We start from the raw sequence: 72,089 nt of genomic DNA, 5'->3' as shown, positions 1-72,089 counted from the left end.
GAAAGAACACTGCTGGAGGAATATCAATACCAAATTTCAAACTCTACTATAAAGCCATAGTAATCAAAACAGCTTGGTATTGGCATAAGAACAGACCTCAGGACCAATGGAATAGAATTGAAAACCCAGAAATGAACCTACAGACCTATAGCCATCTAATCTTCGATAAGGGAGCTAAAACAACACAATGGAAGAAAGACAGCCTCTTCAGTAAATGGTGCTGGCAAAACTGGTTAACTACATGTAGAAAACTAAAGCTAGATCCTTATGTATCACCCTGCACCAGAATCAACTCCAAATGGGTCAAAGACCTTGAACTCAAAGCAGACACTCTGAAAACATTACAGGATGGAATAGGAGAAACCCTAGGTCTCCTTGGCTCAGGCCGAAATTTTCTGAATAGATACCCGGAAACACAACAAATCAAAGAAAGGTTGGACAAATGGGATTGCATAAGGTTGCAGAGCTTCTGCAGGGCAAAGGACATAGCTAGCAAGATCAATAGAAAGCCCACGGATTGGGAAAAGATCTTTACTAGCCATACAACGGACAAGGGTCTCATATCTAAAATATACTTGGAACTCAAAAAATTAAACCACTCAACAACAAATCCTCAAAGAAACAACTGCCCAATAAGTAAGTGGGCGAAAGACTTAAAGAGAAGCTTCTCTGAAGAAGAAAGAAGGATGGCCAATAGACACATGAAGAAATGTTCAACATCCCTAGCCATAAAAGTAATGCAAATCAAAACAACATTGAGATATCACCTCACTCCAGTTAGAACAGCAAAAATCAAGAACTCTAACAACAACAGATGCTGGAGGGGATGTGGACAGAAAGGAACCTTACTTCATTGTTGGTCGGAATGCAAACTTTTTCAACCACTTTGGAAAGCAGTATGGAGGTTCCTCAAAAGACTTCACATAGAACTCCCCTATGACCCAGCAATCCCACTTTGGGGCATTTACCCTAATGTTTACAAAAAAGACCACACTAAAGCTACCAGCACAACTATGTTTATTGCAGCATTATTTACCATAGTTAAGATATGGAGCCAACCCAGATGCCCCTCAGTAGATGAATGGATCAAGAAAATGTGGTATATATACACAATGGAATTCTATGCCTCCATCAGAAAGAATGACATTTCCCCATTTGTTAAGAAATGGAAACTCTTGGAAAAAATTATATTAAGTGAAGTAAGCCAGGCCCAAAGAAACATAGGTCCCATGGTTTCCCTTATTTGCAATATCTAGTATAGGTATGAGTCAAGCGCAAAAAGTCAGAGAATGTGATGTTAGGAAAACGAACCCTCAAATATTTATTTTAATGTTTTTGTTTCTTTCATGCATGTGTTTCTAACGCATTTATATGATTATTTCTTTGTTGCTTTGTATGTCCCTCCCCCACACTGTAACTCCAGCTTTCACTATATTTGATGTCAATATAACATGTGGAGGAGACGGGGACAAACAAGTCGTTTAAGGATTCAGGTGGACCTGTTGCAACAATGAGAAGTACACAATGTTATGTCAAAACCAGCTTTACAATGTCGGTGTGGGGGGGGTAGGGGGGGTGTGATTGGGTTGAGGGGAGGGGGGAGGCTGGGAAGGGAGGTGAAGGGTAAACAAAGGAGGAGGCTGCAATGCTTGGTAAGAAATGTATGCATTATCCTGCCCATGTAATTGTAACCCCTCTGTACAGTATGTTCTCAAATAAAATAAAATAAAATTTAAAAAAAAAAAAAAGAAAGAAAACGAACAGGTGGGCATGAAAACAATGGCTCTTTGATAAAAGTAAATAATTTCTGTAGCTGAAAAAAAAAAGAAAAAAAAAAAAGAGTCTCACGGTCTCTCCTGCCCGGGCTGGCTTTGAACCGCGATCCTCAGATCTCAGCCTCCTGAGTAGCTAAGATTACAGGCGTGAGCCACCAGCGCCCGGCTATTTTACTGATTCTTAACAAAAGATGCCTTGTGAGATTCAAATTATTTAATCGATGATGGATTTAAAAATGAGCTGAAGGATTTGGCTCACAGAGTAGAGTGCTTGCCAAGAAGTACAAGGCTCTGAACTCAGACTTTGGTGTCTACAAAAAAAAGATATATCTTAGTATTTTAAATCAATAAAAGCTAATCAGCTACATTTTCTCAAAATATGTAATTCTACATATCTCACTAATCTTCATGGTAAAGCTATTGCAAATTTTAGCACACACTAAAAATTTTAGGTTCTATTTTTTTCCTTGGTAATCATTCAAGCTAGCTAAATTAAAAAAAAATACTATTATGGCCAGTTGTCAGTGGCTCACGTCTGTAATCCTTGCTATTCAGGAAGCTGAGATCTGAGGATTGCAGTTCAAAGCTAGCCTGGGCAAGAAACTCCGTGAGACTTATCTCCAAGTGACCACCAGAGAACCAGAAGTAGTGCTGTGGCTCAAATAGTAGAGTGCTGTCCTTTAGCTGAATAGCTGAGGGACTACCCCCAGGCCAAAAGTTCAAACCCAAATACCGACAAAAGAAAAGAAAAAGAAAAAAAAACTTTGTATAAAGAGGAAGAATTTCCAAGTTTTTATCCAAGGTTTTTAATGCTTGTGGCAACTGTTTTCATTGGGTAGAAAGTGGACAACTTATATCTGTCATTGTGATAAACTTGCTACTATGTGGTTGCTTTTCTCCCATTTATAGTTTCATTCTTCTAACATTGTTGAAGACAAAAAATCCATCAAGGACAAGACATATTATTTGGCAAAACTGGTCAGTCAAAATGACTATTACTTTCTGGTACTTTGGAAAAGAACCTGTGATTTTCCTTCCCTCCCCAGGATTTGAACAATGAAAATAAATTGTCTTGATTTTTCCAAAAAGTGAGGAAGACAGCTCATAAATTAGAAGATAATGCAAAGAAAGTTTAGTACGCATAATGTGTTTAATTCTGAACCTTCCTCACAAGGGACTTCTAAGAAACTTAGCACACATTGGTTATAGATACTTATATCAAAGAGCCCACTGCAGGTGCCTCACACCTATAGTTTGCAACTCAGGAGGATGCGATCTGGGATTGAGATTGGAGCCAGCCTGGGAAAGCAATAATTGCATGGACAATGCCCCCTGCTCTTAGATCATGTTTTTTCCCCTGATCCTCCAATGTGAAGCTGTCTCCCCACATCACCATCCTTCTGATTTATTGACATTATTATTGTGATTTCTGGTTTTCTCCTTCAATATGAAATGTGCATGGAGGCAGGCCATTTGCAGTTGTATTCACATCTGTTTCTCCAGTTGCTTACAACAGTGCCTGGTCCTTAGTGCATAGGATCCTTGTGTGGAGAGGAGCCTGCTCTGCTCATGAAATCTCAGAGTTCAATCAAGCTGTGGTCTTGTGGTCAATAGTCATTTCTTCTAATTATTTTTTTTTATCTCTGTGTAGCTAAGTCCACCTAAGCATTAGATCAGTGCCTGACACCCATCGATTGTGATGGCAAAAGTGGCTGTGACATCATAGAAGTTTATTGTAAAGCTGCAGGTAGACCCGACAACTGGAGCACCCAAATTGGTAGGATCCTGCATCCTGGAATACATTCCACAGCTCTGCAATCAAACCATCATTCACCCTCTGCTGGGCTCAGACTCAGCATATGTTTCCCTTTCCTATTTCAAACAAAAAAAAAATTAAAGACATGCCTTTTTGGATATGTTTATTGAATTATTGAAATGTCCCTCCAACCAAAATATAAGAATGCCATTAGTAGAATGTAAATATAAGGCATGGAAAAATAATCATATAGGCTCCTAGGGAAAAGATCAAAAGTGGCAGTTGCTACAAAATTTGGTTCTTAAACCCAGGACTGGCGTCTCACACCAGTAATCCTAGTATAATATAATCTAATGAAATTTTTCTTTTTGTGCCAGTCCAGGGGCTTGATTGAACTCATGGTCTGGGCTCTGAGTTCTTTTGCTCAAGGCTAGCACTTTACTACTTGAGTCATAGCAACACTTCTAGTATATTGTGTAGTGTAGTGGAGATAAGAAACTCACAGACTTGGGGCTGGGAAGATGGCTCAGTGGTAGAGCGCTTGCCTTGCATGCTTGAGGTCCTGGGTTCGATTCCTTAGCACCACATAAGCAAGAAGAAAAAAGCTGGAAGTGGCGCTGTGGCTCAAGTGGTAGAGCACTAGCCTTGAGCTGAAGAGCTGAGGGACAATGCTCAGGCCCAGAGTTCAAGCCCCACTACCGGACTCCCCCCAAAAAATTCACAGACTTTTCTGACTATGCTGGCTTCAAACTGTGATCCTCTATGTCAGCCTCTTGAGTAGAATTACAGACATGAGCCACCAGTACCCAGCTAAAAGTTACTTTTGTAAGATATAAAAATTTACTCATATAAGATAGAAAAAGCAACACAAACAAATGAAACATTGGAACAACAAAATTGAAACAAGTTATATAAAAGACTAAAAAGAGAAACTCTGAAGCCCCAAGTTCATGTCTCAGATACAGCAGAAAAGAAATAAAGACATGTAGAAGAAGAGAAGGAATAGCCAGTGACAGAGTTTTAAATTATTCAATCACTGGTGGTTTACACATGTTTTATTAGCTACATAGGAAGCTGAAGTCAGAAAATACCATTTAAAGGCAAGCCCAAGCAAGAAAGTCCATAGGGCATTTTCCCTGTGTGTGCCAGTCATAGGGGTTGAATTTGTTCTACTTTACTCAAGGCTGGAGTTCTATTGCTCTCTGCTTATTGGTGGGATCACTACCAGCTAATTGGAGATAAAGAGTATCATGGAATTTCCTGTGCAGCCTAGCTTCAAACTGTGATCCTCAGATTTCAGCTTCCTGAGTCATTCTGTGCTTTGCATGAAACTCTTATCTCCAATGAACCACCAAAAAGAAGAAAAAAAAACAGCTGGATGTTAAGCTGTGTCTCCAATGGCAGAAATGAGACAATGATTTCTGGGAGAGTACCCACACCTTGAGATCAAGCTCCAGGACCAGCATGCCCAACAAGAATAAAATAAATAAATAAAAGAAAGGTGGAGGAAGAAAAGAAAGAGCCAATTTCAAAGGTTAAAATGAGTGAAACTGAGGTAGCTCGAACCTGTTATTGTAGTTACTCAGTAGTCTCACATCTGAGATCAGTGTTCAAGGCCAGCCCAGGCAGGAGAGTCCATGGACTCATCTCTAATTAGCCAATGTACTGGGACAATACCTAGGATCAGATGTATAACCCCAAGCCTAGCATACATATGGAAATAAAAATATAAATTAAAAGATGTATAGAAAATCCAATTAAATTTTCAAAATGAGCCATGAGTTTTTGGTTCATGTGTGTCATCATACATACTAAGAGACGAATTCTGAGGGTTATGGTGTCTCATCATCAAATCACCAGCAAAACAAACAAACAAGAAAATAGAAGTGAAGCTGCAACTGGAGTTGTAAATCACCAACCTTGAGTAAGAAACCTATGAAACAGTGCCCTGGCTCAGAGGTCCAGCCTCAGGATTACAAAAAATGGTAATAAGAGAGAATCTGGGGCTGGTGACTCATGACTGTAATTCTAGAACCTCAGGAGGCAGAAATATGGGGATCTAGTGTAAAGGCCCACCCTTAGCAGGAAAGTCCAGAAGATAGTTGTTTGTGGACCATCCTGGAGCTAGAACAGTACTACTACAGTACTACTCCCAGATTTTTGGAAATTAATTGGAGGTAAGGATCTTAGACTTTACAGCTCACACTGGCTTTGAACCATAATGGTCAGATTTCAGCCTCCTGAATAGGCCTTGCACGAGTTCTAGCTCCAGGACCAGCACACACAGAAAGAATGAAATAAATAAATGTAAAGAAGAGTAAAAGAAGAAAGAACTAATAACCAAAGCTTCAATGAGCCAATCAGTCAATCATTGGTGGATCATAACTGTAATTCTAGTTACTCAGGAGACTAAAATCTGAGGATAGTATTTAAAGGCCAAACAAAGTAGGAAAGTCCATAAAACTTGTGTGTGTGTGTGTGTGTGTGTGTGTGTGTGTGTCTGTCTGTCTGTCTGTCTGTATGTATGTATGTATGTATGTATATGAGTCCTGTTGCTTGAATTTGTACTGTTTTGCTCAAGGCTCTACTAATCTCAGCATTTTAGTGGTTATAATTGGAGATATCATGGACTTTCCTGCCCAGTCTGGTACAAACTTTGATCCTCATATTTCAGCCTCATGAATCTGGCCTGGCTCTACATGATACTCAGTTCTAGTTAACCACCAAAATGGTAGGAAAACCCTGGAATTGAGCTGTGGTTCAACTGGCAGAACTGGGAAAAAAATTTCTGGGACAGCACCCAGGCCCGGAGTTCAAGCTGCAGGACAAAAACAGAAGAAATAAAAGAAAAGGAGGATAGAAGTATAAAAGGAAGAGTCAGTGACAGAGGTTGAAATGAATCAAACATTGATTGCTCACACATGTTATACAAGGTACTCAGGAGGACGAAAGCTAAGGATCACAGTTCATGACCAGCCTAGGCAAGAGAGTCCATGAGACTCATATGTCTTATTTGCTACCAAAAATAAGCTACAAGCTATACTTTGGCTCATGTGGTTGATTGTTAATTTTAAACAGAAAGCTTGGGACAGCACCTAGGTCCTAAGTTGAAGTCCTAGACACACATTTGAAAAAAAAACAACAAAGCACAAACTAAAAATGATGGGAAAAGAGGAAACAAAAGTTTCAAAATGAATCATGGGTTTTGGTTCATGTGTGTTTTCCTAGCTATTCAAGGTTCAAAGCTAGACTGTGCAGGAAAGTACATAAAAAATCTTATCCCCCTGCCAGGCCCAAAGAAACATAGGTCCCATGGTTTCCCTTATTTGCAATATCTAGTATATGTATGAGTCAAGCAGAAAAGGTCAGATAATGTGATGTCAGGAAAATGAACCCTTAGATATGTATTTTAATGTTTTTTTCTTTCATGCATGTGTTTCTAACGCATTTATAAGATTATCTCTTTGTTGCTTTGTATGTCCCTCCCCCACAGTATAACCCCTGCTTCCACTATATTTGATGCCAGTATAACTTGTGGAGGAGATGGGGAAAAACCAGTTGTTTAAGGATACAGGTGGACCTGTTGCAACAATGAGAAGTACAAGTTGTCATGTCCAAAACGAGCTTTACAACGTCGGTGTGGGGGGGAGGGGGGGAAGGGGGGGAAGGAGAAGGATTGGGATTGGGGGGGAGGGGGGAGGCTGGGAAGGGATGTGAAGGGTAAACCAAAGGAGGAGGCTGCAATGCTTGGTAAGAAATGTACGCATTATCCTGCCCATGTAATTGTAACCCCTCTGTACAGTATGTTCACAAATAAAATTAAATAAAATTAAAAAAAAATCTTATCCCCAACTACCCAGTCAAAAGCTGGAAGTGTAAATTTGATTGTAGTTGTAAAGCAATGTATTTGGTGAAAAAGGTAAATTAAAAAAAAAACCTGTTTGCTGACCCAGAGATCAGTTCCTAGTGCTATAAAAAACTGTAGGAGAAGAGAAGAAAGGAGAATTGTAAATTTTTGTTTGTTTGTTTGTTTTGTCAGTTGTGGGGCTTGAACTCTGGGTTTGGGCGCTGTCCCTCAGCTCTTCAGCTCTACTGCTTGAACCACAGCCCACTTCCATAAATTGTAAATTTAAACATAAGCCAGGTGCTTGTTGATCATTCCTGTATTCCTATTCAGGAGGCAGAAATCTGAGGATCAAGTTTCAAGCCCAACATAACAAGCAAAGTCCAGGAGAGTTTTTGTGTAAGTGTATGTGTGTATGTTTGTGTGAGTGTGTTTGCATGTGTGATGTGTGTGTTTGTATACCATCCTTTGCCTAGTGCCCTAGCATTCCCAGATTTGGGTGGTGAATTTGAGATAAGAGTGTCATGGATTTTCCTACCCAGGCTGGCTTTTAAACATGGTCCTCAGATTTCAGCCACCTGATTCAGGTGGAAGTTGAACTATGACTTAAGTGGCAGAACTGGGCAAGTATTTTCTAAGACTGCACCCAGACCCTGAGTTCAAGCCCCAGGACATACACAGAAGAAATAGAGTATATGTAACCAAGGAAGCATGAGTGACAGAGGCTTAAATGAATCAAGCACTGGGGCTCATTCATGTTCTACTAGCTATTCAAGATGCTGAAATCTGAGGATGATGGTTCATGGCCAGCCCAGGCAGGGGAGTCCATGAAACTCTTGTCTGTAATTAATCAACCCCCCCAAAAAGGCCAAAAAGTTATGGTGTGTTTCATGTAATAGAGGATGGCCTTGAATAAAAACTTCTGGGGCAGAATATGAGCCCCAATTTGTAGACCCAGGAACAGCACACACAGGCAAAAAATAAAAAGTAAACAAAAGAAGGTAGTGGCAAGCACATATTAAATTTTTTAAATGACCCAAAGGTTGTTGGTCATGTGCATAATCCTAACTACACAAGAATCTGACATCTGAGGATTGTGGTATCAAGTCAGCCTGGGTAGGAATGTGCTTGAGACTCTTATTCCAGCCACCTAGCACAAAGCCTTGAGCTGTGGCTGAGATGGTAAACCTTCATCCTGTAATTAAAAAGCTGAGAAAAAGTCCCCAGAGCCAGAGGTCAAGCTGCAGGAGTACTAAAAATTGCAAATAAAAAAATAAATGCAAAGGAGAGTGGAAGAAGAGAGACAAAAATCTGAGAATCACAGTTCAAAGCTAACACAAGTAAGAAAATCCATGAGACTTTCACTCTGTATGTGTGTGTGTGTGTGTGCATCTGTATGCCATGCTGCAGCTTGTGTGTGCCATCCTTGAACTTGTGCTTGTTTGTTCAAAGATAGAGCTCTACCACTCTCAACTTTTCAGTAGTTAATTGGAGGTCATATTGTCATGGACTTTCGTGCCCAGGCTGCCTTGATTCATGCTAAGCTTTGCCTCAGACTTTTATCTCCAATTAATTGTCAAAAAGAAACGAAAAGCTGGGAATTGAGTTGTAGCTCAAGTGGCAGCACTGGGCAATCAATTTCCGGGACAGCAACCAGGCCCTAAGTTCAAGCCCCAGGACAATCACAGAAGAATTAAAGAAAAGGAGGGTAGAAGTACAGAAGGAAGAGCCAAGACAGAGGTTTAAATAAATGAAACATTGGTAGCTCACTGATGTTCTGTCAGCTACTTAGGAGGATGAAATCTGAGGATCACAGTTGAAGACCAGCCCAGGTAGGAGAACCCACGAGACTCTTATGTCTCATTTGTCACCAAAAATATGCTACTAGCTGTGCTCTGGCACATGTGGTAGTGCGCTAATCTTAGACAGCTCTAGGACAGCACACAGTCCCTGGTGCTGAGGCTTCAGCACAGACACACAAAAAAAGAAAAACAGCATAAATTGTAAGAGATGGGAGAAAGAGAAAATTATAGTTCAAAATGAGCCATGGATTGTTGGTTTATGTGTGTATTCCTAGCTACTCAGGAAGTTGAAATATGAGGATCACAACTCAAAGCCAGCCTGGGAAGGAAAGTGATTGAAATTTTTATCTCCAACTACCCAGCAAAAGCTGTAAATGAAGGTGTAATAGTACTTGTGAAGTACTGAAATTTAGTGAAAAAACTGGGAAAAAGTTCCCTGGTCCATAATTCAGCCCAAAGTCGACCAAAAACAAAACTGAAAGAAGAGAAGAAATGACCATTTGAGACTTAAAAATAAGCCTGGGGCTGGTGGTTCATGCTTATAATTTTAGCTATTCAGGAGGCTGAAGTCTGAAGATACCATTTAAAGGCCAGCCCAAACAGGAAATTCCATAGGACTTTTTGCTGTGCGTGCCAACCTGGGGCTTGAATTTGTGTAGGAGCTCTATCGCTCCCAGCTTCTTGGTAGTTAGTTGACAAAAAGGGTCTCATAGACATTTCTGCCCAGGCTGGCTTCAAACGGCGATCCTTAGATTTCAGCCTCCTGAGTCTTGCTTCGCTTTACATGAGACTCTTCTCTCCAATTAACCACCAAAAAGAAGTAAAATAAAACCTGGTGGTTGAGCTGTGGCTCCAATGGAAGAAATGAGAAAATAATTTCTGGGACAGCACCCAGACCTTGATATTAACTTCAGCACCAACACGCACACACAGAATAAAATAAATAAATGTAGAGAAGGGTGGGAGAGAAGAAAGAGCCAATTTCAGAGTTTAAAATGAGCCAAGCATAAGTGCACATACCTGTCAAGGTAGCTACTCAGGAGGCTCAAATCTGAGGATCACAGTTCAAAGCTAGCCCATGTAGGAGAATTCATGGACTCAAGTTTAGTTAGCTACTTAAAACAAAACAAAACAAAACAAAAAATAGCCACAAGTTGTTCTGTGGCTCATGTCTTAGTATGCTAGCCTTGAATAAAAACCTCTGGGACAGCACCTGGGCTTTGTAGACCCAGAACCAGCATACACAAGGAAATAAAAATACAAATATAAAGGTGTACAAATGGCTGGGAATGTGTCTTAGTGATAGAGTGCTTGCCTAGCATGTTTGAATCCCTGGGTTTGTTTCCTTAGTACCTCATAAATAGAAAAGGATGGAAGTGGTACTCTGGCTCAAGTAAGTGGTAGAGTTCTTGCCTTGAGTAAAAGCAGTTCAGGGACATTGCCCAAGTCCTGTGTTCAAGCCCCAGGACTCAGAAAAAGAAGAAAAAAAGGTATGAAAAATCCAATTAAAGTTTCAAAATGATCCATGAGTTTTTGGTTGATGTGTGCAATCCTAGTGACTCAGAAGGCTGAAATCTGAAGGCTGTTGTTCATAGCCAGCTTGGACAGGGAAGTGCGTAAGTCTCCAACTAACCAGCAAAAACGCCACAAATGAAGCTGTGGTTGTAGTTCTAAAGCACCAGCCTTGAGGGAAAAACCTATAAAACAGTGAGCTGGCTCAGAGATCCAGCCTCAGGATCACTATAAGAAAATTAAAGGGTTGGAAGAAGAGAACCTGGGATGTTGGTTCATGTCTGTAATTCTAGAAATGCAGGAGGCTGAAATATAAGATCCAGTGTAAGGCAAACCCAATCAAGAAACTCTAGATGGTTTTGTGTGTGATGGCCACACAGGGGATAGGTTTTTGTTGATTGATTGGAGATAAGAGTTTCATGGAGAAGATGGTGGAGAAGCTGGAGGCTAAACAAGCTCTTGCATAGAAAGCAGTTTTAGTGTTCTAGTGAACAGTCATAGGCTAGAGAATCACACCAAGTGCGTTGTTGGTGGGAGTGTAAACTTGTTCAACCACTTTGGAAAGCAGTATGGAGGTTCCTCGAAAGACTCCACATAGAGCTCCCCTATGACCCAGCAATCCCACTTTTGGGATTTATATGATTGATCACAAACAAGACCATACTAAAGCTGCCAGCACAACTATGTTTATTGCAGCATTATTTACCATAGCTGAGATATGGAACCAACCCAGATGCCCGTCAGTAGATTAATGGATCAAGAAAATGGGGTATATATACACAATAGAATTCTATGCCTCCATCAGAAAAAAATGGCATTGCCTATTTGTTAGGAAATGGAAAGACTTGGAAAAAAATTATATTAAGTGAAGTAAGCCAGGCCCAAAGAAACATAGGTCCCATGGTTTCCCTTATTTGCAATAACTAGTATATGTCTGACACAAGCAGAAACGGTCAGATAAGTTGATGTTAGGCGAAATGAGCACCAAGATCAGGACTCTAATGGTTTTTCTTTCTTGCTGTTGTTTCTAACATACTTATAAGATGATTTCTTTGTTGCTTTGTATGTCCCTCACCCACTATATAACTCCTGTTTTCACTGTATTTGATGTTGGTATAATTTGGTGAGGGAAGGGAAAACACAAATTGTTTAAATATCGATAAAGGTGGACCCATTGCAACAATGAGATGTACAGGACCGTATTTCGAAAAATGAACTTTACAACTTTGGCGCTGGGGGGTGGGGGGTGGGGTGACTGGGCGGGAGCGATATGGGTAGGGATGGTAAGGGGAAACAAAGGAGGAGGCAACAATGCTTGATAAGAAATGTACTCATTACCTTGCCCATGTAATTTTAACCCCTCTGTACGGTATTTTCACAATTAAAAAAAAAGGTACAAAACAAATTAATCATGATAGTTGAATAGAAAGTTGAACCTTAATTCAATTCCCATTTAAAAATATTTTTAATCTGGAGGTTTGGAGAATAAAATTCAAATAATAAAGCATTATGAACCTTTTTAAATTAGAATTTGTGTAATTTAAACCAAAACTACTTTGCTTTTTGTCAGCCATTGGGCAGTTGTGGCTTAAAAACATCAGGAGTATATTACCCATACTCTAGAAGCTTGAACATTGATTATAAAAATGGTTATTCAAAGCAATTCCTTGTCTTATGGGGGTCCACTTTCTGATTCATTATAATCCATTTGCTGGATATTGACATGGCATAGTAATTATATTGGGCTTCTTTTATCAGGATTAATATTGCAGAATCATCTCTGAAAGGTTGATTCTAATGTCACCAGACAGGGGAATAGAATTTCAACATGTGTATCTGGAAGGCGTTATATCGTCCAATACACTTTGCAGCTTTTGCTTTAACTCAGTCTAGTGTATCATTTGGATATTATTTCACAGAAGAAAACGTAAGGACAAGCTTATATCATGTGAATTATGTGAATGATTCTTCTTACAATGGGAATAATTATAGTGATGGCAAAGTGAAGTATGATTGTTTAGTGGCTCTTGAATCACGTCATAGTTAACCATGTAAATGTGCTACAGCGTTTCTAAGGCCCTTCTGATGTATGTGAACAATCTTTGATGAGTTAATTGCTTTCAGAAATATTCGTTTGAGCCAACAAATACAGATCTTCTTTGATTTTAATTGCGGTCTGCTATTAGGACTCCCACAGACAACAAAATCAGAGGATGCTAATTTCTCTGATAAAATACATAATAAAAGTGTTATAATTAATATAACATGAAGACTATAATATTAATAGCACTATAAATACTAGTATTCACATTATATCATTTATTGATATACTATGCTTATATCAATTTTTAGAATATTTATAACTAAATATAAATTGTTTGCAAATAGTTATTTGATGGTGTACAGAAAATGAGAAAAAGATTTGCATACATATTTACTACAGATGCAAACAGTTACACCTGTTTATTTCTGATCCTTCATTTGTTGGTTTTATTCATGCATGGAGAACATGCAGAGAAGTGAGAATTGCAAAGTTGCATTTACTACAGGGTTGATTACATGAAGTTTATGTTTGGCTAAATCGCAGATTTTATAAATTAAATTGTTTTTGTCCCTTCCTTCCTCCCTCTGTTCCTCCATTCCTTCGTTCCTTTCTTCCTTCCTTTTTTCCTTCCTTTCTTCTTTCCTTCCTCCCTCCTTCGCTCCATCCCTACCTCTCCCTCTCCTTCCTTTCTTTGGTTCTTTTTTTTTTTTGGGGGGTCTGTCGTGGGGCTTGAACTTTGGGCTTAGGTGCTGTCCCTCAGCTCTTCAGCTCAAGGCAAGGGCTCTAACACTTGAGCTACAGCGCCACTTCCCCTTCTTTAGTTCTTTCTTTCCTTTCTTTCATTCATTCTTTCTATCTGTTCTTTCCTTTCTTTCTTCCCTTTCTTTCTTCCCTTTCTTTCTTCCCTTTCTTTCTTTCTTTCTTTTTTTTCTTTCTTTCTTTCTTCCTTTTTTAATTTATTTTATTTGTGAACATACTGTACAGAGGGGTTACAATTACATGGGCAGGATAATGCATACATTTCTTACCAAGCATTGCAGCCTCCTAATTTGTTTACCCTTCACATCACTTCCCAGCCTCCCCCCCCCAACCCAATCCTCCCCCCCCACCGACATTGTAAAGCTCGTTTTGGACATGGCAACTTGTACTTCTCATTGTTGCAACAGGTCCACCTGTATCCTTAAACAACTGGTTTTTCCCCATCTCCTCCACAAGTTATACTGGCATCAAATATAGTGGAAGCAGGGGTTATACTGTGGGGGAGGGACATACAAAGCAACAAAGCAATAATCTTATAACTGCGTTAGAAAAACATGCATGAAAGAAAAAAAACATTAAAATACATATCTAAGGGTTCATTTTCCTAACATCACATTATCTGACATTTTCCGCTTGACTCATACATATACTAGATATTGCAAATAAGGGAAACCATGGGACCTATGTTTCTTTGGGCTTGGCTTACTTCACATAATATAATTTTTTCCAAGTTGTTCCATTTCCTAACAAATGGGGCAATGTCATTCTTTCTGATGGAGGCATAGAATTCCATTGTGTATATATACCACATTTTCTTGATCCATTCATCTACTGAGGGGCATCTGTGTAGGATCCATATCTTAGCTACAGTAAATAATGCTGCAATAAACATAGTTGTTCTGGTAGCTTTAGTATGGTCTTGTTTGTAAATATTTGGGTAAATGCCCAAAAGTGGGATTGCTGGGTCATAGGGGAGCTCTATGGGAAGAATATGAGGAACCTCCATACTGCTTTCCAAAGTGGTTGAACAAGTTTACATTCCCACCAACAATGAAGTAAGGTTCCCTTCTGTCCACATCCCCTCCAGCATCTGTTGTTGTTAGAGTTCTTGATTTTTGCCATTCTAACTGGAGTGAGGTGGTATCTCAATGTTGTTTTGATTTGCATTTCTTTTATGGCTAGGAATGTTGAGCATTTCTTCATGTGTCTATTGGCCATCCTTATTTCTTTTTCAGAGAAGTTTCTCTTTAAGTCTTTAGCTCACTTATTTATTGGACAGTTGTTTCTTTGAGGACTTGTTGTTGGGCGATTTAATTTTTTGAGTTCCAAGTATATTTTAGATATGAGACCCTTGTCCATTGTATGGCTAGTGAAGATCTTCTCCCAATCCGTGGGCTTTCTATAGACTTGCTAGCTATGTCATTTGCCCTGCAGAAGCTCTGCAACTACGCAATCCCATTTGTCCAACCTTTCTTTGACTTGTAGTTTCCGGGTCTCTATTCAGAAAATGTTGGCCTGAGCCATGGAGACCTAGGGTTTCTCCTATTCTATCCTGTAATGTTTTCAGAGTGTCTGCTTTGACTTCGAGGTTTTTGATCCATTTGGAGTTGATTCTGGTGCAGGGTGATATATAAGGATCTGGATTTAGTTTTCTACATGTAGTTAACCAATTTTGTGAGCACCTTTATTGAAGAGGCTGTCTTTCTTCCATTCTATTGTTTTAGCTCCCTTATCGAAGATTAGATGGCTATAGGTCTGTAGGTTCATTTCTGGGTTTTCAATTCTATTCCATTGGTCCTGAGGTCTGTTCTTATGCCAATACCAAGCTGTTTTGAGTACTATGGCTTTATAGTAGAGTTTGAAATTTGGTATTGATATTCCTCCAGCACTGTTCTTTCGGTTGAGGAGCATTTTTGCCATTCGGGGTCTTTTATTGTTCCATATGAATTTTTGGATTGCCTCTTCTATTTCCTTGAAGAATGAGGGTGGAAATTTGATAGGTATCACGCGAATTTGTAGATAGCCTTGGGAAGTATTGCCATTTTCACGATGTTAATCTTTCCAATCCAGGAGCATGGGAGGTTTTTGCCATTTTTTAAGTTCTGTGTTGATTTCCTTTTTCAAGATTTTAAAGTTTTCATCATAGAGGTCCTTCACTTCTTTGGTTAAGTTAATTCCTAGGTATTTTATTTTTTCTGGAGCTATTCCAAATGGAGTTGCTTTCCTAATTTCAGCCACACTTCTCTCATTGTTGGCATAGAGAAAAGCCATTGAATTTGGGGGTCAATTTTATACCCTGCTACTTTGCCAAAGTTTTGAATCAGCTTGAGTAATTTGGGAGTGGAGTCTATGGGATTCTTTAAATACAAGATCATGTCATCTGCAAAGAGGGAGAGTTTTATTTCTTCTTTCCCTATTCGGATCCCCTTTATGTCTGCATCTTGTCTTATTGCTGTAGCTAGGCATTCTAATACTAGATTGAAGAGAAGTGGAGAGAATGGACATTCTTGTCTTCTTCCTGAGTTAAGAGGAAATGGCTTTAGTTTTTCACCATTGAGTAAAACGCTGGCTGTAAGTTTGTCATATACAGCCTTTATTGTATTAAGGAATGTTCCATGGATTCCTAAGTTTTCCAAAACCTTCATCATAAAGGGGTGTTGGATCTTGTCGAATGCTTTTTCTGCATCTATTGAGATAACCATGTGGTTCTAATTCTTGCTCCTGTTGATGTGATCAATAATATTAATTGAATTGTGTATATTGAACAAGCTTTCCATTCCTGAAATGAATTCTGTTTGATCGTGGTGTATGATTTTTTGGATGAATTGTTGAAGTCGATTGGCCAAAATTTCGTTGAGAAGTTTCCCATCAATGTGCATCAAAGAAATGGGTCTATAGTTCTCTTTCGTTGATGAGTCACTGCCTGGTTTTGGGATGAGGGTTTTGATGGCTTCATAGAATGTGTTCGGTAGTGAGCTTTCTCTTTCAATTTCATTGAAGATTTGGAGGAGTATTGGTGTGAGCTCGGCTTTGAAGGCCTTGTGAAATTCCGCTGTAAAACCATGTAGTCCTGGACTTTTCTTAGATGAGACGTCTCTTATTGCTCTTTCGATTTCAATGCTTGATATGGGCCTGGTAACATGGTTTATCTCTTCTTGGTTTAGTTTTGGCATGTCAATATTTGCTAGGAAAAGATCCATTTCTGTAAAGTTCTCAAACTTATTAGCATAAAGTTTTGAGAAGTATTCTCTTATAATGTTCTGAATCTTGGTTGTTTCCGTGGTGATGTTTCCATTCTCATCTCTGAGTTTATTAATTTGGGTGTGTTCTCTTCTTTTTCAGATAAGATTTGCTAAAGGTCTGTCAATTTTGTTAAGTTTTTCGAAGAACCAACTCTTTGTTTTGTTGATTCTTTCTATAGTTTTTTTGGATTCTAATTCATTTAATTCTGATTTAATTTTAATTATTTCTTTCCGTCTACTGGATTGGGATTTATCTTTCTGGTCTTTTTCAAGGAGGTTTAGATGTGTCATTAAATTGTTGGTTTCAAATCTCTCCAATTTGTTGATGTAGGAGCTCAGAGCTCTAAACTTGCCTCTGAATACTGCCTTTGCTGTGTCCCAGAGGAGCTGGTAATTTGTGTGTTCATTTTTGTTGAATAGCATGAACATTTGAATTTCCTTTCTAATCTCTTCCATGACCCACTCATGATTCAGCAGAGTGTTGTTCAGCCTCCATGTGATACCCGACTTTCTTTGGTGGCTTTTGGTGTTGAGTTCTAATTTTATTCCCTTGTGGTCAGAGAGAATGCAAGGTATAACTTCAATGTTTCTGAATTTAGACAAGTTTGCTTTGTGGCCTAAAATGTGGTCTATTTTAGAAAATGTTCCATGTGCTGCTGAGAAAAACGTGTATTCTGATGCCGCTGGGTGAAATGTTCGGTAGATGTCTGTTAAGTCTAGTTGATCTATGGAGCTGTTTAGATCTTCGGTTTCTCTGTTGAGTTTTTGCCGAGTTGATCTATCTAGTGGGGAGAGTGGTGTGTTAAAATCCCCAACAATTAATGTCTTTGGATATATATGGGATTTGAGGGAAAGTAGTGTTTCTTTGATAAATTTGGGTGCTCCATTGTTTGGCGAATAGATATTTAGAATTGTAATATCCTCCTGAAGGAGAGATCCCTTAATTAGTATGTAGCGACCTTCTTTATCTCTTCTCATGAATTTTAATTTGAAGTCTATTTTATCTGATATTAGGATTGCAACTCCCGCCTGTTTATGGGGGCCGTTTGCTTTGTAGATTTTGTTCCAGCCTTTAACATTGAAAATGTGTTTGTTTTTACGGGCAAGATGTGACTCCTTAAGGCAACAGATAGAAGGGTCTTCTTTTTTAATCCAAGTAGACAGTCTATGTCACTTAATTGGAGAGTTAAGTCCGTTAACATTAAGAGATAGGGCTGAGAGGTATTTGGGAGTTCCTGCCATGTTATCCACCTTCTTGGGGGCTGGGAAAACTGGGTTCTTCCTATGGTTCTTGGATTCTCAGTTTGATTGCAGTTTCTTGGCCTTTATTGTGGTCTTGTTGGTTTTCTATGTGTAGGATATCTTTAAGTATCTTTTGTAGGACTGGTTTTGTGGAGATGTATTGTTTCAATTTTTCCTTGCTATGTAAGGTTTTTATTTGGCCTTCAGTTATGAAGGAGAGTTTAGCTGGGTACAGATTCTTGGTTGATAGTTGTTTGTTTTTAGGGCATGGCATACATCATTCCAGGCCCTTCTTGCTTTGATTGTCTCTGCTGAGAAATCTGAGGTGATTCTAATGGGTTTCCCTTTATAGGTGATTAATCTTTTCTCCATGACAGCTTTTAGGATCTTTTCCTTGGTCTGAGTTGATCCTGTGTGGATTATAATGTGACAGTGGGATGTCCTGATCTGGTCTTGTCTATTTGGGGTTCTAAGAGGTTCTTGTATCTGAATAGGCCTATCTTTTTGTATGTTTGGGAAGTTCTCTGCTAGGATCCTGTTAAACAAATTTCCTAGGCCATTAACTTCTGTTTCTAGGTGCTCCTCTACACCCATTATCCTTAGATTAGGCCTTCTGATGGTGTCTTCCAGGTGTTGGATAGATCTATCATATTTCTTGGACTTGTCTTGGATGGTTGTATGTTCTTTCTCTATAATATCTAGGCTGTCTTCAATCCCTGAGATTCGATCTTTTATCTCTTTTCCTTCTAATTGGTCAGCTTTGATGCCTTCAAATTCTTTGTTGAAGCTCTGTTTTAGATCTTGTATGAATTTCTTTACTTCCTTAATTTGGTGTTCAGTGTTTATTTTCAAATCACTTAGTTGATTGGTTATGATTTCTTTGGACTCCCATTCCTTCTGTTGGGTTCCATTCAGCATTCCCTTTGTGGTCTCCCTGACCTCCTTCAGCTCTTTTTTAATGGATTACATGAATGCCTTTAGTGATCTTTGTGTATCCTCACCCTGCTCTCTCAATTACTGTATTACTCTTTGATTAACTTCTTCCCGTTCGTGGGATTTGTGCAGTTCTCTTTGAGTGTTCTCAGCCTGCTCATGACATTCTTGTCTCTCTCTTTGAGTATTCTCAAGCTGCTCACGCAAATCCTGTATCAGTTTTTGAGTAGCTTCCTTTTGGATAGCCTCCTCTCTGTCCCTATCATGCTCATACAGAGTCCTTTGTATGTTTTCTATCTTTTCATTTATCATGTTTGCCAGCAGTGTTTGTAGAGCTATTTGGGAACTCTCTTCTGCATTATATATTATCTGTTCTGTCCCCTGATTATCATGAGTGGGAGTGGAGATTCCAGGATTTGCCATTTTTGTTGTGTTTTTCCGGCTTACTCTGCCCATTTGTGATGAAAATAGCACCAGTTTTGTGCTGGAACACTATCTTAAGACAACCATCAACCAAAGTCTGAATTTGTACAGTCAATAGTCTACAGATACAATCTAGTTCAACAGACATCTATTCAACATCAAACAACTATATGTTAATGGGCTTCGAACCGCAGAGATGAATTTGGAAAACCAGAAATTATTAGGGTTTGGGAGAGATGTGGGTAAAAAATAGGAATATATTGGTGTGGGGAGGCACAGGGAGAGTTAACTAAGTCCTAATCTGAATGCAGGAAATAGGTTGGGTAGGATGAAAGTAGAGAGAGAGAAAAAAATAAGAAAGGGAAAGGGAAAAAAAGAGACCAGAAAAAATAGAAAAGTAAAAATTAATAATATTATGGAGAAAGAAAACAATCTATTTAGAGAAGAACGTGAATATATTGAGAGAAGGGGAGGGACATAGAGGAGATGTGAAAAAGTTAAAAATAAAAATGCTTAAAATATTATATAGGTATAAAGAGGTAGTACTGCTATTAAGGAATTTAAGTCTCTGAGGTTTTGAATTGAGTAATAAATTTGTGGATTAAGTGTGTACACAATGGGGGATAGGGTCTACTAGTTAACTACGGGTTTATTTGAGGATGTGCAGGACAAGCGTTAAGTCACATAAAGAAGAACAAAAGAGAGGAAAAGGTGAAAAGGATAAGAAAGGAAGAAAAAAAGATCAGAAGTTCAGTAGAGCTAAACAAAAAACAAAAAGATAAATAAAAAAGAAAAAAAAGTAAAAGAAGACAAAAAAGGAAAGAAAAACGCACATTCACGTATCCCTAAAATAAAAATTATAAGAGGAAAAAAAAGTTACTGGAAAACAATTTTTTTTCAAAAAATGCAAAAATTAAAGATTAAAAAAATTTTTAGAAAAGAAAAAAAATATTTTTAATATAAGGTACCAAAAAGAGAACAAGAAGAAGAAGAAGAAGAAGAAGAAGAAGAAGAAGAAGAAGAAGAAGAAGAAGAAGAAGAAGAAGAAGAAGAAGAAGAAGAAGAAGAAGAAGAAGAAGAAGAAGAAGAAGAAGAAGAAAGAAGAAGAAGAAGAAGAAGAAGAAGAAGAAGAAGAAGAAGAAGAAGAAGAAGAAGAAGGAAGAAGAAGAAGAAGAAGAAGAAGAAGAAGAAGAAGAAGAAGAAGAAGAAGAAGAAGAAGAAGAAGAAGAAGAAAGAAGAAGGAAGAAGAAGAAGAATTCTTTGATTTTTTGGGGGAGGGGTGGGAAAAATCCTGTATCTCCCTTGTGTCTGTAACCAGCCTCTTGTTGGAGTCTTTGGTCTGCTTGTGGTCCTGTGGCTTGGTTGGTTTCTTAAGTCAGTTTGTTTGAACAGGCAGAAAAATGCTCTGCTTTACCCAAGATTTTGAGGTCCTCCTCCCAGGTTAGTTTAATGGGAGGCTGATCTGCTTTGAGAATCACAAAAGAGGGGGATGCAGTGATGAGGCTAGGTTCTGGGTAGAGTTGAGGCCTTTCAACCAACAGTAGCTTTTCCCTGGGGCTAGTTGTGAAAAACTCACAAAGCCCAGCCTGGAGCCATTCTCAGCGTTTCTGTTTACTGAATTTCAATTGATTGTCCAGGTTGCTAGAGGGAGGGGCAGTCTCTGGCTCTGATTACCCAGTGAAGAAAGCCACTCCTAGGGCTGGCGCCCGAGGTGGGTGACTTTTCCCTGGGTGGAGCTGAGTCTGGCAAGTCACGGCGCCATTAAGTTCTTGTGACCTGCTAAATGACTCGTTTTATTCCAAGGCCTGAGTTGGAGCTAGCAGCTCCTCCGAGCTTTGTCGTTATCCAAGATGGAGATCTCCAGTACTGGGGGGGAGGGGTGGCCTTCCCTCCTCTGCTTCCCGAGAAGGAGTGAGGACGTCGGGCTTCTACTCACGCCGAGTCTTGGTTCCTGTGTCGTCTCTGGTCCGCGAACTGCAGGATGAAGATGTCCGCTCCTTGTCGGTTCTTGCTGGTGTTGAGTAGAATCTGCTCGCCCGCTGAGTCTGGCTCCTTCATCCCAGACTCTCTGTGGCTCAGGTATGGTGCCCTGTAGTCACCATCGCCACTGCTGCCGCCGCGGCATTGGCTGCTGGCAAGAGCTCAGATGTGTCTCCTTGCCTGGGTTTCCCCTCTCTGGCCTAACTCTCTGTCCTGTGATGGCACACTTGGTATGATTCTCTGGCTTAGGACTGTTCACTGGAACTCTAAAACTGCTTTCTATGCGAGAGCTTGTTCAGATTCCAGCTTCTCCTCCGCCATCTTCCCGGAACTCCTCTTTCTTTCTTTCTTTCCTTCTTTCTTTCTTTCTTTCTTTCTTTCTTTCTTTCTTTCTTTCTTTCTTTCTTTCTTTCTTTCTTTCTTTCTTTCTTTCTTTCTTTCTTTAATTCTTTCTTTCTTTCTTCCTTTCTTTCTTTCTTTCTTTCTTTCTTTCTTTCTTTCTTTCTTTCTTTCTTTCTCTCTGTCTTTCTGTCTTTCTGTCTTTCTTTCTTTCTTTCTTTCTGTCTCTCTTTCTGTCTTTCTTCTTTTTTTTTCTTTCTTTCATTCTTCCTTTCTTTCTTTTGCTCAGAATATGTCTTATGGCTATAGAAAAAATACCAACTGTTGTACTCCAAGGTGTTATGAGTAATTATAAATATTAACTAGAGGCGGTTCCGGGAAGATGGCGGAGGAAAAGCTGGAATCTGAACAAGCTCTTGCATAGAAAACAGTTTCAGAGTTCCAGTGAACAGTCCCAAGCCAGAGAATCACACCAAGTGTGCCATCACAGGACAGAGAGTTAGTCAAGAGAGGGGAAGCCAAGCAGACACATCTGAGCGCCTGCCAGCAGCTGCTGTTGCGGCGGCAGGGTCGCCGCAGCGACCACCGCCGCCGCGGGGGCACACCTGAGACACAGTCCGGGACGAAGGAGCCAGACGCAGCGGACGAGCGGATTCTACTCAACAACAGCAAGAACCGACAAGGAGCGGACAACTTCATCCTGCACTTTGCAGACCAGAGACGACCCAGGATACAAGACTCGGCGAGAGTAGAAGCCCGACTTCCTCACTCCTTCTCAGGGAGCAGAGGAGGGAAGGCCACCCCTCCCCCCCAGCACCGGTGATCTCCATCTTGGATACCGACAAAGCTCGAAGGAGCGGCTAGCTCCAGCTCAGGCCTTGGAATAAAACGAGTCATTTAGCAGGTCACAAGAACTTAACGGCAAAGTGACCTCACAGACTCAGTTCCATCCAGGGAAAAGTCACCCAGCTCAGGCGCCAGCCATTGGAGTGGCTCTCCTCACCGGGTAACCAGAGCCAGAGGCTGCCCCTCCCTCTAGCAGCCACCACAATCAATTGAAAAACAGAAACCCTGAGAATGGCTCCAGGCTGGGTGCTGTGAGTTTTTTTCACAAAATAGCCCCAGGGAAAAGCTACTTACTGTTTGTAGAAAGGCCTCAACTCTACCCAGAACCTAGCCTCATCACTGCATCCCCCCTCTTTTGTGATTCTCAAAGCAGATCACCCTCCCAGTAAACTAACCTGGGAGGGGGATCTCAAAATCTTGGGTAAAGCAGAGCATTTTTCTGCCTGTTCCAACAAACTGACTTAAGAAACCAATCAAGCCACAGGACCTCAAGCTGACCAGAGACTCCAATCAGACTCTGGTTACAGACAAAAGGGAGATACAGGACTCTTCCCACCCCTCCCAAAAAAAAAAAAAATCAAAGAACTTTTTTTTTCTTCTTCTTCTTTTCTTTTTTCTTCTTTTGTTTTGTTTTTTTTTGTCTTATGTTACCTTATATATATAAAAAAATTTTTTTTTTTGCTTTTCTAAAACTTTTATTAATCTTTAATTTTTGCCTCTTCTGAAAAAATAATTGTTTTCCTTTAACTTTTTTTTTTTCTTTCTCCTCTTATAATTTTTATTTTAGGAATACGTGAATGTGTGATTTCCTTTCTTTTCTTGTCTTCTTTCTCTTTTTCTTTCATTCTTAATTATCTTTTTGTTTTTTGTCTGGCTCTACTGAATTTCTGATCTTTTCTTCTCACTCTCCTATCCTTTCCATCTTTTCATCTTTGTTCTTCTTTATATGACTTAACTCTTGTCCTGCACATCCTCAGATAAACCCGTAGTTATCCAGTAGCCCCTATCCCCCATTGTGTACACACTTAATCCACAAACTTATTACTCAATTCAAAACCTCTGAGACTTAAATTCATTAATAGCAGTACTACCTCTTTATACCTATATAATATTTTAAGCATTTTTTTAAAGTTTTTCACATCTCCTCTATGTCTCTCCCTTTCTCTCAACATATTCATATTCCTCTATAAATAGATGGTCCTTTAATCTCTAAAATAACATTAATTTTTAAGTTTCTATTTTTTTTCTGGTCTCTTTTCATTCCCCTTTCCCTTTCTTCTTTTTCTCTCTCTCTCTACTTGCATCCTACCAAACCTATTTCCTGCATTGTGATTAGGACATAGTTAACTCTCCCTGTGCCTCCCCACACCAATCTATTCCTATTTTTTACCCACATCTCTCCCTAACCCTAATAACTTCTGGTTTTCCAAATTCTTCTCTGCGGTTCAAAGACCTTTAACATATAGTTGTTTGATGTCGAATAGATGTATCTGTTGAACTAGATTGTATCTGTAGACTATTGACTGTACAAATGCAAACTTTGGTTGATGGTTGCCTTAAGATAGTGTTCTAGCACAAAACTGGTGCTATCTTCATCTCAAATGGGCAGAGTAAGCCGGAAAAACACAAGAAAAATGGCAAATTCGGGTATCTCAATTCCCAATCTTGATAATCAGGGGTTAGAAGAGATAATGAATAATCCAGAGGAGAGTTCCCAAACAGCTCTACAAACACTGGTGGCAAACATGATAAATGAAAAGTTTGACAACGTACAAAGGACTATGTATGAGCATGATAGGGAGAGAGAGGAGGCATCCCAGAAGTTTATACAGGAATATCATAAGCGTGAGGAAGCTACTCAAAAACTGATACAGGATTTGCGTGAACAACTTGAGAATACTCAAAGAGAAAGGGAGGAATGGCGTGAGCAGGCTGAGAACACTCAAAGGGATCTGCAGGAATCCCATGAACGGGAGGAAGCTAATCAAAGAGTAATACAGGAATTGAGAGACCAGGTAGAGAACACACAAAGATCACTAAAGGCATTCGTAGAATCCATTAACAAAGAGCTGAAGGAAGTCAGGGAGACCACAAAGGGAATGCTGAATGGAACCCAACAGAAGGAATGGGAGCCCAAAGAAACCATAACCAATCAACTAAGCGATTTGAGGACAAACACTGAACACCAAATTAAGGAAGTAAAGAAATTCATACAAGACCTAAAACAGAGCGTCAACAAAGAACTTGTTCTGACCAAAGCAGAACAAAGCTGACCAACTAGAAGGAAAAGAGATAAAAAACAAAGTAGAGAGTCTTGACAGCAGGTTAGACCATGCAGAAGATCGAATCTCAGGGATTGAAGACAGCCTAGATATTATAGAGAAAGAACATACAACCATCCAAGACAAGTCCAAGAAATATGATAGATCTATCCAACACCTGGAAGATACCATCAGAAGGCCTCATCTAAGGATAATGGGTGTAGAGGAGCACCTAGAAACAGAAGTTAATGGTCTAGGAAATTTGTTTAACAGGATCCTAGCAGAGAACTTCCCAAACATGCAAAAAGATAGGCCTGTCCAGATACAAGAAGCCTTTAGAACCCCAAATAGACCAGACCAGAATAGGACATCCCACCGCCACATTATAATCCACACAGGATCAACTCAGAACAAGGAAAAGATCCTTAAAGCTGTCAGAGAGAAAAGGGTAATCACTTATAAAGGGAAACCAATTAGAATCACGTCAGATTTCTCAGCAGAGACAATCAAAGCAAGAAGAGCCTGGAATGATGTATGCCGTGCCCTAAAAACAAACAACTATCAACCAAGAATACTGTACCCCGTTAAACTCTCCTTCATAACTGAAGGCCAAATAAAAACCTTCCATAGCAAAGAAAAATTGAAACAATACATCTCCACCAAACCAGCCCTACAAAAGATTCTTAAAGATGTCCTACACATAGAAAACCAACAAGACCAAAATAAAGGCCAAGAAACTGCACCCAAACTGAGAATCCAAGAACCATAGGAAGAACCCAGTTTTCGCAGCCCCCAAGAAGGTAGATAACATGGCAGGAACTCCCAAATACCTCTCAGTCCTATCTCTTAATGTTAACGGACTGAACTCTCCAATTAAGCGACATAGACTGTCTAGTTGGATTAAAAAACAAGACCCTTCTATCTGCTGCCTGCAGGAGTCACATCTTGCCCGTAAAAACAAACACATTTTTAATGTTAAAGGCTGGAACAAAATCTACCAAGCAAACGGACCGCATAAACAGGCGGGAGTTGCAATCCTAATATCAGATAAAATAGACTTCAAATTAAAATTCGTGAAAAGAGATAAAGAAGGTCGCTACATACTAATTAAAGGATCTCTCCTTCAGGAGGATATTACAATTCTAAATATCTATTCGCCAAACAATGGAGCACCCAAATTTATCAAAGAAACACTACTTTCCCTCAAATCCCATATAGATCCAAAGACATTAATTGTTGGGGATTTTAACACACCACTCTCCCCACTAGATAGATCAACTCGGCAAAAACTCAACAGAGAAACCACAGATCTAAACAGCTGCATAGATCAACTAGACTTAACAGACATCTACCGAACATTTCACCCAGCAGCATCAGAATACACGTTTTTCTCAGCAGCGCAAGGAACGTTTTCTAAAATAGACCACATTTTAGGCCACAAAGCAAACTTGTCTAAATTCAGAAACATTGAAGTTATACCTTGCATTCTCTCTGACCACAAGGGAATAAAATTAGAACTCAACACCAAAAGCCACCAAAGAAAGTCGGGTATCACATGGAGGCTGAACAACACTCTGCTGAATCATGAGTGGGTCATGGAAGAGATTAGAAAGGAAATTCAAATGTTCATGCTATTCAACAAAAATGAACACACAAAATACCAGCTCCTCTGGGACACAGCAAAGGCAGTACTCAGAGGCAAGTTTATAGCTCTGAGCTCCTACATCAACAAATTGGAGAGATCTGAAACTAACAATTTAATGACACATCTAAACCTCCTTGAAAAAGAGCAGCAAGATAAACCCCAATCCAGTAGACGGAAAGAAATAATCAAAATTAAATCAGAATTAAATGAATTAGAACCCAAAAAAACTATAGAAAGAATCAACAAAACAAAGAGTTGGTTCTTCGAAAAACTTAACAAAATTGACAGACCCTTAGCAAATCTTATCAGAAAAAGAAGAGAACACACCCAAATTAATAAACTCAGAGATGAGAATGGAAACATCACCACGGAAACAACCAAGATTCAGAACATTATAAACGAATACTTTCAAAACTTTTCGCTAATAAGTTTGAGAACTTGACAGAAATGGACCTCTTCCTAACAAATATTGACATGCCAAAACTAAACCAAGATGAGTTAAACTATCTTAACAAGCCCATATCAAGCATTGAAATAGAAACAGCAATAAGAGACCACCCAGCTAAGAAAAGTCCAGGACCAGATGGTTTTACAGCGGAATTCTACAAGGCCTTCAAAGCAGAGCTCACACCAATTCTCCTCCAACTCTTCAATGAAATTGAAAGAGAAAGCACACTACCGAACACATTCTATGAAGCCATCATAACCCTCATCCCAAAACCAGGCAGGGACTCATCAAAGAAAGAGAACTATAGACCAATTTCTTTGATGAACATTGATGCAAAACTTCTCAACAAAATTTTGGCCAACCGACTTCAACAATTCATCCAAAAAATCATACACCACGATCAAACAGGATTCATTTCAGGCATGCAAAGCTGGTTCAATATTCGCAAATCAATTAATATTATTCATCACATCAACAGGAGCAAGAATAAGAACCACATGGTTATCTCAATAGACGCAGAAAAAGCATTCGACAAGATCCAACACCCCTTTATGATGAAGGTTTTGGAAAAATTAGGAATCCATGGAACATTCCTCAATACAATAAAGGCTGTATATGACAAACCTACAGCCAGCATTATACTCAATGGTGAAAAACTAAAGCCATTTCCTCTTAACTCAGGAACAAGACAAGGATGCCCACTCTCTCCACTTCTCTTCAATCTAGTATTAGAATGCCTAGCTACAGCAATAAGACAAGATGCAGACATAAAGGGGATCCAAATAGGGAAAGAAGAAATAAAACTCTCCTTCGCAGATGACATGATCTTGTATTTAAAGAATCCCATAGACTCCACTCCCAAATTACTCAAGCTGATTCAAAACTTTGGCAAAGTAGCAGGTTATAAAATTAACCCCCAAAAATCAATGGCTTTTCTGTATGCCAACAATGAGAAAAGTGTGGCTGAAATTAGGAAAGCAACTCCATTTGTAATAGCCCCACAAAAAATAAAATACCTAGGAATTAACTTAACTAAAGAAGTGAAGGACCTCTATGATGAAAACTTTAAAATCTTGAAAAAGGAAATCAACACAGAACTTAAAAAATGGCAGAACCTCCCATGCTCCTGGATTGGAAAGATTAACATCGTGAAAATGGCAATACTTCCCAAGGCTATCTACAAATTCAACGCAATACCTATCAAAATTCCAGCCTCATTCTTCAAGGAAATAGAAGAGGCAATCCAAAAATTCATATGGAACAATAAAAGACCCCGAATAGCAAAAACGCTCCTCAACGGAAAGAACACTGCTGGAGGAATATCAATACCAAATTTCAAACTCTACTATAAAGCCATAGTAATCAAAACAGCTTGGTATTGGCATAAGAACAGACCTCAGGACCAATGGAATAGAATTGAATACCCAGAAATGAACCTACAGACCTATAGCCATCTAATCTTCGATAAGGGAGCTAAAACAATAGAATGGAAGACAGACAGCCTCTTCAGTAAATGGTGCTGGCAAAACTGGTTAACTACATGTAGAAAACTAAAGCTAGATCCTTATATATCACCCTGCACCAGAATCAACTCCAAATGGATCAAAGACCTTGAACTCAAAGCAGACACTCTGAAAACATTACAGGATGGAATAGGAGAAACCCTGGGTCTCCTTGGCTCAGGCCGAAATTTTCTGAATAGAGACCCGGAAACACAACAAATCAAAGAAAGGCTGGACAAATGGGATTGTATAAGGTTGCAGAGCTTCTGCAGGGCAAATGACATAGCTAGCAAGATCAATAGAAAGCCCACGGACTGGGAGAAGATCTTTACTAGCCATACAACGGACAAGGGTCTCATATCTAAAATATACTTGGAACTCAAAAAATTAAACCACTCAACAACAAATCCTCAAAGAAACAACTGCCCAATAAGTAAGTGGGCGAAAGACTTAAAGAGAAGCTTCTCTGAAGAAGAAAGAAGGATGGCCAATAGACACATGAAGAAATGTTCAACATCCCTAGCCATAAAAGAAATGCAAATCAAAACAACATTGAGATATCACCTCACTCCAGTTAGAACAGCAAAAATCAAGAACTCTAACAACAACAGATGCTGGAGGGGATGTGGACAGAAAGGAACCTTACTTCATTGTTGGTGGGAATGTAAACTTGTTCAACCACTTTGGAAAGCAGTATGGAGGTTCCTCAAAAGACTCCACATAGAGCTCCCCAACGACCCAGCAATCCCACTTTTGGGCATTTACCCAAATGATCACAAACAAGGCCACACTAAAGCTACCAGCACAACTATGTTTATTGCAGCATTATTTACCATAGCTAAGATATTGAACCAACCCAGATGCCCCTCAATAGATGAATGGATCAAGAAAATGTGGTATATATACACAATGGAATTCTATGCCTCCATCAGAAAGAATGACATTTCCCCATTTGTTAGGAAATGGAAAGGCTTGGAAAAAATTATATTAAGTGAAGTAAGCCAGGCCCAAAGAAACATAGGTCCCATGGTTTCCCTTATTTGCAATATCTAGTATAGGTATGAGTCAAGCGGAAAAAGTCAGAGAATGTGATGTTAGGAAAACGAACCCTCAAATATGTATTTTAATGTTTTTGTTTCTTTCATGCATGTGTTTCTAACGCATTTATAAGATTATTTCTTGGTTGCTTTGTATGTCCCTCCCCCACAGTGTAACCCCTGCTTTCACTATATTTGATGTCAGTATAACATGTGGAGGAGACGGGGACAAACAAGTCGTTTAAGGATTCAGGTGGACCTGTTGCAACAATGAGAAGTACAAAATGTCATGTCAAAACCAGCTTTACAATGTCGGAGGGGGGGGAGGGGGGTATGATTGGGTGGGGGGGGAGGGGGAGGCTGGGAAGGGAGGTGAAGGGTAAACAAAGGAGGAGGCTGCAATGCTTGGTAAGAAATGTATGCATTATCCTGACCATGTAATTGTAACCCCTCTGTACAGTATGTTCTCAAATAAAATAAAATAAAATTTAAAAAAAAATAAATATTAACTAGATTAATATTAATTTTAATAACCAATGTTTTATCTTAAGACCAATTGAACCAAAAAATGACTTCACAAAAGTTGCAAGATATGTAACAAATATTACTTTTCATGATATTGTTTATTTCTTCAAACTAAAATAAGAAGGTAGAAGAATTCCATCATATATATCACATTTTCTTGATCCATTCATCTACTGAGGGGCAACTGGGTTGGTTCCATATCTTAGCTATGGTAAATCCCCCAACAACAAATACTCAAAGAAACAACAGCCTGATAAATAAGTGGGCTAAAGACTTAAAGAGAAACTTTTCTGAAGAGGAAATAAGAATGGCCAATAGTCACATAAAGAAATGCTCAACTTGTCTAGCCATCAAGGAAGTGCGAATCAGAAGAACATTGGGATTCTACCTCACCCCAGTTAGAATGGCTATAATCAAGAAATCTAAGTATTACAGATGCTGGAGGGGATGTGGACAGAAGGGAACCCTACTGCATTGTTGGTGAGTGTAAATTTGTTCAACCACTATGGAAAGCAATATGGAGGTTCCCAGAAAGACTCCACATAGAGCTCCACTAAGACCCATCAATCCCACTTTTGGGCATTTACCCAAACGATCACAAACAAGGCCATACTAAGGCTACCAGCCCAACTATGTTTATCACAGCATTTTTTCCATTCTATTGTTTTAGATACCTTATCGAAGATTAGGTAGCTATAGGTCTGTGGGTTCATTTCTGGGTCTTCAATTCTATTCAGTTGATCCTCAAGTCTGTTCTTGTGCCAGTACCGAGCTGTTTTGATTACTATGCTTTTGTAGTAGAGTTTGAAATTTGGTATTGGTATTGGTCCAGCACTTTTCTTTCTGCTAAGGTCTGTTTTTGCTATTTGGGGTCTTTTATTGTTCCCTATATAATAGAAAAACAATCCAAAAACTTACCTATGACCCAGCTATCCCACTTTTGGGCATTTATCCAAATGATCACAAACCAGGCCATACTAAAGCTACCACCTCAACTATGTTTATTGCAGCATTATTTGCCATAGCTAAGATATGGAACCAACCCAGATGCCCCTCAGTAGATGAATGGATCAAGAAAATGTGGTATATCTATTCAATGGAATTCTATGCCTCCATCAGAAAGAATGACATTGTCTCATATTTTAGGAAATGGAAAGACTTGGAAAAAATTATATTAAATGAAATAAGCCAGGCCCAAAGAAACATAGGTCCCATGGTTTCCCTTATAACTAGTATATATCTGGGACAAGCAGAAAAGGTTAAAAGCTATGTACATATTACTACATAAGATGATGTTAAGCAATATGTACCCCAAGATAGGGACAGAACTTTTTCTTTCTTTCTTTCTATCATTCCTAACGTATTTATAATGTACCATGTGATTTTTTGTTTTTTTGTATGTTCCTCCCCCACGGTATAACCCCTGTTTTCAGGGTATTTGGTGTCGGTGCCCTTCATCTTTTATATACACTTCTCTAGCTTGGGGAGAGCAAGGGAAAAAACAAAATGCTTAAAAAGGGATACAGGTTGACCCACTGTAACAATGAGATGTACAAGACATTATATTGAAAAACGAACTTTACAATTTAGGCGGTGAGGGAGTGAGGGGAGGAGGGATGGGAGTGTAGTTTCAGAAGTGGAAGAGAAGGTAGGTTAGGGGAAAAAAAACAAAGGAGGAGGTAACAACACTTGATAAGAAATATTCTCATTACCTTGCTCATGAAACTGTAACCCCACTGTACAGTATTTTTACAATAATAAGTATTTTTAAAAAAATGAAATTTTCTTACCACATTCAAACACCAACACTTGATACAAGGTTGAATTTCCCATTCTCATTTCTGTTTGGTTTGGAAGTTTTCATGATTGTCATTCCCGTTTCTGGGTCCTGTTTGCCTCCTACTTGCTCATGCATTGGATTCTGAATAATCCTCTCAGGGTTCTTTTGCAAAATTAATTGCATGTATAATTGTTCTTTGTTCTGCAGTTGACACAATATACCTCTCTCTTTTGTGTGTGTTCTGGTAGAGGGGCTTGAATTGAGGGCTCAAGTACACATTTATTTGCCTTTTCCACTCAAGGATGCCGCTCCATCCCTTGAGCCATACCCACTTCCAGCTCCTTTTTAGTTAATTGGAGATAAGAGTCTCTCAGCTTTTGCTGCCCAGGCTTCCTTCCACCTTCCATCCTAAGATCTTAGCCTCCTCAGTAGCAAGGAGTTCTGATGAGACCCACATATTCCCAGCTCACTCTTGGAGTACTAATCTAACAATATCATTTCTCTCCATTATGAATAGAAGGATTTGGGAATGTTGATTTAAAAGTCATGCTTATTTTAGTGGTATTGTTCCCATTTTTTATCTGTTTTTCCTCTACGATGCTTTTTATATTCAATAGCCTTAGGATTTGTAACTTCCTGATTTAGATACATACTCTCAAAGGTATTTGATTCTGTGTTTACTCTTTATTAGTGGAGAAGAGTGCAGACATTGGATTACTCCATATCTCACATACTTAACAGGCTCTAGTAACACTGGTCTTTGGGACAAAGGTAATTGAGGAGTACTTTTCCCCCTCCCTCATGCATAAGCAGGAAGTTGAGACTTTGATCTCCTTTTAATAAACAAAAAGCCAGAATTAGAGCTGCAATTCAAGTGGTAGAGCTCTAGCCCCAGGACCAGCACAAATAAAAATTCTAATTTGGGCACTTCCTGGAATTAATATATATAACAGAAGTACTGTCCAAAAATTAGTATTATTCCATATTACTTTAACACTTTTTACATTGTAGATTGAATAAACACTACATAAATTACATACAAAAGCTCCACATACATACACAAAGGCATAATACAAATAGCAGTCATTTAATTTAAGAAAAAGTAATAAGGAGTTCCGGGAAGATGGCAGAGGAGAAGTTGGAGGCTAAATAAGCTCTTGCATAGAAAGCAGTTTTAGTGCTCCAGTGAACAGTCCTAAGCCAGAGAATCACACCAAGTGTGCCATCAAAGTACAGACAGTTAGGCCAGAGAGGGAAAATCCAGGCAAGGAGACAGATCTGAGCACTTGCCAGCAGCCGCAGCTGTGATGGCCGCAGCGGTGGCGACAGCCATAGCCACCGTACCTGCAACACAGACAGTCCAGGACAAAGGCGCCAGATGCAGCAGGTGAGCAGATTCTACTCAACACCAGCAAGAATGACAAGGAGCAGACATCTTCATCCTGCAGATCCCAGACCAGAGATGACCCAGGAACCAACAATCCGGAGTGAGTAGAAGCCTCACATCCTCACTCCTTCTCAGGGAGCAGAGGAGAGTAGGCCACGCCTCCCTCCCCACCACCAGAGATCTCCATCTTTTCTTCAGGCCTTGGAAGAAAACTAGAGTCATTTAGCAGGTCACAAGATCCTAACCTGACCTGCTAGGCTCAGGTCCACCCAGGGAAAAGTTACCCAGCCCAGGCAGAGTAGGAGTGGCTTTCTTCACTTGGTAAACAGAGCCAGGGGCTGCCTCTCCCTACAGCAGCTTTGACACTCAATTGAAATTCGGGAAACATAAACCCTGAGAATGGCTTCAGCCTGGGCTCTGTGAGTGTCTCAGAAGCTAGCCCCTCAGGGAAAAGCTACTGTCTGCTGAAAGGCCTCAAATCTACCCAAAACCTAGCCTCATCACAGCATCTCCAAACTTTGTGATACTCAAAACAGATCTCCCTCCCATTGAATTAGCCTGGGAGGAGTGTCACATAATCCTGGATAAAGCAGAGCATTTTTCTGCCTGCTCAAACAAACTGACTTAAGAAACAAATCAAGCCACAGGAAAATCAAACACCACAAGCAGACCAGAGACTCCAACAAAAGACTGGTTATGGACACAAAGAAGATACAGGATCTTCCCACCCCCACCCCTAAAAAAATCAAATCACTCTTTTTTTGTACCTTTTTAAAAAAAATTTAACATTTTTTAATTTTTAATTTTTAACTTTTTAAAAAAATTGTTTTCTATTAACCTTTTATTTTCTTCCTCTTACAATTTTTATTTTAGTGGTATATCTGTGTGTGCTTTTTTTTTTTAGCTCTACTGACCTTCTGATCTTTTTTTTTCTTTATTTCTCATTCTTTTCACTTTCTCTTCTCTTTCGTTCTTTTTTGCGTGACTTAATTGCTGTTCCTCTCATCCTCAGATATAACTGTAGTCAATTATTAGACCTTATCCCCCATTGTGTACACACTTAATACAGAAATTTATTACTCAATTCAAAACCTCTGGGCTGGGAAGGTGGCTCAGTGGTAGAGCGCTTGCCTTGCAAGCCTGAGGCCCTGGGTTCGATTCCTCAGCACCACATAAGCAAAAAGAAAAAAAAAAAGCTGGAAGTGGCGCTGTGGCTCAAGTGGTAGAGTGCTAGCCTTGAGCTGAAAAGCTGAGGGATAGTGCCCAGGCCCAGAGTTCAGGCCCCACGACCGGACCCAAAAAAAAAAACAAAAAACAAAAAACCTCTTAGACTTAAATTCCTTGATAGCAGTACTACCTCTTTATACCAATATAATATTTTAATTTTTATTTTTTAGTTTTTTCACGTCTTTCTAGCCCTACCCTTCTCTCATCCTATCCTCGTTCTTCTCTGAATATTATGTTTTTAATTTGCATCATTTTTAAGTGTTTCACTTTTTAATTTTTAATTTTTGTTTTACTATTTTTTCTTGTCTCTATTTTTTCTTTCTTTTCCTTCTTTTTTCTCTCTCTCTACTATCATTCTATCCAATCTATTTCCCTCTTTGAGATTAGGACTTAGTTAACTTAATTCTACCTTTCCACATCCCTCCATTCCTATTTTTACCCACATCTCTCCCTAAACCTAATGATTTCTGGTTTACCAAATTCTTCTTTGCTGTTCGTAGCCCATTAATACATAGTTGTTTAATGTTGAATAGATATATCTGTTGAACTAGATTGTATCTGCAGACTTTTGACTGTGCAACTACAGGACTCTGCTTGATGTTTGCCTTAAGATAGTGTTCTAGCACACAACTGGTGTTACTTTCATCCCAAATGGGCAGAGTAAGCCGGAAAAACACAAGAAAAATGGCAAGTCTGGATATCTCAACTCCCACTCATGATAATCAGGGGACAGAACAGATAATGAATAATCCAGAGGAGAGCTCCCAAAAAGCTCTACAAACACTACTGGTAAACATGGTAAATGAACATGAAAACAGCGAAAACCTGCAAAGGACTCAGTGTGAGCATGCTAGGGAGAGAGAGGAGGCAAGCCAAAGGTCAATACAGGAATATCATGAGCATGAGGAAGCTACTCAAAGATTGATACAGTAATTACGTGAGCAGGTTGAGAACACTCAAAGAGAAATAAAGGAATGGCATGAGCAGGCTGATATCAGTCAAAGAGATAGACAGGAATTAGGGGAACATGAGGAAGCTAGTCAAAGGGTAATACAGGAATTGAGAGAGCAGGATGAGAATAGACTAAGATCACTAAAGGCATTCATGGAATCCATAAACAGAGCTGAAAGAAGTCAGGGAGTGAACAAAGGGAATGTTGAATGGAACTCAACAGAAGGAATGGGAGTCCAATCAACTAAGTGATTTGAGAATAAACACTGAACATCAAATTAAGGAAGTAAAGAAGTTCATACAAGATCTAAAACAAAGCTCCAACAAAGAATGTGAATCCATCAAAGCCTACCAACTAGAAGGAAAAGAAATAAAAAAACAAAGTAGAAAGTCTTGACAGCAGGTTAGACCATGCAGAAGATCGGAGCTCAGGGATTGAAGACTCCCGGGCTGGGTGACTTTTTCCTGGGTGGAGCTGAGCCTGGCAGGTCAGGTTAGGTTCCTGTGACCTGCTAAATGACTCTTGTTTTCTTCCAAGGCCTGAGTTGAAGCTAGCTGCTCAGCCAGGCCTTTGTCAGTATCAAAGATGGAGATCTCTTGTAGTGGGTGGGGGAGGGGTAGCCTTCTCTCCTCTGCTTCCTGAGAAGGAGTGAGGATGTGAGGCTTCTACTTACTCCGGAGTCTTGCTTCCTGGGTTGTCTCTGTCTGCGATCTGCAGGATGAAAATGTCTGCTCCTTGTCAGTTCTTGCTGGTGTTGAGTAGAATCTGCTCACCTGCTGCATCTGGCGCCTTTGTCCTGGACTGTCTGTGTTGCAGGTATGGTGGCTATGGCTGTCGCCACCGCTGCGGCCATCACAGCTGCGGCTGCTGGCAAGTGCTCAGATCTATCTCCTTGCCTGGATTTTCCCTCTCTGGCCTAGCTGTCTGTACTGTGATGGCACACTTGGTGTGATTCTCTGGCTTAGGACTGTTCACTGGAGCACTAAAACTGCTTTCTATGCAAGAGCTTGTTTAGCCTCCGACTTCTCCTCTGTCATCTTCCCAGAACTCGATCATCAGCTTTTAGATGTCCTTTATCTCATATTCATATGCATTTGCAAGATTATTCAAAATTATTCACCTTCAATAACATTTTATTTCCCCCCTTTCCATTTCCTTCTAAATTGTCCCTTAGTTTCATATTCTATTTTTATCCATAGATATCATTATGTATATGCATATATGTATCATGTGCACATGTCCTTGAACATGAATCTACAGGTTTTCTGTAGAATGGATTCCAATATGATTTCAACATTTATATTGCTAAATGAGCTCTCTTTTATTAGGGTATGTTAATTTTGTGGTAGATTATCAGCCTGGAAAACAGAAGGGCTTCTACTCAAACCCCAGCACTATATGAAAAAGAAGAAAAAAAGAATAAGATAACAAGAAAGAAATGAAAAACAGAAGCTTTTACAAAATTGAACTGGGCTTTACAAGTTTGAGTTCTGGTCTCATTTGATCATATGCTATGTAATGGTGACAACTTATTAATCTTTTGGGTTCAGGTTCCAGCATTGTAAAATAAGGTAGTTGGATTAAATATTTTATTTTTGTCAGTGAAGGGGCTTGAATTCATGGACTGGGTGCTGTCTCTGAGCACATTTTGTTCAAGGATTCCACTCTACCACTTTGAGCCAGAGCTCCACTTGCTGTTTGCTTGTGAGTAATTGGAGATACGAATCTCACAGACTTTTCTGCTGGGGCTGGTTTTGAACCTTATCCTTCTATCTCAGCCTCCTGAGTAGATAGAATTAGAGGCATAGGCCACCAGTGGCTGTCCTAGATAAGCTTTTAATGAACTGTAAAATGTCTGAAGTATAAGCTTTTTCTTTTAATATCACAATGTCTAATTCTCTCGAATCTTATATTTGCCCTCTCAAAACTATTATGATAACAAAATGAGATGGAATAGTAAGTACTGTAAAATCTGCATATTTGATTGGCTACCTGGGAGGGGATCTCAGTAGGATTTTGGTTCAAAGCCTCACTCTAAGAGGCTGCCCCTCCCCTAGCTTACCTGCCTAAAATCCCCAACCTCTTCCACAGGAGGGTCAGCCACGCCTTGCCTGCCATCTGTGACGCCTACCTTCACTCAGGAGATCCTGTTGCGTCGTGGAGTTCCACACGGGTCCACCGGGGGTTGGGAGTTTGTTACAGCCCCACAGACCACTTGCTCTCTTCAGGTGATTTCCTTGCATATACCCATAATATTCCTCCACACCCCACCTTATCATCTCCCACAGAGATCCAGCAGACGTTTCAGGATGTAACTCATCCCTCTCTGCCCTCTGTCCTCCACCCTCAGCCCTCACCCTATGTCTTTGGCCCTTGCCCCTTTTCAGGCCTTTCAGTCCACCAGAGCTCTCAGCTCTGGTCTGGACTTAGAAGGAGGCAGCAGCCACAGCAGCATTAGCAGCAGCAGTAGAAGCAACACAGATTCAAGGTGAGACTAATGTTGTACTGATCACTGTGAGCTCCCACCCTATGCTTTGTTCCTCTCCTTCCTCTATCTCCACACTCCCCTCCACCATTCATACACACACCAAAAAACACACATATACACCAGCACACACACTTCCCTCCCTACATGGACACATAAAGCCATTCTGACAAGTCTCTACTGCATCTCTTATGTTCATTCTTACCTGACTGGCTAGCTGCACACCTGCCTGCCTGCCTTTATCTTGCCTTATGGTCCTTCTGCCTCCTCCAGCTTCCTGAGTTGGCCAACCTTCCAGGCTTCTCTGGCTGGCTGACTTGGGTCCCTAGGATCTCCTGCCCCCTTGCACCCCAGCCTTGGGATGCATTCAGGTGATTTCTCCCACTTCTACATCCAGGGACCAGCAGGGTGTGACAGGACTTCCCTGAGGGGCTGGCCTTGGTGTGAAAATCAACCACTCTCTCTTGATCCAGGCAAACTCAAAGGTAGGGACAGCAGGTGTGAATGTATAGAAACGCAAAGTGCAGTTTTGACTGAGGTCCTTTAAGCTTGGAGAACCTGTAATAAGGCCAAGGTGGCCATTAGTGATCCAAGTGTTGCTTTGCAAACAAAGCTGAGGATTGAGGATGCCAGTTTGTCAGTAGTCTCCCAGCAAGTCACTGATCCAGGTGTTGTTGCATGCATCTGTTCATGCCAGTAAAAAAAACACCTAATCAGTTGATTTAAAGGAGGGGAGAGATTATCGTGGATCATCGAAATTAATGTATCTGAATCCCTTCAAACGTTTAATTCAGAGCTAAGGTGTGTGTGTGTGTGTGTGTGTGTGTGTGTGTGTGTGTGTGTGTGTGTGTGTGTGTGTGTGTGTGTGCAGGCCTGTGTCTGTGTCTGTGTGTCTTATAGAGGTACAGAGACAAACAGATAGACTGAGGTTTGTAAATGTACCTGTGTGTCAGAATAAACAATAACATAGGCTCTTTAGTATCTGGTCTGTTTTCCATATTAAAGTTATAATTCCACTTCATAATATGCTAACGGGTGAATTCTAGTATATTTGCAGTACTTACCTCAGTTTATTTTATTGAATTTATTTTGAAGGATGTTGTTAAAAATGGATTCTAGAGTGCTCCCAGATAACCATAATCTATTTTTCCCCAATGATCATATATAATTAGAATATAATATCAGAACCAAGATACTGACATTCCACAGAACTTGTTTAGAATTGATGCACTCATTTCTGGATCTGTGTAGATAGTTCTATGTGATTTTATCACTTGTGTAGATTCACCACAGTCATTCTTTCCACAGTTTAGTCAGTCACCTCCTTCTCCAGTCCCTGACAACCCCTAACATGTTCACAATCTCTGAAATTGTCTCATCTGGAAATAGTTCATAAATGGAATCCTATGTTTTGAGGTCACTTTTTTCACTCATCATCATTTATTTGATTTTTTGACATTCATTCAAGGACAATAATTCATACATCATTATTCCTGGGTGGCATTCTATAGTATGGATGTGCCGGTTTTCTGTTTACCCACTAAAGTATACTCCTTTTTTATGTGTGGTAACAGTACTAGATCATGAACTCAGAGGCTGAAACTTAGCTTTTGTGCTCCAGAAAATGGTCTATAATTTGATCCACAGCTCTCCTTCTGGAGAGCTCCTCCAGGACTTTATTTCACGGGCTGGTTTTTTTTTTTTTTTTTTTTTTTTTTTTTTTTTTTTTTGGAACTATAATGCTTTTTATTACCAGAATGTATCAAACACTGATCTTTTTTAACTCTGCAATTCTGCCTCAGATCCCCAGTTTCACAATATCCAAGTAGAAGTTGATTCTGTTGCAGTTTTTCAGAGCAGCATAAAATCTTTAGCTTTCATGGTTCCGATCTATGAGAAGAAACATTGGCCTGAGATACACATGGCCACAAAAGAGCACAAAAAGTATGAATTTGCCCCAAGCACACTGTCTGCGCAGTCCAAGGACCCCATTAGACTCCAAAGGAAGGAAGCTTCCAATCTGAAAATATGAAACATGTTAACTTGTGTTGATTTAACTCAAAAATCAAAATATAATTTCCCAGGATTCTCCTGAGACTCAGGAGTTTTTCAAGTAAATCATCGTGGCATTTGAGAAGAATCACATCTTTGGGGACAGGTCACCCCAACATGCTTTGTGACAGAGGATATGTTACAAAAACTACCATAACCAGTATTCAGCGCTGCCTTCACATTCCCAAAGTCTCCAACTAATCGCCTAGATTGCCCATACAGTGCAATCAGGGCGATACAGTGCGATACAGCGTAACCAGAACACACATAAAACAGATGTGAACAAATACAACCAATTACTTCTCATACTCGAACCAGCTCTGAGACTTGAAGGTCTGTGTTGGAGCATATGGTACTACACTGTGAGCTACGTAAAATAAATAGGTCTGTGTTGCACTGCGGCAGGACATGGGCTATCTACATACGGAGGACACCATCAATGAGGGATCTTCAGCAACTCCTCCCCAGCAGCAACGCTCCCGGCTGACCATGGGGACATTTAGAGATCAACAGGAGCAGTGTGACTCTTTCATCCTTTGGTTCCCAGTCGCGGCGGTGCCCGGATGCCTGCCTGCGGCTTCAGCTACTTGAACGAACAGATCTGACACGTCAGCTGAAGTTTGGCAGTCCAAGAAGTGCACCAACCGCTCCGAAGTAGCCCTCGTGCTCTAAAAACAATGCTTTCAATTGACCTTTTGACCAGTAATCCAATGCATAGGCCAAGAGCTTCATCGAGAGGGTGTTGACGCGTAAGAAGTTTCCGACAAAGACAACTCTGTTTATTTTCTCGTTAACCGCACACATCCGTGCCACAGAGCCAATGTTATTGGTGATGGTGACCAGTGTCGCTCTCGCCAGGTCCTCCTTACTGACGGCCTCACGCTTCTCCTTGTAGATCATATTCCCAAAACTAGATGCTACAGCCCAACCTGGTAGACCAAATCTTTCATAATCTCCTCCGTAAATGTCCCGGACCAGCTTGTCGGCCTGGGTGCTGTCACCTTTGGATGCCATTTCCAGAGCCTCTTCAAAACTTTCACAGCCAGTCAATAAACTGCACAGGCCCAGAAAGGTGCCACCTCCGAGGCTGGTCCCAGTCACACGCTTATAGCTGTCTTTGGAATGCACCGCCAGAATACTGACTCCAGAGCCAATGTTCACCACCAGGAGTGGATAAGGGTCATCCAGGTTAAAAGGCATCTTTTGGCATCGCTCAGGTTCCGAGGCATTGGCAAAATAATAGCACTCTGCTTGCCCATTGAAGCTGACAGAATCTATGTACAGCAAGCCCTTTACAAGGCAGTCAAGTTCATCCAGTTTGTGTAGGTGGAGGTTTCCAATTGTGCGAAAATCTTTTTCAAACTTGTAAGCACCACCTCCGGTAGCACATAGCACCGTGTGTAACGTGGAGAAGTTTTTATCTCTTCCCATTTGGATAAAGGTAGGCAGGTCCTGGGTTGGAAATCTGATAAAGTGCAAGTTCCCCCTTCGCCCAAACAGAGTCAAGTCCTTCAGTTCAAGGTGCACATCCCGGACGCCAGTGGACCCGTAGGCCACATTAGAAGTCAGGTATTTCCGAATACTTTTTAAGCTCTCCACCTCCTCTTGCTCCTCCTCAGCAGTGATATCAATGGGTTCAAAATATGAGAGCTTCACCAGAGTCCCCCCGATGTCCATGCCAAACCACGGGAAAGAGGGCTTCTTGGCATCCTTGATCTTCATGGCGGCGGCCGGAGCGGCGAGCGGCAGCCTCGGGGCCGAGCTCGGGGCGGACGGGCGGCGGCCGGGGCCGCGCGGCCAGGCCCGGCCGGGTCCTCCCCTCAGCCCGGGCGGGGCGGGCCCAGGGCGGGGCGGCGACGCCCGGCCCAGCGCGGGGTGGGGCGGCCGGGCCCGGGCGAGCTGGGGAAGGCCGCCGGCCTCGCCGCTCCGGGGCCCCCCCGCAGCTGCTCCGAACAAAAGGCCCCGGTGCCCCGAGCCGCCGCCGCCGCCGCCGCCGCCACCGCCTCACGGGCTGGTTTTAAACTAGATCATCCAACATCAGCCTACTCTTTAGCTTGTAATATAGGCATGAGCCACTAGCACTTGCAGCTCTTGAATATGTTTGCAATGTTTCTTTGGACAGATAGATAGATAGATAGATAGATAGATAGATAGATAGATAGATAGATAGATAGATAGATAGATAGATAGATAGATAGATAGATAGATAGATAGATAGATAGATAATTGTAAAGATATTGTACAGAGGTGTTACAGTTACGTGAGCAAGGTAATGAGTCAATTTCCTATGAAGCATTGTTATGCTCTCCTTTATTTTTCCCTTACTATCCCTTTCCTCCCCACCTCCGCAACTCCTCCCTCACCTCTTCCATGCACCTCCCCAAAGTTGTAAAGTTCATTATCAACATAATGTTTTGTACATCTCATTGTTACAATGGGTCATCCTATAGCCTTATTTCAGCATTTTGTTATTTCTTTTCCTCTCCCCAAATTAGAAATATATATATGATGCAGGATACTGGAATCAAATACAGTGACAGCAAGCATTGTACCATGGGGGAAGAACATACAAAGAAACAAAAACATGGTTTCCCTTATCTGCAATAATTAGTATATGTCTCGGACAAGCAGAAGAGGTCAAAAGCTATGTACATATGGCCATATAACCTGCTGCTAAGCGAAATGAACCCCAAGATAGGGATACTGAAGTTTCATCTCTGTTGCTGTTCTTTATAATGTACTTATAATGTATTATGTAGGGTTATTTTTTTTGTTTCTTTGTATGTTCTTGGTACAATTGTTTCTTTTTCATTGAACTGATCTTGGGGGTTTGGCTCAGGGTCTGGGTGCTCTACTTGAGCTTTTTGTTCAAGACCACAGACTACTAATAGAGCTACAATCCTACTTTCTTTTTCTTAAATTGTAATCATGATGTACAGAGGGGTTACAGTTACATAAGTCAGGTCATGAGTACATTTCTTTTTGAACAGTGTCATCCACTCCCCAACTCCTAGTTTTTTTCTCTCCCAACCTCCCCTTCTTTTTTGATCAGTTGTGGGGCTTGAACTATGAGCCTGGGTACTATCCCTGAGCTGTTCAGATTGAGGCAAATGTTCTACCACTTGAGCCACAGGGCCACTTCTGGATTTCTGGTGGTTAATTGGAGATAAGAGTCTCACAAACTTTCCCAGGTCATTTCTAGTATAGTGTCTAGTGAATATCACTGCTGAATTACTTCAACTTTTGTCCCACCATTTCTTTTCTTCTTATTCCTCTTCCCAAATCAAAAGAACTTACATATAAGACAAAAGGTACAGAAATATAAAAGAGTAACAAAGGGGAAGAACTGAAATAAAAGAACCAGAAAATATGCACATAGCTATTGAGTGAGACCTTATGATCTTCTCTTAAGAATATCTTTCTTTGGTCTAACTGTGTCAATATTGAGTGCTGTTTAATTAATTATGTCCAAGTGTAATTTTTGTCTTTTATTATACCTTGGGTTTTATAGCCACATTCCAATTATTACAGAAGAGTGAAACCATGCAACCTGTTTCTTTTTGGTCTGGCTTACATCACTTAATATAACTTTTTCAAGTCTTTCCATTTCCTTAGGAATGAGGCAATGTCATTCTCTCTCATGGAAAGACAAAATTCCATTTTGTATAATGTAAAAATGTGTGTTTTTATGTGTGTTTCTGCACATGAACACTTGCAAAAGTAGCATCTTCTTCTTTCACTCATGTTTTGCTCAAGGTTGGAGCTCTATCACTTAAACCATAACTACTCTGGCTTTTTGGACAGTTAATTGGAGATGGGCTCACACCTGTTATCCTAGGTTCTCAGAAGACTGAGATTTAAGGATTATGGTTTGAAGCCATCCTGGGCAGGAAAGCCAGTGAGACTCTTCTGTCAAATTTTTACACATTTACAGAAAATACAAATGCTAGCTATGTGTCACTGGCTCACATGCATAATCCTATCTACTTGTAATGCAGAGATAGGGAAAATTATCTTTCAAGGCTAACCAATATAGTGCGTTTTAGACACTCAACAGAGAGCTTCCCCCTGGTGGTCAACATCTGTTATTCTACATATGATGGGAAGCCTAAAATAAGCCCATCACAATACAAGTGCACCCCTGGGCAAGAATTGTGACTCTCATCATAAAATTAAACAAGAACAGCAACAGAAAAATAGTCAGGCATTGTTGGCCCATGGCAGTATTCCCAACTACTCAAGAGGCTGATATCTGAGGCTTTTGGTTGGAAACCAAAAGTCAGACCAATAGAAAAGTCAGTGAGACTCTTATGGCCAATTAACTGCCAAAAGTCAATAGTTGTTCTGTGTCTCATATAGCAGAGCACTAAACCTTAAACAAAATATCTCAGGGACAGTGTCCAGACCTTCATTGCAAACCCCAGGTTGGCATTAAAAAAAACAACACAGCACAATAAAAGCCTGGAATTGTGGCTCATTTGTAAGAGAGCTTACCTAACAAATACAATGTCCTGAATTAAAGCCCTAGTACTGCAAAAATAAATAAGAAAAAAGTGCTATGAATATTCACATAGAGTTTTCTACCTTAATATGAATTCACTTTTTCATGTTAAATACCCAGAAGAGCAATTGCCAGGCCGGATGTTAAGTGTATCTTGTCTGGGTAAGTGTTGTCTGGGTTGGATGATAAGAATATTTTTAGTGCTAAAAGAAACTGCCAGGAAGTGAAAGTATGGCTTTGGAGGTAAAACCTCAACTGTGAGTGAAAAAGCTGAGAAAGAATGTGAGGCCTTGCATTCAATCCCCAGTAACTACACTACACACATACACCCCCCACCACACACACACACACACAGAGCAAACCTAGCTACCCAGGAGGCTGAGATGTGAGGGTAGGAAGGAAGTTTCATGAGAACCTCTTGTTTCCACTTAATCACCAAAAGCTGGAAGTGGAGCTTCAGCTCAAGTGCTAGATCATTAGCCTTGAGGAAAAATGCTAAGGGACAGGCCCAGACCTGAGTTTAAGCTCCAGGAATTACACCAATATGAAAATATTTTCTTTTTAAAATTTTTATTTTATTGTAAAGATGCTGTACATGTTGATCCATTGTAACAATAAGAAATACAAGACACTATGTTGAAAACAATTTTGGGTGTGGGGGGAGGTGTTCAGGAGGTGGGGATGGAAGGGATGGTAAGGGAAAAACAAAGGGGGAAGTAAGCAAAGCTTGATAGGAAATGTACTCATTACCTTACTCATGTAACTGTAACCCCTCTGTACAGTATCTTTACAATAAAAAAATGTAAAAATGTGCTATACAGAGGGGTTACAGTTACATAAGAAGGTAATGAGTACATTTCACTTCTGATCTTTTAATTTTTTATTGTAAAGATACTGTACAGACCAGTTACAGTTACATGAGTAAGGTAAAGAGAACATTTCTTATAGAGTATCGTTACCCCCCTTTGTTTTCCCCTACTATCCCTTCCCTGTGTTTCGTGACTCATCTAAGAAATTTTCAGCAGTCTCTACTAGGTACTGAAGACTTTTTCTTTTTCTGTTTTCTTTTTCGGTTAGGGCCTGAACTCAGGGCCAGGGTCCTATCCCTGAACTTTTTTGCTCCAGGTTAGCACTTTACCACTTTGAGCCAAAGCACCACTTGGAGCTTTCTTGGGTTTAATTAGAGATAAGAGACTCATGGACTTTTCTGCCTTCAAATTGCGATCCTCATTCAGATCTCAGACTCCTGACTAGCTACATTTACAAGGGTTAACTACTGGTGCCCATCTTGAAGATTTTTTCATTTGCTGTCTTCTAGAAGCATAATAGTTTTAGTTTAATAATTATAGTTTATATAAGTATAGTTCTTAAATTTTACAGTTTTATAATTCATTTTCATAAGGTAGAATGAATCTTTTTTATTTTTAAAATTTTATTAGCATATATGAATTGGCAAATTGAGGTTTATTATGCTTTTAAGATTCATGCTTGCAATACTTTGACAATATTAATTCCATATTTTTCTTTCCTTTTTCTTTTTCTACTTTTTGGTGGCCAAAGCATTTAACATTAAGTGCCTCATATACACTGAACTGGCATTATACCAAACAAGCTACAATTCCAGCCCTGCTTGTTTTTTCTTTTGCTGGAGCCAAAAAAAACAAAAACAAAAACAGAAAATCAGCAAATAAAACACATGGAGTATTTTCTGCTCAGGTTTTCTTAGAACTTATATTCTCCATATTTCAGTTTCCCGTAGCTAAATTGTAGGTGTAAGCTATAGACACCTGGCTTATTCTATTCTTTCCTAACCCTTTTCTCCTGTTGTTTCAGTTTTCAGTACATTTCATTGTTATTTTCATAATACATAAAACCTACTTTCATTCCTGATTTATACTGTCTCATAAGTCAGGTAATGAGTACATTTCTCTTTATCCAGTGGCACCCCATTCTTCTCTCTCTCCCAATTTTTCCTTCCCCTCCCACATAGATATTTTGAGGGACCTGGGGCATCAACTCAAGGCCTGGACCCTGTCCCTGAGTTATCTGCTCATGTATTGCACACTACCACTTGAGATCCAGCTACAATTCCAGTATTTGGGGACATTAATTAGAGATTACAATCTCACAAATTTATTACCCAGGGCTGCCTTTGAAGTTGATCCTCAGATCTCAGCCCTATGAATAGTAAGGATTAGAGGCAGAAGCCATCAGTGCCCAGCCTTAAACACAAAATTGTTGAAATGGGTGTTAAACCAGATTTTGCCCTCCTTGGACAACTTAGCTGCTCTTTTCTAGAAGACTATATATTATGTGACATCATCATTTGTTAAAAGTTATTCTTATGCTGAAGAAATCTGATAATGGAAAACTAGACAACAAAAGCTCTTAGGGATGGTTGAGACATTGTAAATTCTAAAATGTCATGAGGAAGAATATCACACATGATGCTTAAATGGGGGTGCAGGCTGACCCATTGTGATGATGAGATGTACAGGACACTATACTGAAAATGAACGTTACAATGTGGGGGGGGGGGGATGAGTTGGGGAGGCGGGTAAGGAAGTGATGGTAGGGGGAAAATAAAGGAGAAGGTAACAATGCTCGTTATGAAATGTGCTCATTGCCCTATTCATGTAACTGTAACCCCTCTGAACAACATTTTTACAATGAAAAAAAACTCAGAAAAAAGAATATCAACCATGAATTTTCCAGATGGGCTGGTGTTAGAAATAAAGCTGGGAAAACTTCAGTTTTATATACACATTTTAGATCAAATGTGATATATGTATATTTCATTTATATTCATATACATATATAATATATGGATATGTGAAATGTATTTATACTTCTTATGTAAATTTATGTATATATACTCATATTTTTATGTAAATATATACATATATGTAATTGTTTCCATATAAGATTTGGAAAACTTGGATTTGGAGGCAGGGCTCAAGTGGTAGAGTTGCCCCTTGAGCAAAACAAATAAGGGAGAACCTGAAGCTCTCAGTTCAGACATCAATGCCACAAAAATGGAGCAGAGGCAGAAGCAGAAGGAGGAGAAAAAGAAGGAGGAGGAGGAGGAGGAGGAGGAGGAGGAGGAGGAGGAGATGAAACAGCCTAAAGTCACTTAGCTGAGATGTGCAAACATCATCACTGTTCTCAAGATTTAGCCGTATGTAAATTTGTATTTTAGCCAAATGCTTTCTCACTGTATATAAATTCCTTAAAAGTGTGTGTGTGTGTGTGAGAGAGAGAGAGACAGACAGACAGACAGACAGAGCGAGAGAGACAGAGAGAGGGAGAGAGAGAACACTCACGTGCTAACTACTACATGTTATAACTTCCGATATAAGCAATTTATTTTCAAGTTCTTGCTCCACTCGAGCACTACAGCCCCACAGAAAAATACCCAGGGATCTGTAATGGGTCTGAGGAAGTAGCATGATTGAAAGGGGCAAACAGGGGATTTGAATTTGGAAGCATCTCCAGCGCAACCAGAATTGGAGAGTCTCCTGCCTGGAGGGCAAGATACAGCTCTGCCCATTAATTATGCAGAAAGATGAAAATGATGCTTTATATAAATCTGGGAAGCTGATAGTAATAGGAGGGCTAAGATGGTACAGGTGGGAATGGGGAAACCAAGTCTGATCTTCCTTCTGCAAATATCATCAACAAGTTTGGACTGCAGGTTTCAAGATCAGCAGACACCAATGCCCAGGACTAGAGATCCAAGCAATCACCAGGCTCCCCAAACTGGCACTGAGTGTCAGTCATCAGCCCTCTGTGCCTGTGTGGACACCTCCCTTCCATGAACCCTGGGATGTTGATGTATAGTATTGACTTTTGGGAAGGTACCATCCTCTGCTTACACTGTAAACCAAGTCCTCCACTCTAACTGTAGCTTTTCTTGTAGAATCTCTTAACTTGAAAAAGTAATAATCTATTCATAGTTTTCTGAAAATTTGTAAAATAATTGAATGCTGAATTGTATCTCATGTCATTTCTTTATCCTGTTTTACATAGTATCAATTAAATATTTGTTTAGCCTGTGTAGCAATGGTAAAATTGAACATTACACCTTGACAGATTCTCTTCTTATCTTTTATTGAAGTTATTTTTGTGAAAGTTGCTTAAAGATCAAAGTCTGTAGTTTTGTTTTTGTTGTTATTGGTGTTAATATAATTCCACAGTCACAAAATAATATGGCAAGTTATGCAAACTAAGTAAGAGAGCTAAGCCTCTGTGAGCATATCACAACTTGAATTTTAGGAGACTCTCACCATTTGCAGAACTAGTCAGAGTGGCTCACTGTGCATCATTGGTTTGCACAAATGTGTTTGATCTTGGGATAAGAGTTCAAGTCTCCTGATTTCCAAGCTGTGCAGAAAACAGTTAAAGCAGCAGACCTGAAAAGCTCTACTTTGAAAGACCTCATGGCAAAGCAAATCTCAGGATGGGTATGGAGCTTAGATTTGGAGAATACTCACACCAAAATTAACTAGGCTTTAAAAGACTGTTCAGTTGTGCTCAAGCCTTTTGTGGCTATGCTGTGATTTCCTAGTAGGAGTCTGACATTGTGTAAAATGGTTGGCAGGGCTGTCCACATGACCAGTCACAAATAATTTCTCAGGAACTGAATTTCAAACAAGCTTCTCTGACAGACAACATTTCATTTGTGTTGTTAGGACATGCTGCTGAAGCAAGAGCACATCCTGTGTGACTACTGGGAGAGACCTCTTTGAAGTCTACTATCAATATATAGCCACTCTTGCTTTTGAAAATTCAGGTTTGTAACATGTATTATTCTTTGCCTTTTAATTTTTTGCCTTTGTGTGTTAATACTCCTCAAGAGAGTTTCTTGTAAACAGCATACACTATTTTTTCAAGACTATGAACTGAGAGCATGGCTAAACAGAAGGCCATCTTTCTCAGGAAAGCTTAAAAGGTAGAATATTTTGTAAATACCTTTTCATGCTTTTATGTTGACAATTTAACCTGAAAGTAATTATTGGGAATTTTAGTATTTTATATTTTTTTTGGCAGTTTCTCACTCTTGGTTACCTTGTCTTGCATTACTGCAGGGTGCATAAATATTTGGACTTATTTAGAGTTTTGATTATACTGTGTGTAGTTTGCTTCAAAGTCATTCTAGGTATGAAAATATATGTATATAAATAATCTTAGTCTATGTTGTCATTGCTTTTTTGACTTCTACTATATTGGAGAGAAGGTGTCTTCATTCAAGTTTTCCTTTTATCTACTTACTTTGGGAATGTGATTTGCTTTGGTGGTACTGAGGTTTGAACTCAGAGCTTTGAGTCTGGTAGGCAGTTGTTCTACCAATTGAACCACACATCCAGCTGTTGAAATACAACTTTCTCATCTATTTTTTTTATATAGATAGACACCCTTTCCAGATGATGTTATATATTTTCCTTCAACAATTCAACATGATTTAAAATAGCACAAGAAAAGATATGTATATTATATTCACCCTGACTCTTACATGTTTCTTGGTTTTCTTTCTAAAGTTCCAAGTCTCCTTTTGGTATTCTCTCCTTTTGTATGAAAAACTTCCTTTAACTGCTCATAATAATGATACATCAGCTTAGCAAAACTTTTCTAAATCTTCTGTCATCTAAGAATGTCTTTCTGCTCCCACAATTCCTGAAGGATAGTTTCCCACACCTGGAACTTAGAGTTGACAGTCCTTTAGTTTTACCACTTGAAAAATGTATCACTTCCTTCTAGACTTTTGGGAATTCAGAGGAGAAATATGCTAGCATTAAAATCAGTGTTCCTCTGTAGGGAATATATTTATCTTGCTATGAGGAGTTTTATATCAATTTTCATAAGTTATTTATGCTGTGTCTTGCTATGGATGTTTTGGGTATTTGTCTATTACTAGAAGTCAGATTGAAGCTGAGAAGTTGCCACACAAATGTACAGATTTTTAGATCTGAAAACATGGTGATTCAAACTGGTATAATTTTTTTCTTTTCCCAGTATATACCATCAAAATTTAATCTCTGAGGTGACTGGAGCTTGAGGCACGTGAGCCAATGTCACTGCAAGAGTGTGACCAGGAGCATCCTAGGTAGTTAATAACAGCTCTTCAAATCTGCAATTTAAAAATGCTCCCCAAGAAAACTGCAATACCAAAAAAGAAAAAGAGAATGGAAATTCTGCTGACAAAGTGGAAGGAGCAGTGCAGGAAGGATTTGAAGTAGAAAAAGTAGTGGGCCGAGGAGTAATCCATGGTCAGGTAGAATATCTCCTGAAATGGAAGGGCTATTCAGATGTGCATAATACCTGGGAACCCGAAGACAGTCTGCACTGTGCTGACTTATCTGCCAGTGAATGTGATGTTAGTGCATCAAATGATAGAAGGGATGCTGATGACAACCCAAGAGGCTTTTCTAGGGGTCTTGAGCCTGAACAAATACTTGGTATCACAGAACAAAATGGAGAAATGATGTTCCTCATAAAGTGGAAACATTCACATGAAGCTGACTTGGTGCTGGTAAAAGAGGCTAATATTAAATGCCCTCATATTGTAATTGCTTTTTATGAACAGAGACTCTATTGGCCTAGACGATAAAACACAATAATTGTGGCCATTATATAGGTATATACATTATTTGTGTATATACATATTCATAAATCTGTGTCTATACATATGCAATCTGAGTTTTGATTTTGAATTAATGATTTGAAACAATAACTGCATTCTAATAAAATAAAGTTGGATATTTTGGTGTTGAAAGTATTTGTGTCAATTTGGGGATTTTTTTTTTTGCATCAAATATAATAAAGGCTTTCTGGCCTGAATTTCTCTATAAGAAGAGAATATTTACTACCATACTATATTTCTTTGGTATTATAGAATTGGGTTTTAATTGTTATGTAAATACTTATTCAGAACAACTTGCCTTTAACTGCTATGTTGAAAGACGATGCAAATTTGGTGTTAATTTTTTTAATTTCGTTGACAATTTTTTATTCAGTTTTCGCTTATTTGGAGATGCTGACCACCGCACCCAGCCTATATGCAAGGCAAATTATCTATCATCACTGGCTCTTGAATTTTTTAGTACACTGTCTCAGGGAAGTGAAGGCTGGCATTAATCTGTTAGGCAGCCAGGACTTTAGGTCCTGTACCTCTGCCATTAGTATGTAAATGCAATAGGTTGTTTGTAATTTTTTCTGAAAGGAAAGTCTTTCACTAACAAAATTATGGAATATAGTTTATTGCCAAAATTAAGATAAATCTTTATTCCTTTTAATTAGTTAAGCAACACTAAGTGGACATTGAAAAATAACTATAGTAAACAATTACTTTACAGTATATTGGAGGGTGTATACTGAAAGCTCATGGATTTTAGGGTATGTAAATGTGTTCTTGTGGAACTGTAACCATATTCTCAGGGATTTTGACAATTTAGGGCCTGTTAGCCTAAAGGAGTAAAGATAATTTCATAATCATTGGCTTGCATGCTTTTTCATTATGCCAATTCATTCCTTATATGTAGACTCAATCTTATTCATTACTGAGTTAGTAGTAGTTTGACAAAAGCTAGAAAAACATCTTTGTAGTAATCAGAATACTACCTCACTGTATATTGTTTATTTAATTTTAAGTAATGGTAAACAGTGGTCTTTACAAAAATATGAGCCAGGCCTGGTGGCTCATGCCCCTCAGGAAGTTGTGATCACAGGATCTAATCTGGAAGCCAGTTCAAATTAGGAAAGTCCCTTAGATATGTAATTGTCTACACTTAACTACCAAAAATGCTGGAAGTGTAACTGTGGCTCAAATGATAAAGATCTATCTTGAGCAGAAAATCTCTAGGACAGTGTCTGCGTCTTGAGATCAAGGCCAGAGACTGGCACACTCGAAAAAATATTAAAGAATATCTTTCCTCATGCTCTGCTCTGAGATCATTCTTTCATTCTGCTTGGAAGGATAAAGGGCCCCTGGCAGACTGTGTGGAAGTCCTGGTTTATATTGTGACTCTATGTATATCCTAAGGTAAAGGTGGACCTTCCTTCTATTTGGAAAGGGGTTAAATACTGAGGAGGTACTAAGGTGACTCCACTTTAGCTCTTTATGAGATTTAGGAAACACTGGCATGGGAAAGAAATCTTTGGGTGTCTTCGTGTTTTACCTTCATTTTCTAAATGATCTTAGGCAATAGATCATGTTATTATTATTTGTTCTTCATTATATATTAGTTTTCTGTGTCAGAAACTATCTGTGGTCAAGTTGGGGAAAACATTGTAGATCAATAAAAAAGATGGAAACAGGGATGGTGTGAGTACATGAAGTCTAGTTTATATAGACAAATTTTTTATGTTTTTATTGTAAAAATAGTATACAGAGGGGTTACAGTTACATAAGTACAGTAATGAGTACATTTCCTATCAAACATTGCTACCTCCTCCTTTGTTTTTCCCCTACCATCCCTACCCTCCCTACCTCTCCAACTCCTCCCTTCCCCCACGTTGTAATTAACTAAATTAGAAATGTGTGCTCCGAAACCTATTAAAGTCCTTCACAGAATATAGGTGTTTAATGTTAGAACAATGTATTTGGAACAATCAAGATAAAAACAAATGTGTCCATGTTAAATCATTGCTTATATTGGTTTATAAATTTATGTTTTTGTTAACATCCATATTTGTACCAGGAAATTCCAATTTAGCATACTCATTTTCTCATATAACACATCATGATCAGAGGCATTTTTATCATATTACACCTCTCACATATAGACCTTTACACACCAGTGTCATTGTTTCTTATTCCTCAGATTTCACTTCATAAAGTTGCTTGAGGTATCCATATCTGAGTATGTCTCATTTCTGACCAGAAGTGGACCCTGCCACAATCCATATCCAACTCCCAGAAGGAATCTTAAAGACAATATTCTCCAGTGCTGACACCCTACCCCGATTCTGCCACACTGGCTTTTCTGTCCCTCATGGGGAACCCTTGGGTATGAAGCCAGAGACAATGGGTCCTATATAAATGCAGGGTGCCAACCATGGCCTTATCCCAGAGCAGGCTCATGATGCAGGTGTACAGAACAATTCAGGCCACTGGGAAGCAATTCCCTTCTCTGCATGCTATGTCTGTCCGCAATAAGCTTGTTGGAATAAGACTAACTCAAGACTCCTGGTTAGATACAAGTTATGATTGGATATATCTAAAGCCAATAATTTCTTAGTTCTTAAACATGGGGTCTTGGCGGAGACTGGGAGGAAGACCTTCCACGGAGACCAAGGGGCAGGAGCCAGAGGAGGCAGCAGTCAAGCGGGCACTGGGCTGTCCGAGGTTGTGGCACCTCAAGGTGGCGAAGTGATCACTGGGGACGAGGACTGGAGAGTTGCGCCCACTGCACAGGGCACCCCTTCCCAGCCCCTGCACCATGAGCTGGAGCACAGAGCTCTGGGGCCTTGTCCTTTGTAGATAAAGGGCTCCACTGCCCAGCTGCCTCCCCACCATGCTTCTTCTCCTCATGGCACCCATTTTTTGGTGTATTGTTTAAAAGTCATCTTCAAGAGGGGGGGACCAAGATGGTGACGGGGCAATAGAGAAACGTCACAGCTCGCTCCAACCAAAAAGAGAGTTTGAGTTCCAATGCTTAATTTCCCCAAGAGACCGACAACAACAAAAAGACAAACACGCAGAAAAAAACAGGAGGTGGATAAAAAACAAAAAAGAAAGAAAGAAAAGGAAGAATATCAGAACAGAGAAGTGTGAAGACCATTCCCCCAACCTTTACTGGCTGTGCGGCAATGCACCAAGCCCCCGCCAGCCTGGCCCAGCGGGGGCTGCTGGAGTCCCCAGAGACACAGGGGGTCGTCTGCAGATCATCCGTGCAGAAGACGCCTGAGGTACCAGTGTCAGACCTGCTGATCACGACTAACAGAGAAACCTCCGAGGCAGGAGCTTGCACAAAGATCCCACCCCCACCCTTCACTCTCTGAGCAGAGGGTCTCCATCCCACCAAAGCCACTCAGCCCCATGGCGGGAACCCCAGAATTACACCTGTTGCCCACAGAACACCAGAGCAGAAGACCTGCAAAGTAGTGGTGCTGATCTGGAGAGCGCAAACAGAGACAAACCCAGTGCTCAGAACCTGCATGGAGACCCCTCCCTCACCCCTTAGCTGGAGGCTGGAGGCCCATCCTGCAGCACCAACCTGAACAGCATCAACCAAGGCAGAGACAGAGGAGAAACCCCAGTGCTCAGAACCTGCACAGAGTTCCCTTCCCCCACCCCTCGGCCAGAGGCCGGAGGCTCATCCCGAGGCACTGACCTGAACAGCATTAACAAACCAGAGACAGAGGAGAAAAATGCAGAGCCACCACTGCCAGGCTGAGCCCACAACCATCTCAACTGAACTCATTGCAGCAGCAACCAGCGACCTACATCACACAGAAACAACAACTAGCTCCAGGGTGAGCACCCTGCAGGGGACAGTGTATCCCTCAAGGGAGACCAGAGATAGTGGGAAACCCCAGACCCTGACCCAGACCCCTACCCCAACACCTGGACCACAGGACCCACTAAAACTGGGAACTGTTAGAGAGCTCCACCAGCCCGTGGATAACACCCTGCTGGCAAGGCTGGAGCAAGAGCTCCCCTGGAAGGGAGTTTAAACACCCAAGCCAGGAACAGTGCCCCTGGGTCACAACAGCCAACAGTGGAAGAAATTTGAACTGTGTTCTCCAGGCTGCGTAACCCAGGAGGGATACACAGCAGCAAAGGTCCCACTGGCGTGCCCCAGGGCCGGGACCAAGCCTGGGGATCCTGTGCCTGAGCAACACAGCCAACTCCTCCCAACTGAAGTCAGAAGCTGAGCATACGTCTCAGCAGAGGGGGGCAAACAGGGAACTGCACTCTCTAGGAATCACGCCTATGACAGCAAAAGACCTGGGTGTCCAGGGCAACAGAACCAGAAGCCCAAACCCCACCAGAACCCGACCCATATATCCCAGGCTGGGAATTAGACAACTCAATTGCACCTGATAATAGTCAGGAGCTCAAGGTGGTAAGGTGGCTCAGTGGTAGAGTGCTTGTCTTCTGTGCATGAAGTCCTGGATCTGATTCCTCAGCACCACATGAGCAGAAAGGGCCAGAAGTGGTGCTGTGGCTCAAATGGTAGGGTGCCAGCCTTGAGCTGAAGAGCCGAAGAACAGTGGCCAAGCCCAGAGTACAGACCCACAACCCGCAAAAAAAAAAAAAAAAAATCGGGAGCACAGAGCAGACTCCAGGAAGTGGGAGAATACATCCAGCACATTCAATCTCGCCAAGAACACATGTAGAAGTAAGCAGGAGCAGTATGGACTGCTCAACCCTTCTAAAGGCCAGTGATCTACAGCAGAAAGCTGAGAACCCTACATGGGTCAGACCAGCAGCTAGAAGTCGGCCCCCAACAGAACCAAGACAAGGTACAGACTCTCTCTGCCAGCACAGAAACAAGCAACCAAGCAAAGACACACACTTATTGACTAAAACAAAATTTCAGATTAGTCTCCAATATTCCCTGAATCCCCATGAAAAAATCACAGGGAAAAATTACAAGGTTTATCAACATCCAGGATAGCAAGCTATCCCCAAAAGCCAGCAGCCACCCAGGGGAGAGCCCCAGTGGGAGCAAAGCAGGAATGGAAGACAAAAGCTACATCCAAGAGATGCTGGAGGCAATGACTCAAGAATTAAAATGAGAAATAGACCAGAAATTTAAAGAACACAGGGACGAAATATTGAAAGAGATGCAGGGTATCAAACAGTAGGTGCATGCAAAAATAGAGGCAGTACACACTTCACTAAGAGGTGAGATTAGTACTTTGAGAACCAACATCGAATCCATAAATGAGTCTATTTCCTCCATGTAAACCACAATGGAAGCCATAATTACGTGAACAAAATTGAAGGTAAAGTGTCAGATACAGAAGACGGAATACACCAACTGGACCAAAATATGACAGATATGGAAAAATCACTTAAATTATGCCAAAGGGAAATCCAAGAGCAAGCAGATAGAGCCAAGAAATTTAACCTATGTGTAACTGGAGTGGATGAAGGTGAGGAATATCAAAGCAAGACCTTGAAGTCAAAGCAGACACTCTGAAAACATTACAGGATGGAATAGGAGAAACTCTAGGTCTCCTTGGCTCAGGCCAAAATTTTCTGAATAGAGACCCGGAAACACAAGAAATCAAAGAAAGGTTGGACAAATGGGATTGCATAAAGTTGCAGAGCTTCTGCAGGGCAAATGACATAGCTAGCAAGATCAATAGAAAGCCCACGGATTGGGAGAAGATCTTTACTAGCCATACAACGGACAAGGCTCTCATATCTAAAATATACTTGGAACTCAAAAAATTAAACCCCCCAACAACAAATCCTCAAAGAAACAACTGCCCAATAAGTAAGTGGGCGAAAGACTTAAAGAGAAATTTCTCTGAAGAAGAAAGAAGGATGGCCAATAGACACATGAAGAAATGTTCAACATCCCTAGCCATAAAAGAAATGCAAATCAAAACAACACTGAGATATCACCTCACTCCAGTTAGAGCGGCAAAAATCAAGAACTCTAACAACAACAGATGCTGGAGGGGATGTGGACAGAAAGGAACCTTACTTCATTGTTGGTGGGAATGTAAACTTGTTCAACCACTTTGGAAAGCAGTATGGAGGTTCCTCAAAAGACTTCATATAGAACTCCCCTATGACCCAGCAATCCCACTTTCGGGCATTTACCCAAATGTTTACAAACAAGACCACACTAAAGCTACCAGCACAACTATGTTTATTGCAACATTATTTACCATAGCTAAGATATGGAACCAACCCAGATGCCCCTCAGTAGATGAATGGATCAAGAAAATGAGGTATATATACACAATGGAATTCTATGCCTCCATCAGAAAGAATGACATTGCCCTATTTGTTAGAAAATGGAAAAACTTGGAAAAAATTATATTAAGTGAAGTAAGCCAGGCCCAAAGAAACATAGGTCCCATGGTTTCACTTATATGCAATATCTAGTATATGTACGAGTCAAGCAGACAAGGTCAGATAATGTGATGTCAGGAAAATGAACCCTTAGATATGTATCTTAATGTTTTTTTCTTTCATGCATGTGTTTCTAACGCATCTATAAGATTATTTGTTGCTTCGCATGTCCCTCCCCCACAGTATAACCCCTGCTTTCACTATATTTGATGTCAGTATAACTTATGGAGGAGATGGGGAAAAACCAGTTGTTTAAGGATACAGGTGGACCTGTTGCAACAATGAGAAGTACAAGTTGTCATGTCCAAAACGAGCTTTACAACGTCGGTGCGGGGGGGGGGGGAAGGGGGGGGAAGGGGGGAAGGAGAAGGATTGGGATTGGGGTGGGAGGGGGGAGGCTGGGAAGGGATGTGAAGGGTAAACAAAGGAGGAGGCTGCAATGCTTAGTAAGAAATGTATGCATTATCCTGCCCATGTAATTGTAACCCTTCTGTACAGTATATTCACAAATAAAATAAAATTAAACTAAAAAAAAAGCAAGCAATGCAACACCTATTCAACAAGATAATCTGTGACAATTTCCCCCATCTTAAAAAATAACATCTTACCTACATAACAGAACATGTAGAACACCTAACAGGCAAGATCCCAGGAGAAACACTTCTAGATACACTATAGTAAAAATAATAGATCTGAATAATAAGGAACAATCTTGTATGCAGCAAAAATGAACAAGGAGCTATACTACAATGGGAAAAAATTAGAATCACTGCAGATCTCTCTACACAGACACTGAATGCACGAAAGGCCTGGGAAAGTACCATACGAGCCCTGAGAACCAATAATTGCCAACCCAGACTGATATACCCGGCAAAGCTAGCATTCACATTTGATGGAGAACTGAAAATTATTAATAGTAAAGAAAAACTAAATGAATACATAAACATTAAGCCAGCATTAAAAGAATACTAAGAGGGGGAACACAAACTGAAGAAAGCAACCAGGAATGGGGACCCGCACATAGACAGGCATTAATAGAAGTCTAACTGAGCAAGCGCAGGAGGAAAGGAAAGAAGAAAAACTTAGGCAAACAGGGAATGACAGGGACCACAATGCATCTCTCTATATTATCTCTTAATATTAACGGTCTTAATTCACCAATCAAAAGAAAAAGAACTGTAGATTGGATCAGAAAACGACCAATCCATCTGTTGCCTTCAGGAGACCCACCTCTCAGCCAAACATACAAACAATTTCAGAGTGAAGGGTTGGAAAAGAATCTATGAATCAAATGGCTCCAGTAAGAAAGCAGGAGTAGCAATCCTGAGATCTGACAAAATAAACTTGTCACTAAAATCAATACCAAAAGACAGGAAGGACACTACATATTAATACAGGGAACAACCCAAGAGGAGGATATTACCATTATCAACTTATGCTCCCCAAACATTGGAGCACCCAAATATGTTAAGCAAATACTCTCAAATTTACAGAATAAAATAGATCCCAATATGATAATACTAGGAGACTTTAATGCCCCACTCTCACCAAAGGACAGGTCTACCAATCAGATGATTGGCAAAGAAGCTACCGAATTAAGTGAGGCCATACTTCAAGTGGAACTAACTGACATCTACCAAGTATTTCACCCTAAAACAATACAGTACACATTCTTCTCAGCAGCTCATGGAACTTTTTCCACAATAGGCCATATTATATTTCATGCAAGGAACTTAAGCAAATACAAGGGGATTGACATATTCCTTTGTATCCTATCCAACCACAGTAGAATCAAGCTAGTTCTCAATAACAAAGCATACCACAGACATTACTCAAATACATAGAAATTGAGCAGCACACTAATAAGTAACACCAGAAGAACTAAATTAAAGAAGAAATTAAAAAGTTCCTAAAATTCAATGAAAATGAAGACACATCATAAAGAAACTTGTGGGACACAACAAAGGCAGTCTTGAGGGGCAAATTTATTGCTCTCAGTGCCCACATCAAGAAAATAGAGACAGACCAAGTAAATAATCTCATGTTACAATTAAAACAGCTAGAAAAACATGAAAAAATGGAACCTAAAGTTACTAGATGGAGCCAGATAAACTAAGAGAGGAAATTAATCCAATAGTGATTTGGGGAATCATAGATAAAATTAATAAAACAAAAAGCTGGTTCTTTGAAAACAATAAAATTGAAAGACCATTGGCAAGATTAATTAAGAAAAGAAGAGAGGAAACCCAAATTAACAAGATTAGGGATGCCACAGGAAAAATCACAAGTACCCAAGATATCCAAACAATTATAAAGAACTATTTTCAAAAGTTATATTCTCTAAAGAAAGAAAACCTGCCAGAAATGGATGCATTTTTAGAGAAATACAAGTTGCCCAAACTGAGCAAAGAAGAAGTAAATCAATTAAATAAGCCAATATCTTACAACGAGATATAGGAAGCAATCAAATGTTTTCTAACAAGGAAAAGCCTGGGACCAGATGGATTCACAACAGAATTCTATAAGACCTTTAAAGAAGAACTAATACGCATACTCCTCAAGCTCTTCAGAGAAAAGAGAAGGAGGGAGCTATCCCAAACTCATTCTACAATGCCAATATCACACTCATCCCCAAACCATGCAAAGACCCCCCAAAAAAAAGAGAATTACAGACCAATTTCCTTGATGAACACAGATGCAAAGATCCTTAACAAACTTCTAGCTAACAGAATCCAGAAACACATAAAAAATCATACTCTATGACCAAGTAGGCTTCATCCCAGAGATGCAGGGATGGTTTAACATACATAAATCAATAAATGTAATCCAACACATCAACAGAGCCAAGGTCAGGAATCACATGATTATCTCCACGGATGCAGAAAAGGCTTTTGATAAAATACAACATTCATTCATGTTAAAAGCTCTGGAGAAAATAGGAATACAAGGAGTCTTCCTATATACAACATATCAATAGCCAATCTTATACTTGATGGGGAAAAACTACAACCAATTCTCCCAAAATCAGGAGCAAGGCAAGGATGCCCACTGTCTCCACACCTCTTCAATATAGTCCTGGAACCCTTAGCCAGGGCAATAAGGCAAGAAAAAGACATTAAAGGGATCCACATAGGGCAAGAAGAAGTTAAACTATCCCTTTTTGGAGATGACATGATGCTATGCCTTCACCATCCCAAACACTCCATACCCAAACTCTTAGAAATTATAAATCACTTTGGCAAAGTAGCAGGATACAAAATCAACCCACAAAAATCAGTTGCCTTCCTGTACACTGACAATGTACAAGCAGAGAGGGAAATAAAGGAAGCAACCCCATTCACAGTAACCTCTCCAAAAATAAAATATTTAGGAATTAACCTAACCAAATATGTAAAAGAACTATTTAATGAAAACTATAAAAAGTTAAAGAAAGAAATTACAGAAGACAGTAGGAAATGGAAAGACCTTCCATGCTCTTGGATAGGCAGACTTAATATAGTGAAAATGGCAATACTGCCAAAATTAATATACAAATTCAATGCAATTCCTATTAAAATCCCAATGACGTACATCTCTGAAATACAGAAAACAGTCCAAAACTTCATATGGAACAACAAAAGACTTACAATAGCCAAAAAAATTCTAGGAAAAAAAGACAACAAGGTAGGGATCTCGATGCTGAACTTCAAACTCTACTATAGAGCCCTAATAACAAAGACAGCATGGTACTGGCACAAAAATAGACCCAAAGACCAATGGAATAGAATAGAAGATCCAGAAATAAAACCACATACCTACAGTCAGCTAATATTTGACAAAGGAGCCAAAGACATACAGTGGAAGAAACATAGCCTCTTCAACCTCTGGTGCTGGAAAACTGGCAGGCCACATGCAGAAGACTAAAAGTGGACCCCACCCTATCACCATGCACCAACATCAACTCAAAATGGATTAAAAACCTTAACATCAAACCTGAATCTCTGAAACTACTGCAGGATAGAGTAGGAGAGACACTTGAACTTACAGGCAGGGGAAGGAACTTCCTGAACAGAGTCCCAGGGTCACAAAAAATTGGAGAGAGACTTGACAAATGGAACTACCTTAAAATAAAAAGTTTCTGCACTGCTAAAGCTATAGCAACCAAGCTAGAAAGACAGCAGTATATCAGACATAATATCCAGGATATTCAGGGAACTCATGAAAATAATCCCTCCCAAACCTAACAAACCAATGACTAAATCTTCAAGGGAACTAAAGAGAGACTTCTCAGAAGGAGAGATAAAAATGCCAAAGAAACACATGAGGAAATGTTCACCATCCCTGGTTGTGAAGGAAATGCAAATAAATACAACCCTGAGATACCACCTTACCCCAATCAGAATGGCCCACATCTTCAAGTCAGCCAACAGCAAATGCTGGAAGGGATGTGGAGAAAGAGGAACCCTATTACATTGCTGGTGGGAATGTACACTTATACAACCACTTTGAAAAGCAGTCTGGAGGGTCCTCAGAAAGCTAAATATTGACCTCCCTTATGACCCAGTCATACCACTGCTAGGCATCTATCCTGAACAACAGGAACCAGTGTAAAAGGGCACATGCACCTCCATGTTTATTGCAGCACTGTTCACAATAGCCAGGATATGGAAACAGCCCAGATGTCCCACCACAGCTGAATGGATCTAAAAATTGTGGTATCTATACACAATGGAATATTATGCAGCCATTAGAAAGGACAAAATAATGGCATTTTCAGGGAAATGGATGTAGCTAGAAGAAATCATGTTGAGCGAGGTAAGCCAGGTGCAAAGAGACAAATGGCACATGGTCTCCCTGATAAGTGGACGTTAAATCCAAAATGTTAGGTGATACGACAAAATTAACAGGACTTAAGAATCAAAGGACTTCCACTCATCTGGTTGAATCACTACTAAATAACCCCATGGTGCTGATCACATGTATGATATATATGTGCACACTGGAGGAAAACTAAGAGGATGACAGAACTAGAGGGAATCAGGGTAAAACATATAACAGCAGGACCCATCAGCTGCACTAGACATTGACCAAAATGAACTAAGCAACTCAATAGCACCAATGGGAGGGAGGGAACAAGTGGGAAAGAGGGAACAGCTGATGCTATGCAAAACAAAAGAAAGGTACATATCACCCAATGTGGAAGAAAGAACTGTATCACACAGCTCATAGAACTCATAAATGTTATAGACCATGATAGACAATTTGCTCCATGAAAGTTAGAATGTGTTTGTGACTTTAACCAAGCTTCACTATCCCACAATACTGTGAAATTTGAGAAATTATGTAACCACGTAATCACAATAAAAAATTTGAAAAAAAATCATGGGGTCTTAACATTTACCACATCCAAGTTGTGTCATAGGAAGCTGATCAGACTCACAGAGAAGACCAAATACTCCAGTGTCCCCTAAACTCTGTTCTATCTTCAAGAGGAACAAAAGCAGCCACCACCTGTCTTTGCTTTGGAAACTCCAAAACTTCAGAGTCTGGGTGTGTCCCTGAGGCAATATCTGGAGAGATACATTATCTCAGTCACTTTCTTTCCCCTGGGCCCAGAACCCCTTCATGTGTTCAGGTAGGGTGGCAGCTTCTAGAGGTTCCTAACCTCTGCTGAAGTCATTCCCCTTGAAACCCTATCTTTTATAGCTATCAGGGTTGGTCCCAAGTGAAAAGCCCCAACAAGGGAATTTCTGCAAGTGTTTGTGTTTGAACTCTAGGCCTTTCACTTGCTAAGCAGACATGTTCCCTCTGAGCTATTCCTCCAGCAGGACAAAGGAAATTTATTGTAACATTCACTGTGTAGATGACAATTGTGAACTTCCTGGCTGTCATATCAAACAGGAAAATGTGAGGTTGCTGATTTCTTAACAGCATGATAATTCCCTCCAGGGAATCCATTTGCCTTAACCTTTCTCCAGGTTCTTAGTGGGTCTCTATCGTTCATGAGCCTATAGAAAATTAGTCTGATTCCACTGCATCTCCTGTCTTGGAGAGTTGAAGAGTGTATCTGTGTATTTGTTAAAAAAGAAAAAGCACACATTATGGACACTGCAAAAATCCAGTATTTCTCTTTCTTCTCTGAGGGGGAGAAGACAGGAAGTAGTCTTTACACAAGGATAAGGAGAGTTAAGTAAAACATTTGGTTTGGAGGCAGGACCTGTGAATGTGTGTTTCTACCTGACAACCTCACTGTCCAATGGCTTGCACAAGTAAGAAAAAGCTATGACATCCATGTGCTGCAATTACAGTATCCCTGTCCCAATCATGTTCCCTCTCTCCTCCAAGCTGTCCTTCCACCTGTACTCTTTTCAGTTTACCCAGCTTTTTCCATTGTGTCGAAGTCTCAAGATTATTTCTGCCCAGACTTGTCTGGAACTACTACTATCCTTCCAATCTCAGCCTCTTTAATCTTAACCTCAGAAGGCTGCATCACAATGCCTGGCCTGTTTGTGATATTTTTGTTACAGCAGCACAAATGGACTGAGATGGCCAGATTTCCTCACAGGAATGCTACAGCTTCACAAGTCATAGGTAAATAAGTCCAACTGACTGATAGGAAAGAGAATATTGGTAGAATATAATGTGAAGAATGCTTCAAATTGGTCACTAATTTAAGAGATGAGCTATGAAACAGACACTGAGCACGTGGGAATCAGAGCAACTCCAGAGCACAAGGACTGGAACTGCTTCCTAGGAAGTTCCAGTCAGAATCTCTGTTCTAATGACTTCATTTCCACAGAACTTCACAATAAATACAGGATACTAGGAACACCAGAGTATAGATTAAAAAAATGTATAAAATTCCTTCAGTGCAAGTCTTCATTTTTCTCTTCCTGTGTGCCCCACAGAGTGGAAGTTCTGGAATTCCAAGGTAGTTACTAGTCCCAGTGACAAGTGAGAAGGCTTCTTGAGAATTAGATTTGGGCTTGGGGTAGGCTGTAAATGAGTATGGGTAATGTGCTTTTCAAGAGATTCAACAGAGCCTTCGAGGGTTACAAATGTTTCTAAAGTTTTTATGGACAAACCAAATGAAACATTTTGATCTGGGAAATGCTGACACCCTCTCTCTACTATTGCCAGTGGCCTAGATTCTTGGGCATCAATGGCTGAACATTCCATAGCCATCCCAAATAAGCAGTGACCTTTGGATAAGCCACCAGTCACTAAAAGCTTCCCTTTTTCTAATTAAGGCTTAAAAATCCTAGCATCTTGGGAAATGAGGCATCAGTGAAAGTGTTATTCACATAAAAGTGCCTAACCACTTAACATGCCAGAGTCCTGTCAGCTTAAGAATTCCTCTGAACTCCAAGGTAAGTGGGAGCAGTGTGTACTCCCCACATCCTCTGGGCTATCATGCCACGTGTTAAGATTCTTCATAATGTCATTCCTGCCTGGTATGGCCTTGAACTATCACGGCCAACAAGAATACTGAATCACCCAAAACCTCTGCAATTGGTTCATGGATGTACTAATTCCTCACATTAGCCAATCCAAGCTTCAGAGGCTCAGTTTCTTTCTTGGACCCTATCAGGGAAAGAAAGCCATCTACTACAAGTTGTAGGCCCCAGTCTGTGGGGACCCCAAGATGATAATGGCCTCAGGTCTGTTCTCAGTGGGCAGACAGATTAATCTCTAGTGTCCAAGATAAATTCAATTGTAAGTCAGTGACAAGGGCCTTGTGATATCAGGAGTCCTTGCTGACATACCCAGAGAGCACAAACACCCATAGAAAAGTGAAATTGTCTCCTCAGGATTCTGGAAACAATCCAAGTGATTGCTGGTTACTGCTGACCATGGCAGGCTCAGGTCTCAATGGAAGCTACATGGTTGGTATTGAACTTTACATCTGTCGGTGGAACACAGGCCCTTCTGATCCATCCCAGTAGAGCAGCAGAGTAGCCACAGCTCAACAGAGGATGGAGGGGAAGCCCAGGAGACAAAGTGACTTAACCAATATTCATTTTCTCCAATCTTTTCTCACTCCATAAAAGAGCTCTGGCATGGGGCTTGACTGTGCCATGCTCAATGTTTTCTCTTTCTCTTGTCTCTCCAGCTAAGAATGACCATTCTACCTAATCAAGTCCAGTGTGAAGAACAGGAGGCATCTCTGGAACAAATGTAGACCTCATGATCCAAGTACACACACACACACACACACACACACACACACACACACACACACACACACACATCTACCATAGGCCTGTCTTTTTTCATCATCCTTTCTGCCTTTCAATTCAGACATGGCAGCATAGTTTTGCCAGCTCCCTTTGATTATAACATAAAGACCTGGTAACATTTCAAGGATGTCAGCTATCAAGTACCAGAGATATAGCTAGGATAATCAAGCTGAGAACATAGTGCTATCAGAAAGACACAGGATTTGCTCAAGCCACCACTGTTCAGGATATTGATAGATACAGCCAAACACATACTGAAAAGACACTCCAAAATTTCATGAACTCTAGGGCCAGACAATAGCTAGTTTTGCCCCTCACCAGCCTATGACCTCCTGCAACTCAGTCACTGTAATAGTTTCTAATCTATAAGAAATACTGAGCACTTCCCCACCACACACAGCTCCTCTCACCCTAAAAATTACTATTCCCAACCTGTGCATTTGTTTACACATCTTTAATGTCCATTTCTAAGGCGGTGTGAAACAATATATCACTTTAGGTTATCTTAGCATTTAGATTAATTTATGGAACTCATCACTCTGATATGAGGTTTATATGAATATTCCCTTTAGAAGATGGAAATTTCATGTGTTTGAGATGTAAGGACTCTTAGACTCATAGTCATCTTTCATGAATTTGCTTTTTATGAACTTTTTGTGTGTCATTCCTGGGTCTTGAACTAAGGGCCTGGGTACTATCTCTAAGCATTTTAAATCAAGACTAGTATTCTAACACTTGAACCACAGCCCCACATCCTGCCTTTTAGGTACCTAATTGGAGATAAGATTCTCACTTTCTTGCCCAAATTGACTTTAAATTTTGATTCTCAGATGTCAGCCTCCTGAGTGGTTAGGATTACAGGCATGAGCCACCAGTCCCTGGATGATTTTTGTTTTATAAACAAAATGTTTACTTGTGTGTGATGAGCACATAGATAGATGACAGCGTGGGCAAGGACTAGGGCTAGGTAATGTGCTTCATTTATTTGGCTCTGACAGTGGTCCCTTGATCAGGTAGTTTTCTGCAATATAGAATCTCCAGTGTTACTCTAAGAGCTTTTGTATAGGCACTAGCCTGGCCTGGTGGGCCAGTGTCCTGCCCCTTAGCATTTCCTGGTGGGTCATTGGCCCTGAAGCACATTCCTTCTGAGGAGACAATGGCTTCAATCTCAGCCTCTGTGAGGGCTATTACATCTGTGCTTCTCACTTACACTCTTTCATCTACAGAGAGGATTTGCACATCTAAGAGGAATCTCTCTGTCCCTTCATTAGTTGTTTCAGTCCCTGCTCTGGACAACACATTTGCAGGCTAATGACAAAGGACATAGTCCTCAGTGTTTATTATGCCTAGAATTGGGGGATTATCAAGAGTAGCTGAGTTCCCACTATTCCATAAGTAACTCTCATGCAAACACCTTGTCTCTCCTGGCACTGAGGTCCATGCAGGGCTTCAGGTTTGCCATTGGATGAACCAGTGCCCTGTCATATGGAAAGGGAACCACAGAAATTCATTGGAAATTCATTTCCTTTGGTGAAATACAAAAGGCCCATATTCAGTGAGTCTGTCAAAGAAGAATTAAACAAGATAGAAAAGTCTGCCCTCCACCAAGGAGAATATTGATGCCAAATACTTGGGGGAAAATCAGAAAACACCAGAGCTGGTCCCTAGCACTGCTGTCCCAATGTCTTGTCCTAACTGTAAGAACTGTGCATTCAAGAGCATCTGCCTGGGAGATGAGTGTCCTGCCAGGTCATATTTCTCTTAAGGCATATTTGGTGCCCTTGGGCCTCCTTGACCCTTCCTTCTCTGGGAATGTCTTGTTTCACTCTCTTTTCCCTGGAGTTCTAGTGCTGCCCTGCATATCTCAGGATGCTTGTGGCCATCTCGTGCACACACATACTAGCCCTCCATCTGGTGTCACAGTCTTAGTTGGACAACAGAAATGTGGTGTTTGGTAAAGATCACCTTGCTGCTTCCTGGCTACGAAATCTAATAGAATTGAGTGAGGGCAATGGCCTTTGGCTAGCCTCTGGATCCAGTTATTGAGATCTGTTGTATTCCAACAACTGGACTATTATTTATTTTGGTGGTGGTGATAGTGGTTTTGAGGCTTGAACTAGGGCCAAGACCTGTTCTTAACCTCTGTGGCTCAAGACTAGTGCTCTACCACTTTAAATCACAATTCTACTTCTAGTTTTGTGGTAGTTAATTGGTTATTACAGTCTAACAGAACTTTCAGCCTGAGCTGTCTTTGAATGGTGATCCTCAGGTCTCAGCTTCTAGAATAGCTAGGATTACAGTTGTGAGTAACCAGCAACCAGTCACTGCTGCTCATCTTAAGGAAATGAAGAGCACAGAACAATGTGGCCCTAAGCATCAAAGAGGTGTGGATGCTGATGGATTCGTAGTAAATAGGAAAGGTTTTCCTTGGTTCCACAAAGAATAAAAGGTTAGGTTTTGAGCTGACTCTCTGGACTCTTAACTCTGCATCTACTGTTCTCATCCTATGCCTTGCTTTGTGCCCCTGAAGTACACAGACCTCATGGGACCCCGGAGCAACTCTTCCAGATGCCGACAAACGTGGTCCTCTAATAGCAGCTCTGGGAAATCCAAAGCAGATAGGGCATGAAAGCAACTAAAGGAAGACTGAGAGATCACACTTCCTTCCTATAAATTTCAGTGCATTTTGAAACTGAAGTGAAAGAATTATCTCATCCATAATTTTGTTTCCTAATAAGTTTTTTCCATCTGTACTACATCAGCATATATTCCATTTAGGAAGCATCATAGAAGAGATTCTCCTTTAAGAACTTAGGGGCCAGTTCTGGGAAGATGGCAGAGGATAAGCTGGAGGCTAAACAAGCTCTCGCATAGAAAGGAGTTTTAGTGTTCCAGTGAACAGTCTTAAGCCAGAGAATCACACCAAGTGTGCCATCAAAGTACAGAGAGGCCAGAGAGGGAAAATCCAGGCAAGGAGACAGATCTGAGCACTTGCCAGCAGCCACGGCTGCGATGGCAGGGGTGGTGGCGTCAGCCGTAGCCACCATACCTGCAAAACAGAGAGTCCAGGATGAAGGAACTAGACGCAGCAGGCAAGAGGATTCTACTCAACACCACCAAGAACCGACAAGGAGCAGACATCTTCATTCTGCAGTTCTCAGACCAGAGACGGCCCAGGAACCAAGACTCAGCATGAGTAGAAGCCTCACATCCTCACTCCTTCTCAGGGAGCAGAGGAGGAAAGGCCATCCTTCTCCCCCCCACTACTGGAGATCTCAATCTTTGATACTGACAAAGGCCCAGCTGAGCAGCTAGCTCCAACACAGGCCTTGGAAGAAAACTAGAGTCATTTAGCAGGTCACAAGAACCTAACCTGACCTGCCAGACTCAGCTCCACTCAGGGAAAAGTCACCCAGCTCTGGCCGCAAGCCCCAGGAGTGGCTTTCTTCACTGGGTAAGCAAAGCCAGGGGCTGCCCCTCCCTTTAGCAGCCTCCACAATCAATTGAAATTCAGTAAACATAAACCATAAGAATGGCTCCAGGCTGGGCTCTGTGAGTCTCTCACAATCTAGCCTCTCAGGGAAAAGCTACTGTCTGCTGAAAGGCCTCAACTCTACCCAGAACCTAGCATCATCACAGCATCTCCAAACTTGAGGAAACAGCCATCTCCCTCTTTTGTGATACTTAAAGCAGATCTCCGTCCCATTGAACTAGCCTGGGAGGAGGATCACAAAATCTGGGGTAAAGTAGAGCATTTTTCTGCCTGCTCAAACAAACTGACTTAAGAAACCAACCAAGCCACAGGAAAATCAAACACCACAAGCAGACCACAGCTACAACAAGAGGCTGGATACGGACACAATGGAGATACAGGATCTTCCCACCCCTCCCCAAAAAATCAAAGAACTTTTTTTTGTACCTTTTATAAAAAAAATTTTTTTCTAAAATTTTTAATTTTTATCTTTTAAAAAAAAATGTTTTCTAGTAACTTTTTTTTCTTCCTCTTATAATTTTTACTTTAGGGGTATATGTGTGTGTGCGTTTTTCTTTCTTTAAAAAAATGTTTTTGTTTACCTCTACTGAACTTCTGATCTTTTTTTCTTTCTTTCTCATTCTTTTCACCTTTTCTTCTCTTTTGTTCTTCTTGGTGTGACTTAATTGCTGTTCTGCACATCCTCAGATATACCCGTAGTCGATTATTAGACCTTATCCTCCATTGTGTACACACTTAATCCACAAATTTATTACTCAATCCAAAACCTCTTAGACTTAAATTCTTTAATAGCAGTACTACCATTTTATACCTATATAATATTTTAAATATTTTTATTTTTAAGTTTTTTCACGTCTCCTTTATATCCCTCCCCTACTCTCATCATATACACGTTCTTCTTTGAATATTACATTTTCAATTGCTTTTCTATTTTTTCTTGTCTCTTTTTTTTCTCTTTCTCTTTCTTGTTTTTTCTCTCTCTCTACTTTCATTCCATGCAACTATTTCCCACTTTGAGATTAGGACTCAGTTAATTCTCCCTGAGCCTTCCCACATCTCTCTATTCCTATTTTTACCCATAACTCTCCCTAAACTTAAAAATTTCTGGTTTGCCGAGCTTTACAACGTTGGTGCCGGGGGGGGGGGGGGAAGGGGAGGAAGGGGGGATGGAGAAGGATTGGGATTAGGGGGGGAGGGGGGAGGCTGGGAAGGGATGTGAAGGGTAAACAAAGGAGGAAGCTGCAATGCTTGGTAAGAAATGTATGCATTATCCTGCCCATGTAACTGTAACTCCTCTGTACAGTATGTTCACAAATAAAATTAAATTAAATTAAAAAAAAAATTTCTGGTTTGCCAAATTCTTCTTTGCAGTTCATAGCCCATTAATATATAGTTGTTTGATGTTGAATAGATATATCTGTTGAACTAGATAGTATCTGCAGACTTTTGACTGTGCAAGTACACACTTTGGTTGATGCTTTCCTTAAGATAGTGTTCTAGCAAAAAACTGGTATTACTTTCATCTCAAATGGGCAGAGTAAACCGGAAAAACACAAGAAAAATGGCAAGTCCGGGTATCTCAACTCCCACTGATGATAATCAGGGGACAGAACAGATAATGAATAATCCAGAAGAGAGTTCCCAAATAGCTCTACAAACACTGCTGGTAAACATGGTAAATGAAAAGATTGAAAACCTACAAAGGACTCTGTATAAGCATGATAGGGAGAGAGAGGAGGCAAACCAAAGGTTTATACAGGAAAAGATTGAACACCTACAAAGGACTCTGTATGAGCATGATAGGGAGAGAGAAGAGGCAAACCAAAGGGTAATACAGGAATATCATGAGCGTGAGGAAGCTACTCAAAAACTGATACAAGAATTGAGTGAGCAGCTTGAGAACACTCAACGAGAAAGGCAGGAATGGCATGAGCAAGCTGAGAACACTCAAAGAGAACTACATGAATGGTCTGAACATGAGGAAACTAAGCAAAGAGTAATACAGGAATTGAGAGAGCAGGATGAGAATACACAAAGATCACTAAAGACATTCATGGAATCTATTAACAAAGAGCTGAAGGAAGTCAGGGAGACGACAAAGGGAATGCTGAATGGAACCCAACAGAAGGAATGGGAGTCCAAGGAAACCATAGCCAATCAATTAAGTCATTTGAGAATAAACAATGAACACCAAATTAAGGAAGTAAAGAAATTCATACAAGATCTAAAACAAAGCTTCAACAAAGACTTTGAAGCAATCAAAGCTGACCAATTAGAAGGAAAAGAAATAAAAAAACACAGTATAAAGTCTTGACACCAGGTTAGACCATGAAGAAGATCGAATCTCAGGGATTGAAGACAGCCGAGATATTATTGATAAAGAACATACAGCCAACCAAGACAAGTCCAAGAAATATGATAGATCTATCCAACACTTGGAAGACACTATCAGAAGGCCTAATCTGAGGATAATGGGTGTAAAGGAGCACCTAGAAACAGAAATTAATGGTCTAGGAAATTTGTTTAACAGGATCCTAGCAGAGAAATTCCCAAACATGCAAAAAGATAGGCCTATTCAGAAACAAGAAGCTTTTAGAACAGCAAACAGACAAGACCAGATCAGGACATCCCACTGTCACATTATAATCCACACAGGATAAATAGAGAACAGGGAAAAGATCCTTAAAGCTGTCAAGGAGAAAAGGATAATCACCTATAAAGGGAAACCAATTAGAATCACCTCAAATTTCTCAGCAGAGACAATCAAAGCAAGAAGAGCCTGGAATGATGTATGCCATGCCCTAAAAACAAACAACTATCAACCAAGAATACTGTACTCAGCTAAACTCTCCTTCTTAACTGAAGGCCAAATAAAAACCTTCCATAGCAAAGAAAAATTGAAACAATACATCTCCACCAAACCAGCCCTACAAAAGATTCTTAAAGATGTCCTACACATAGAAAACCAACAAGACTGCAATAAAGGCCAAGAAGCTGCACCCAAACTGAGAATCCAAGAACCATAGGAAAAACCCAGTTTTC

At 40.3% G+C, this 72,089-nt stretch overlaps 1 protein-coding gene across 1 annotated transcript; it reads right to left on the bottom strand.

Annotated features, from left to right (window-relative positions):
• Positions 1 to 39,474: 39,474 nt before the first annotated feature.
• Positions 39,475 to 41,612, bottom strand: LOC122112059 (pantothenate kinase 3). The gene has a single exon (XM_042684893.1). It carries the CDS (start codon positions 41,518 to 41,520, stop codon positions 40,408 to 40,410), a length of 1,113 nt encoding a protein of 370 aa, XP_042540827.1. The 5' UTR covers positions 41,521 to 41,612; the 3' UTR covers positions 39,475 to 40,407.
• Between the last annotated feature and the right edge of the window lie 30,477 nt (positions 41,613 to 72,089).

The sequence above is a fragment of the Dipodomys spectabilis genome, unplaced genomic scaffold, assembly GCF_019054845.1.
Source record: "Dipodomys spectabilis isolate Male_0828 unplaced genomic scaffold, ASM1905484v1 ptg000091l, whole genome shotgun sequence".
Taxonomy (NCBI): domain Eukaryota; kingdom Metazoa; phylum Chordata; class Mammalia; order Rodentia; family Heteromyidae; genus Dipodomys; species Dipodomys spectabilis.
Note: the sequence above shows the minus strand (reverse complement) of the source record. Positions and strands in the feature narration are given on the sequence as shown.

What these genes read in the sequence shown, in the direction of transcription:
- LOC122112059 (XM_042684893.1), bottom strand. Translation starts at nt 41,520, where the DNA reads ATGAAGATCAAGGATGCCAAGAAGCCCTCTTTCCCGTGGTTTGGCATG.